The sequence below is a fragment of the Pelodiscus sinensis genome, chromosome 3 (genome assembly GCF_052426305.1).
Source record: "Pelodiscus sinensis isolate ZL-2025 chromosome 3, ASM5242630v1, whole genome shotgun sequence".
NCBI lineage: Eukaryota > Metazoa > Chordata > Testudines > Trionychidae > Pelodiscus > Pelodiscus sinensis.
The window spans coordinates 185,180,589-185,252,677 of NC_143054.1; the positions used below are offsets into that span (position 1 = coordinate 185,180,589).

The window sequence follows — 72,089 nt, forward strand, 5'->3', positions numbered from 1 at the left end:
GCAATAAAGAAAAGAGAGGAAAGAAAGCCTAACATATGGTGTTTGCATGTCAGCACACAATATGAGAGATCAGGTGGAAAAATAAGCTGCAGGAAGGGTTTTGGTATAGAATTTCTGGTAGTTTCAAAATTACAAAAATAGTTCATAAACTATTAGGTTTGCATCCTGTCTCAGGACTTTCTAGGCCCCTATCCTGTATTGGGACCTGCTCATATACTACCCTGCACCTGTCTTGAACTGGGATTCTATGTGAGCCCAAAGGTCTGGACTAGCCAAAGCTAATGCAGATTTTGCGCACCAAAGGGTAACTTACAGTCTGAGACCTGGTTTACACCTAAAAATTATATCAACCTTGTTCTATTGCTCAGGGCTGTGAAAAACTGTCAACCTAACCCCGATTGTGGACACAGCTAGGTCAATGGAACAATTCCTCTGTCAATCTAGCCACAACCTATTATCTATATCAACAGAAGCCCCTCTTCTATCAATATAAGAAGTGTCTACACTACAGCTCTACCAAGGTACAGCTGCAGAACCATAGCTGAGCTGCTGAAACACACACTGCTGCAGGCACAGACTTAGAAAAGTTAGACTTCATATGGTCTACAGACATGGTTAGCTTTACCATCCCGTGCAACTGTTCCCAGCAGCTTAGATTGGTTCTTTTAAAAGGGAAGTTCTTTTAATATCATGTTTTAAACATTATCTTCTTACTGTGCTGTATCTTTCTAAATAATGTTTATTGTATGTGTAGACAGTAAAATTGTATTGTGGCAGACACTGAAAAAATAAACACTAACGATATTTGGGCCAAATCTGACTTTAGTAACACAAATGTAAATTTGTAGCTTTATTCAGCAGAACTGAGATCAGAAATTGTCCCATTTGGTTTTAAACTAAGAGTTTCTAGCTTTCAGTCTTAGTCTTATTCCTGATTACTAGCAGTAAATGGCTACCAGGGAAACCAAACAGTCCTTAATCATATCCTCATCAAGGGAAAAATGAGTGACATATGCTGATGCCAATAGAGTTATGAAAATTTACACCAGCTGAGGAGCTGTCTGTATGAGTTTGGTTTTTTAAAAAAGCAGAAATGTGCACTTTAACTTTCACTCAGCAGCACACTCGAGCCACAGGAAATCCAATTACCATCGCTGGCACTGGGCCCAATCCTGCAAACCTTCCACATGCCTGATTTTTTTTTTTCCTGTATTCCACATGGCTCAAGCTTAGAGCTAACAGGACCTTAGCAACAGAAGGCCTTGGTCTTTGAGTAAGGATGCTGCACAGACACCAGAGAAAGCATTTTCTTTTCCATTTTTAGTGGTTCAAATCTATTTGGGCCTGATTCTGGTGTCTCTCCCAAAGCAAAACTCCAAAGGATTTCAATTCTGAGTGCAACATGAAATTTACCTGAGCAAGGCCTTCACTGCCAGCCTGCCTGCATCTGAATAGCACCATTCTTCCTTTCAGCCCAACTGTTTTGCCATTTGTTATTATTATTATTGTTAATAATAATACTAATTCTAAATATTATTAAATTTCAGAGGGAAACACTGTCTTTGATATGGAACATGTTAGTCATTTTATAATCAAATTGCCACTAAAGGGAAAATTATCCCATCTTTCACCTGCATTGCACAATATAGTCTATTTTATTTTCAATATACAGTATATTGTAAACTATAGTTTAGAGCCTTATGTATACGTATTGGACTCAAATCCCACTGTGAGTATACCGAGACTGGCCCTGTGGAGAAGAAGGGCTGATAAGAAGCTGATCATGGTGATAATTAGACCATTGTCTGTGGACATAGAGTAACCTTTACATAATGTACTTAAGGAGTAAAAGAAAGATAAATATTAACTGGACACTTGCTGTTCTTCAAGGCTAACTCATGTCAATATGTGCTTACATATGCATTTGTTAATGTATCATTAATTTATGGCATGCAGTATGATTAAATTTAATAAGAAAGAACAGAAGCAAGAAGACCAGAGTTCTTAACTTAGACCAGTGTTTCTCAACGTGGGCCTTGTGGCTCCCATTGGCTCCAGTTTGCCATTTCCATCCACGGAGAGCCATGAGAAATGCTGTGATCTGGCTACTGCTTTCCACAGCTCCCCTTATCCAGAAACAGCAAACTGGAGCCAATGGGAGCCTCTAGGTAAACACAGTTAATTAATTAATTGTTATAATGTTGCTCATATATTTGTAGAAACATTTCTTTGGGTGTGTCATCGGGAAATGAGGGAAACACAATGGTAGAGTAGCATGCATTACATCAATGAAGTATTTAGCAGTGCAGTTTGAATTTTGTTCCATGCAACTAAACTTTGAAAAAGCTAAAGAGTCCAGGGGGAGGGGATGGTTTTATGGTCTGATAAAACACAAATGATCATTTTTCACTTTGCAGGGAAAGTGTATGTATGGAAGAGAGAAGAAGAAGGACCTAAAGGAAGAATGCCTGGTTCCTATTGTTAATGATAGCAGGTAGTAAAGTTATGTGCGGTGTTGTTGGCAAGCTATGTTTTAATAATGGGCATAGTAGATAGAGCATGAAGGGACATGAGCTGCAAAAATTATCAAGTTTGGAAGAGGTTTTAATTTGAACTTGGAATCCAAAGCTCAACTGTACAAATTTTTCTAAAGAAACACAAGGGCAAGAGTGTAAGCTTGTCCTTACTCACCTCAGCCATGCAAAGGAGGGTGTGGTGAAAGGATAGGGTGCTTGCAATGTGCTGAATTTCAAAGGCTTCCTGCTTATGCATGCCAGCCAGGGGAAAGGGATGGTAGGGTATATCTTAGTGCTGCTCCTAAGAGGCGATGTGAAGTGAATTGAAAGAAGTAGCCATTTTTGAAAATAAAGAGCATTGATCACTCTTACAACCCCAGCCCATGGCATAAGAACTCTGTTCCAGAAATCCACAATGGAACTTTAGGGACCATTGTTGGCTCCCACAAGTTAGAGTAGTACTGAGGTAGCTCTAACTTACTCTGGGGGTGAATTGGCCACAGCGGACCAAGAAATCATAGATTCACAGTGTGATTCCTAGAGCAGAACTTTTAAAAGAAGCACTGTTATGAAGCACTAACGGAAGCCTCCTTTTCTCCCCGGACTTCTGCATCGAACACTGTTCCTCTGGTCCTGAGATTCATGGTCAAAGAATCAGAAAGAATCCAGTTTGTAATAAAACCTGAAGTAGGTACACAGAGCATTGATGAAAACCACTGGAAAAAAATCAATATATAAATATATTTTACTTACCAGGAAACTTTGTGGATAACTATTGTCTGACCAAGATATCTTTACATCTGCAGTGTTACCAGCTCTCATGGTTGAATCATAAAGCTCATAATTTTTCCCCTTGTAGATTCTGCTTCTGGAATCTTGCAATTAAGTTAAAATTTCAGCTTTCATTAAAAGAAGGAAGAGTTAACTCTCCTCCTTGCAGAGAAAAGATTGAAAACCCTATAAACTGAAAAAGCAGGTGGCAAATAAAAAGGACTGAGGATTTCTTATTTGTAAAAATCTCATGATTTTTGAGCCAGACTCCTGATTTTGAACACTTGGGTTAGACATATTGCAACTGCAAGAACAATATTACTATACATTATGTTTAAATACCCAACACAATGTAACTAATTAGTATGATGAGAACAATATCATACACAGCAAAAACATTCATTTTCAACTCATTAAAAAAATTTGGGGCCAATTGTCTGTAAATGTCTCCCTTTCTGAAAACATCTAGTAAAGCTATCACAATAACTTTACTTTTTATAAGCTTCAGGGGTAGCCAAGTTAGTCTGTACAGGATAAACTTAAAAAACCAACAAATGGTTTGGTAGCACTTTAATAAAACATGTAGATGGTATCATGAGTTTTCGTGGGCACAGCCCACTTATTCAGATGACCAGAGTTTTACTTTTACTTTTTAGATTGTTCTGCAAAAATTTAGGTGAGTTAAAACCATCAGAGCAAGATGATTTGGACAAACACATTGTACTGTGATAGTCTGATGTGGTTGATCTATAAGTGATATTGCACAAAATATGTATAATAAGGTTACACTTGCAAAATCAAGAACTGTTAGAGCTTAAAAAAACATATTAAACCAATTAGGTAAATATAAAAAGTTAGAACATTTAACTCTCGAAAACCAGATTTCATTAGAGATATTTTTTCTATATACAGGGAGGTAACATTATTGCTTAAAAATAAATAAAGTATTTAAAGACATGCCAGAGGGGGGGATCTAAAGCATTTGGTTGGCATTGATAGCAATCATTTCACAAAGCCCTGGAACATTTAAGGGATTTTGCTGGAATTGAAGGGAGAGCACTTTCCATTGCTGTATATGTATCTACAAATTGATTACATCTGAATGAGTAGAACAGCCTTGATCATGCAAGACTTTACAATACTTTAAAATTAGAAGAAAGAGTTTTTCCTGTTTGGGCTCTTTTTTTTTTTTTTTTCTTACTCACAAATCTTATTGCTTTCATTCTTCTGCCTACTGGATGTTAAAGTAACATTTATTTTGGCACAGAGTGTTACTCGAGCCCTTTGAAACACGCTCAGGGTAGATCAGCTTTAGGGATAGGGTGAGCAAACCTGGAAATATTTAGGCTTGCTTTGGAATTTTATCTGGGCTTTTTATCCAAAACTTATTTTCTTTTAAAGGCACAGTGGATTGCTTCCTAATTAACTGTAACACTCTTTATGGGTATGTCTACACTACCCCGCTAGTTCGAACTAGCGGGGTAATGTATGCATACCGCACTTGCTAAAGAAGCCCGGGATTTGAATTTCCCGGGCTTCATTAGCATAAGCGGGGAGCCGCCATTTTTAAATCCCCGCTGCTTCGAACCCCGTGTAGCGCGGCTACACGGGGCTCGAACTAGGTAGTTCGGACTAGGGTCCTATTCCGAACTACCGTTACTCCTCGTGAAACGAGGAGTACTGGTAGTTCGGAATAGGCACCCTAGTCCGAACTACCTAGTTCGAGCCCCGTGTAGCCGCGCTACACGGGGTTCGAAGCAGCGGGGATTTAAAAATGGCGGCTCCCCGCTTATGCTAATGAAGCCCGGGAAATTCAAATCCCGGGCTTCATTAGCAAGTGCGGTATGCATACATTACCCTCCTAGTTCGAACTAGGAGGGTAGTGTAGACATACCCTATGACACAAACATTTCTATTCGCTTGCCTTCACCACCAGCCATCCACTCTGCCCATGCCTATAGCTATGGGGGGCCGGTAATGTAGGCAAAGAAAGGCACAGCCTTCCCAACACTGCCTACATGCTCAACCGCCAAAGGCTTCTCCCAGCCACCGGGGAAGGCTGGGGTGGTGGTGAATCAGCCCAGCTTCCCCAGATGCCAGGGAAGGCTGGTACCAGGATGTAACACTGTAGCCCCTGCCCTCCATAGGGCCAGGAAAGAGCTGGCTGAGTGTGGGCGGGGCATGGCTCCAGGGGCAGACCTCGGGCAGAAAGAATTGGGTGTGGAGGGGCTGGGCTTGCCTTTCCCAGCTGGGCTTTCACCCGCCATCCACACCTGAACTGTAATTATAAAGTATACGATTGTTGCCTCTTTTCAATCTGAGCAGCTAGTCAAAGTTGAGGGGCCCTGGGATGTTCCATTTGGAAGCAGAAATTGATGGAATCTGGTATTTCCTTTGATGCAGTCTTGTTTATGGACATACAAAGTCTGTGTGTCTGAATGCAGAAGGAGCTGGGGCAGAAGCACCAGGTTCTTAGCTTATAAACCCCAAATCTCTTTAGCCACACCACAGCCAGCTAAGATTTTTCCAAGGTTGAGCTAAACTTACAGGCTCCTGCTTGGCTTTCTGGGTTTTTCTCTCTCTCTCTCGCTTCTTGTCTGCTCTCAGTCTCTTTGGCAACGTCTAGACTGCAAGCCTCTTTCAAAAGAGGCTTTTTCGAAAGATACTTTCGAAAAAGCCTCTTTCAAAAAAGAGCGTCTAGACTGCAAGCAGTACTTTCAAAAAAGCAAGCCGCTTTTTCGAAAGAGAGCACCCAGGCAGTCTGGATGCTCTCTTTTGAAAAAGCCCTGTTTGCATTCAAGAACGCCTTTTTTCGAAAGAGCACTTTCAAAAAAAGGCGTTCTTCCTCGTGAAATGAGGAGTACCGCTGTCGAAAGAAAAGCCGCATTCTTTCGATTTAATTTCGAAAGAATGTGGCTGTAGTCTAGATGCAGGTGAAGATTTTTCAAAAAAAGGCTACTTTTTTCGAAAAAACCCTGCAGTCTAGACACAGCCTAAGTGTTCTCTCCCCTTCCCCATCCCCACTGTACCCTACACATACTTCTACCCACAACAATACTCTCCTAAAAGCTCTTGGCTGGGCACACACACACTTTTTGTCACAGGTAAACTAACTATTCAGTTAAGCATAAGCCTCTCCCATTATCCCATAACAAGGTTTCACCCAGCCCCTAACACTATAAAATCCCAATTCATTACCCATGTCGAGAAAGATTTTGAAAAACTCTCAGCCCTGGTCTAAACTGTTCCTTTCAAAGATAGTGGGAATTTTCATTGGTTTCAGCCAGAGAAGAGTTGGCTGCTCAAGAAGATCATGCACTGGCATGGGACTCAGTGGACATCAGGGTTCAGTTTCACTGTAGCTACAACTATTGCCTGTGATTTGGCCATGGTGTGAAATCTATCCTGGTCCTCACGGGAACATTCTATGAATGTTTTGAGATCCTGGGGGCTCTATAAGTAACCAGAGAAATAGAATGCTGAGTGATCTGTGAAAATCCCGGTATATATTATATGGATTTTTAAAATTGTGCCCTACCAGCTTCATCCTGTTCCGAACTTACCAGCCTCTTTGTGAAGGACATCTTTTACAACCTGTCTCCAATATTTTGCTCATTGTTTGCTATGATTATTTCAGGGGGTCCTTTAAAAGGGGATTTTCAAATCGGAGTCAAACTGTGCAAGTCGTTATCCCAATTTTATGCCTGTGTAACTTGATTAACTTCAGTGCTTTTATGCCAGCATAAAACTAGTGGAGAAATTATGACTGTGTTGGACTGATTGACCATAGGTCACAAAGTGTAAATATATCATGTCAAGGGAGGTACATAAGAACGGCCATACTGGGTCAGACCAATGGTCCATCTAGCCCAGTATTCTCTCTGCCAATACCAGATGCCCCAGAGAGAGAGAACACAATAGGTAATCCTCACGTGATCCCTCTCCTGTCATCTGCCTCCAGAGAAACAGAGGCTAGGATACCATTCCTACCCATCCTGGCTAATAGCCATTGATGGACCTAAGCTCTATGAATTTATCTAGCTCTTTTTTTAACCCTGTTAAGTTCTAGCCTTCACCACATTTTCTGGCAAGGAGTTCCAGAGGTTGACTGTGTACTGGAAAAGATAGGTCTAGATAATGCTGAAGGGTGCACAGAACCGATATTACAGCATATTCTGATCCCATTTAATCAACCACGTTTTCACAGCACATAGATAATGGCTTTAGAAAGCAGCTTACTGCTGCTGTAGCAGAAGGTACATATAAATATATTATGGTACAATAAATAAGTAATATAATTAAGAATAATCTTTTCCATATCCCAAGTTCAGCACTACAATCACACAAAGCAAGCTTGTGAGCATTTCTGAGGCTGTTTCTGAAGCAAGGAGATTAGAAATACAGATTAAAACAGTAGACATTAAGGGTACATCTAGACTGCAAATAGCTACCCTGAGTCCATGGAATGCATCCACTATTTCGAAATAATTTTTGAAATAACTTATGTGCTATTTCAGCATTCCTGTAAACCTCATTCCATGTCCCCACCTCTTGTATCCCAACCAACTCTTAGCACCACTCAGAGTGAACTGCCCAGGGCTCCTAAAAGGCCCAGGGCTCCAGACATTGCCACTGACTGGAGCCCCCGGCCTTTTTTGACTCACCAGGCCCCGGTAGTTGCTCCTCTTTGCCCACCCCCCATTGGAGGGGCCTGAAGACACAGCAACTCAGCTTTTAATTCAAGTCAGCAACTCACATTCAAGCTTGGAGGGAAGCCCAAGGTGGAAATTGAATGGCTACCTCAAGTTAAAAGCTGAGTTTCTGTGTGTTCCTTGCTATCTTATCCTGAGACTGCTAATGCAGGTTAGGTAAGTTGGGAACTCTTTTTTTGTTTTTTTTGTTTTTCAGTGACAGTACTTAAAGACAGAAGCTGTTTTTGCCTTGGGCAAGAGGAGCATTCTCAAGCACCATGCTGTCTCCTCTTCTATCTGATCTTTTGTCTCCACTGCTGCTCAGAATCTTGGTGTGATTGTTCATTAAGTTTCTTCTCCTCCTGCCTTAGTTATTACACTGTCATTTATTTTTAAGCATCTAATTGCCTCACACAAAGGAGTACAATTCTAGTTCTTTCCTTGAAGACCTTGCTACCTAAGTATCTCATGTGCTCCACATCTCTGTGCACAGAGTGTTTGCATTGTACCAACATTGCCTGCATATGCCTCCACCTTGACTTCCCTTTCCCTAAATCCTCATCAATGCCTTATTCCTCCCCCTTTGTCTATAGCAACTCCTTTCTCTATAGCTTGCAGTCGCTATGTAACATTCTAACATTTGGCATCAACTCAAGTGACTCCCCGTTCATTTCAAAACTGCCCTCTCTATTTTAAACAACCTTTAGGAGCTTATTCAAGCCTGTTTTATGGATAGTGTCTGTTCACAACCATGCTCTCTAGCTCTGGCCTACCACACATGACAATGTTTAGTTTCAGAGCCTTTTCTGCAGCTCCACCAGTTTAGGACACCTTACCTATATATTACCTTTTCAGCAACTTTCAAGCTCGTTGCATCATGGCAAATTTCAGCTGAAACTGTGTTTCTAATTGTTTCTAATTTGTGTCTTCATTTCTCTCTCTCTCTCTCTCTATCTCTCTCTCACACACACACACACACGCTTTTTTGAAAATGAACTTTCCGTATAACTTACTGAAGTGTTCTGAAAAACAGTCTTTGTGAAAGATAATATATCAATGCCACAATCCAGAACAAACCTCCATTGAGGTGCACCGGAGCATAGGAGCTGGGGAACACTCTCACAGGTAAAGTTGCAGGACTAGAGCCTCAGATTGGGTGAGGGATGAGATTTGGGGAGAGAGAGTTACCATAGGATTGGCAGATTCCCAGCTCCATGAGAAAACACATGAATCCTGTGCAGAACCTTCCCTTTGTGGCTGATTGGGGGTAGATAATAACATAGTCAGGAACTTTTAAAAGGTGGGATACTGATGACCTAGTCATTTTTCAAGGTACATCAGAGTGGTTTAAGGGAACTTTAGTTGATTGCATCCTAAATTGTTTATCAACCCAGTAAATATTGTTTATAAGCAACAGAAAACTTTCATTAATTACAGAAGCATATTAATAGATATTTAGAATATTTAAAACTGTTTATGCAACCTAAGGTGGATCAGCATTTAAATGTTTCGATTTGTTCATAATTACTGCATATTTGGTGGATTCTTCACCATGACTCATGTTATATGAATAATTGATTTGGACATTTGTTTTAAATAAAAAAGAAAATTCTACATCATAAATTAAAGTGATGCACAAGTTCCTTTTTAAAAATAACCTTTTCTTTTCTTTTCTTTTTTAACTATAGAAACTCTGGCAATTCTTGGACTGAGATTTCTTTTAGAGAAGGTTTCAGACTTGGTTATGTTATAATATTCCTGAAAATGCAGGTTTACAACAGAATTGCTGACAAAATCCTCACTGCCACTACAATTTCCTAATTCAGTTTTGGTGAGGAAAATTCACGGAGAATTCAATGTCAAGAGCACAGAAAAAAGTCTTTCTTTCTAGTTCACATATTAGTGAAAACTTTTAAACCTGCTGTTCACCAGCACCGCAGACATTTGACTTACATTTGTTTTATGTCACTGGGGAAACCAGGGGAGAGTGGGGCTGAATGGACTTGAAAATAATTGCTCTCTTTGGCATGGTTTTCTGGAGACGCCTGTCAACTAACTGAAGTTTTCACTTCTCCTTCACTTCGAGTTGGGAAGGCCACTGTGTGTAATGGCTTCTCTAGTATTAACATCTGTAGCATGTTACACCTCATCAGAACAAAAGTGAAAAAAATAAAGTATTCTACAAGTGGGGCCCATTTACATGAGATAAAGTCAGAGATACTGTGATTAGAGTGAGGAAACGTCAGCTATATCTGAGTAAAGAAGTTCTATGTCTTGTGTAGTTCTCTAAATATTTCTGTAGCAATTTGTGGCACAAACAAGATAGTCTTCAATTCATCTTTCCTGTCACAAGCAGAACTGGGCAAATCAACATGTGAAAGGGGCAGGAAAATGTCAGAAAGTGCCTTCATTGAACTAGATGACAACTTTGTTTTTGTCTGTAGTTCTTGCTATATCTTCTTCCAGTATTAGATTATGTCCAGATTGATCTCAGCATTAGAGATTATCTACTTCTCTGATGGCACAAAGTGTCTCAGTTCCAAATCTCACCCTCTCCCACACCCTTCAAAAGATTTGGATGGCTCTTGGGATAACTAGAGGCCACACAGGATGAATGGTATGTAACAATCCATTCATCACTTTGCAAATATTAGTGCTGTTCCCATTTGCTGCAGCAATAATTCTTGAAAATTGGTGAGGTGAGTAACAACAACGTTATTTATCCTAAGGCCTTGGTGCTGAGATGCAATAACTAGGGGACAATTTCCTTGAAAGCATCAGAAGCCCTGGGAATAAAAATGACAAAAGAAAACCGCAACAAAGTTCTTGAAGAGGCTAACACATGTTATAAAGTAACAGAAATCTCTTGTTTAATTTCATTGCCTCAAAGGTAATAAAAAGCATTTTGTAATGATTTGTATATAAACAATGGGCAGAAAAGACAGTGAAGATTCCTGATTCAGTGTTTAAAGGCAAATAATAGGAGGTAACAAAAGATTTCCCCTTATCCCTGCCCTCCTCTCTTCTGAAGGAGATTACTCTAAAGGTTTGTTGGCATTTAATTTTTGGTTTCTAGGAAAATGCCTGCTTCACCAAAGAGTCTGTTAGTTCTCTCTCTCTCTCTCTCTCTCTCTTTTTCTGCATTGCTTATCTGAATATATAAGCCTGCCCGTTGCTCAGATTTATGGGTTGGGGCAGTGCTGTGTGTATTTACAGTCTCCTGACCTGAAGACCCAGAGCTGAATGAGAAAAGGAGGAAACCAGGGCCTGTTCCATAAACAGAGACAGATATGAGGGGGAGGTAGGAGACACTGCTAGCACTTAACATTTTTAACTATTTGTCCAAGCAAAGGAATTAGTGATTAGATTTGAGAAAAAGAAAAATGAAACTCCCGGGGAGAAATAAACTGTGTATATCTATGTTAGGCTCATGGTGTTTTCAGTACTTGATACCAGGAAAATATGGCAAGTTATACAGATGACTTCACAATGCTTTCTGATAGAAAATGAAATAAAGGAGGTGAACAAAATTCAAAAGCATTTCAATTAGAACCATGCCTTCCTTGGCTTAAACAGTAGTATAATTACAATTTGAGTAGGCAGATCTCTTAGTCTATATGTATTCAGGTACTTATGGCCTCACATTGAGTAAAAAAATGACTTGATCAAATTAAATATTTTGTGGTTTGTAGTTATCAGCTTGTTTGTAGGTAGAGATTCAGTTTAGATGAGATTTAATCCTGGGAAATATCTGCTATCTTGGATGCTGAACAGTGAAAGTGGTAACAACTTGGAAAATAAATAAAGAAATGAAATGAAATGCAACATATGTTAGGTCACAATACAGCATAAGTATATCAACATGATGAAAAGCTGTGATGAAAATGGTAAACAAAACCACCTTCTCTTCCTCCAGATTGCTTTACATTGCAATAAACCACAAACTCTACAATCTATCAGAAAATGCTGAGATTTTATGCATCATTTCCAACTACTATTTGAACCTTTGATTTTAGAGCTGTTATGCAATATAAGTAATGGGGAAGGATGGTTGTTTTTAATAAAAAAGCATCTTTTATAGTATTGAGTAACCTGTAGATCCAAAACTTCATAGATGACATGATTTCATTGTAGGTTTTATGTTGATATTTTAACACTGAACAAACATTTGCCATGTGTAATGGATCATGGAAGTTAGTTCAGGCTTAGCTGTTTGAGATGGTCTCATCTGATTTGTATGTATTACTAATAATTCATCAGTACGCATGCAAAATGAAAGTTATAATAAAAATACAGCTATATTGTAATAGCAATAATGCAAAAATGTTCACATTAAAAGAGTTTTCTCTTTTTAATTACACTTGGACTGCAAGACTCCATTCAAAAACAACAGGTTAGACTATGAGAATTACAGAAAAAAATTGGCATGAATAAAAACTGATGAAAACTGCTTATTCAGAAGACATAGATCAGGGGTGGGAAACCTCAGGCCTAGGGGCCAAATGAGGCCCCTGGCTAGCCTGGATCTAGACCCTGAGGCTCAGGATCCCCCACTCCTCCACAGGATTGGGGAGTCCATGCTGGTGTTCCACAAAATTCACTACCCTGTGCCCAGTGGCATAGCAAGGAGCGTATGGGAGGCAGCTGCCTCTGGACACCACACTAGGGTGTACCAATTTAGTCCCCTTCTGCTCCCCCTGTCATCCCTTGGCTCGCCTGCTCCTCCTCTGCCTGCCACCGCCGCCTCTCCACCCCCAGCCTGACCTTCTTCCATCTCCCCAGTGGGTTAGTATGTGCAGGAGCCTGGCCCCAAACTGGAGGGGCAGGGAAAGACACAGTACAAGTTCCCCCCACTCCCTCAGGGTTGGGCTCAGCTGTGTACCAAGTTTGGGGCCCTGCCACAGTGGTGGCGGTGGGGGGGGTGCAAATTTTGTCTTTGCCCCTGGGAGCATAACAGCCTCACTATGCCTCTGCCTGCCCTTTCGCTCTGGTGTGGGAGGGAAATGTGGGGGGTGTCTTTCTCCTTCTCCATTGGGGGCCACATCAGTGAGGGTTTCTTTGTTTTTGCTTCTCACTTGTGTGATGTGTGGCCCCCAACTGATTTTTCTGTGGGTTAGTGGCCCCTGACCCCAAAAAAGTTCCCTACCCCTACGCACATGGATAACTGGCATGAAGAATGGTGTATATATATATATATATATATATATATATATATATATATGTAATATTAAAAGCGATTTTGACTGACATTCTGACATTTATTTCGTACTTTTGCTGTTTTCAAATAAAATCATTTGTTGTGTAGAAAGAAGTCATGCTGGAAATGGATTCAGTCAAGTAAAAAGTGTCTGTGAAAAGGGGGGGGCTATGACAAGGCTACTAAAATCCTGTTCTTTATTGTTTCTGCTGATCTCCATTTGCTAGTCAAATAATTTTCTTTTCTAAGAAGGTGCAGTACATAGCAACAGTATGTTCGGATGTAACCATTTGAAGCTGAGGCCTAGCGCAGTCTGCCAGGAAAAAAAAAAGGCACCACAAAGAACATTGAGATGAATGGCTCTATTTTATGAGCCATAAAAGTTTTATTCATCTTGACACTGAAACAGGTTTAGGCAGTGAGTTGACACGCCTTAAATAAATAAGTGGAATTAATTCCCTAGCTCTTGAAACAATAGACGCATGCATGTAGCACTGAGAGCTAGCCCATTGTTTCCTGTTGCTGCTTGATATTGATATTATTTGTGTTTTTCCGAACGGCTTCCTCAGGGGCCTGCTTGATCCACTTCAAATTCTTCCCCTGTTTTATTAGAGGTTGAAAAAGGTCCAAGACCTGGTTGTACCACTGCTCCCACCGACGGCTAAGGAACCAGTTTGGCGTCTGGTTTGTCTGTTGTTTTACTGCTGACCTTCAAATCAACTTTAACCCCTGACCCCTGGAGGCATCTATCATGACAAGAGGCTGTTTAACACAAATGGTGCCCATTTATAGGGGAAGAGAGTCAGAAGATTTCCTTTTTATGAAGAATTTGGTTTTTCACCCCTCTTTTCTCAGTCACCACAGGTGAAATCCCTCCTAGCAGCTGGCTTATGAAATAATGTGAGGGGGGTGGCCCTAATGAGCTGAAAGCACCCTCAGCTGGAGATAAATATATGCAAATGAGATGCACAAACAAAGGAGCCTGGACAGAGAAATATCTGCAATTCCAGCAAAATGCTGCCTGCAGCTAGAAGATGAACAGCTTTGATAAAATGGTAACAAAAAGCACCTTTTTATCCTCCAGCTTGTTTTACATTGCAATAGACCATTGTTATTGTAACCCATCGGAGCATGCAGAGGTTTTCTGCACTGCTTCAAAAAACTGTTTAAACATTTGTTTTAAGGCATTCATGAAATATCAATGTGGGGGTGGGTTTTATTATTTTTCACTATTTATTTATTTGCTATAGGTCTTAATGTGATTATTTTACCTGTTGGTCTTTTTTTCTGGTGTTAATGACAGTGTTTTGTGCTAATATTTCATAGGGCATGAAATTTTTCTGTAAAATACAAGTTCTCTAAAATTCTATTGGGAGACAATACACATTGACAAGTAGTGGGAATCAGCTTTGAAGTGGTGGGCGGGGGGGGGGGTGGGGAGTAGACTCTTGAACATTCACAGAGCAGCACCCAAACAGTCAGCTTTAATGAAGGCAATCAAGTCTTTAAAGCTAATTCAAAGACAGACATGTAACATGCTGATTTTAATAAGCTTTTAAAAGGCAATCTCTAACTTTTAAAAGTCTCCCTTTTTAATTTAATTGTTTTTGGTTCAAACACAGCCGCTAAAATATGTTTTCAAAATGTATAAGTAGGCTACCTAGACAATGTTTTAAATTGGTCCTATATTTTGAGAGGGAAGCTACTTCAGGTGAGTTTAAGAAATTATCCAAGTTTTAGGTCATAGCAAAATTACATGTATCTTTATTTGTACTGAGTCAATAAACTTTAATATATTAAGTTTTTCTATAAACATCTTTTTTTTTAAATATCTATTCCTTCATGCACATACATTTACTTTATAAGTAGATGAGAAAAAATACAGGACAATATGCTATAACAATATTATTTTCATACTGCCTTTCGACTATAAGTAAATAGATCATTACAAATTCATAAGAAAACTATAAACATTATGAAGTTTAGAAGGGTTTGTTCAGTCTTTAAGCTAAACGCTTTAACTCCATTTTTTTTAACTGATAAAAAATAGAGACCCCAAAATATTACTCTTTTATTATGTTCATTTATATAGCTTTGGCGTTTGCAAATGTTATACTAGACTAGTGTCAGGTCTCCCAATATCAAGCAGATCTCCTAATTTTTAGATAACTCCTGTTGCATTTTAGGGCCAGATTAGGGAGAATTAAATTTAATTTTTGTGACTATCCATGGGAAAAAAATATTTACTATAATTTTTTGAATATAAAATATGATACAACGTTCTGTTTTAAGAATTAGAGTAATAGGAAGTTCAGAATTTCAAGAGTTAACACAAACTTGGTTATATTATGTAGGTTTTCTCCTCATGCCCAGGTTTGAAGCAGCATAATTATGTTCAACTGCTGTTGTTTGGAAAGGGCAAACAGCATCTTAGGCACAGAACAATGAAATTACAGCTGAGATTTAGGTTAGCAAAAGCCGTCTTCTGCAGGCTTTTATGATTCATTATTTCCCATTAAATACAGTATTAGAAGTGTACACCAGATAGCTCATGGTTGCTGTTCTCAGAGCACATTATCTATATTACACAGGTCTGGGGAGCAGAATTAGAAAACTTTGGGGGAATGAGCAATATGTGTTTGCTGATAGAAGTACCATATGGCTCATCTTCCTCAATTGCTTTCATTGCGACTCTGATGCTGGAGAAATTAAAGTTTTATTTGATGTGGCACAGCTTAATGAACTGTCTTCTGTTAGGAAAATTGAATATGTTTCCTGTTATTTGAGCACAGAGCCCTCATGGTTTGGGCTGATGAGGAATGCATTATGTATTGTTTATTTAGTGTTTTAAAAACAAAAGCAAGATATTGTAGGTAAAATTGATTACTGCAGGATTGTATTATATACCCACATTTTTCTTCTCTATCTTTTTTTAAACTATAGAGTCCTGCTCATTATTTTAATGACAAGATCATTGTATATCACTGAAAAAACATTTGATACACAATATATGGTATACATTTTGTCCAAAAGCAGCATTATAATTTTAAAGCTCATGAAATAATATTTAGGAATAAAATTCACTGCCATGAATATAAGCATAATTGCACAACTTCCAGCGGGCCCCTCTGCAAGCTGTAGTTGTTTCAACAGTAGGTTTGTGTGTATTGTCATTATTGTATTTTAAAGGAACCCCCTGGCTTTTTATTAACTAGATGACACAATCAAAAAAGGGGAGAACGTAGACTTTGGTAACAGAAAGCCCCAATTTTGAATTTCTATGCGACATCTGTTGGCTATATAACAATGCTGTCAAGAATACGCTTAGTTACAACAAGGTTGAAACCGAAGGGGAAGGAGTAGCTGTATAAGCTGTACTATATAGAACATGGCCCAGATATTTGTTGGCATAACTCCATTCGGGTCAACTGAGTTACAGCAGCAGAGAATTTGGTCCCATGAATTCAGGATGAAAATGTAAATAGAGATAGTTAAAAAAAGATGGAGGAAAATAATATTTACATCTTAGCATGTATATATTTTAATAAAGTGATTGAAACACTGATTCTGTATTAACAACACTAAATCAAATAATTTAAAGAAATATACAGCTATATTTATTTTAATATTGGACTGATTTTGTGGGAAAGGAATATTTTGGAACTCTGAAAATGACAATCTGAACCATAGCCAGAGCATTTTATCCTCACAAATTCACATTTTAAGCATTAAAAATATTTCCATCCCCTTTCACACGTCTGTACTAACAGTTTAAAAATATTGATCTTTAAGGAACAGAAATGAAGACAAGAGGGGAAAAAACTGTTCCGATGAAGCAACTCTTTTTCCTGACACATTCGCCATCCTGACAAAAAAGCAATTTGTCTTGTGTACCCTGTAATGTTTTGAGGATTCTGGCACATGTGTCTCTTAAACAAACAGCTCTTGGAATCTAAATACTGTCTATTTAAAGCGACTCTTCCAATGTATTTGTAGACCAAGTCCTGCAGTCTTCACTCCACCAAAATTCCCATTGACGTCACGAGGAGTTCAGCTTATGTGACGACTGTAGGGTTTTGCCCTATCGTATTAACAAAACCAAAAACCCCACTGGTGTGAGAAGGGAAGGATATTGGTATTGAAAATATTGTGGAGCAAAGCAGTCAAACAATGTCTGCACAAACACTGACTGCAAATATTTTCCATTCTGTATTACTTCTCAAACCATTCCCTACAATATTTTCATATGAGCTCAAAAATAAATAAATTATAGTTGGGGGTGGGAGAAGAATTACATTGCAGCCCATGCAGAAACCACTAAAACATCATTTTTAGCCAGATATATTTCCTGGAGAAGAGAATGGCACATTTTTATGAAACACTGTTCCATGACAGGAACCTCCTTTGAGGAACACCATTATGCATTGTTATCAGCATGGTGTAATTTGACTGTTGACAAAGTATCTGTGGCAGTGAGAATGAAAGCAGTTAGAAGTGTGGCGGATTGTAATCAAGAAGATGCTTAGCTGTGCAACACTGCATCTTGAGCAGATTTGAATCAACATTGCCTTGAGGGGACACACACATACAAAAAAAAGTCCATTAATTTTTAGTGGGAAAATTAGAGTGGCACTTGATGAAGTGAAATTTGACATGCGTTAATTGCTCCGCAGCTCTCCTAATTAGAGATTTTCAAATTCTTTTACTGCTGTCAGACTGATGCCACATTGTCTTGCTGGACAAACAGTAAAATTGTAAATTGGTCTGAGCAAGAGGTTGTGTTTATAGATACTGGACTTTTTGGGGGTTTGGTAGTATTGTGGCCTACTAAAAAAATAAATGTTATTATACTTAATATAAATAAATAAGAATAAATTTAGTTGGGCTGGTAAAACCTATATCCAAAAAGGAAAGGGACATACACTAAAAACGATGGGGGTTTTTAGTTGTTTAATCTTTCCTAAAGATATTACTTGTGTAGCATGTGAGAGATGTTAATTTTAATAACAAAATAATTAAGCAAATCCAATTATTTTTAGTGGGCATTGTACACAGCTTTTGTAATGGAAACTTGAGAGATCAGGAAGTGGAATTCATAGTCCTGTTTACCTTTTCATTTCATCTAAAATTTAAAATAGCAAGACGGTATTGTGCCCTTTCAGATCATAAAATGATTACACTGTTGTACAACATGAATTTTGTGCTGAATCTGAAATGATGGTTTTTGGCGGGGTTGGGTTGTGTTTTGGTTTGGGTTTTTTTGGTGAGTTCCCTCTTCTTCTCCCACTCTCCACTATACCTCCTGCCATACTTAGCTCTTGAAGCACACTTAATTCGTTAACATATTGAATTTTTTCAATTTTCTATTTTCTTGCAATAACAATATTAATGCCAGGGCCAAAGCTTGATTGGAGCTAAATTACTTGTTACCTGCTGGCATTTATTTATATGGCATTGAATTATAAAGCTTTCCTATTGTCATGCCTTGGGCGAATTGTTTATGACACCAGTAATAGGAGTAATTGTTATTGTTGAAATTACCTGTCAGCTACCCATAGCAGTGGCCCTTGTCCCACTGACAAATAGTGACAGGGGAGAGGGATTCTCCACGCGTCCTCCTGATGACTTCTCCTCTGATAATAAGAAGTGCAGGGCCTCTGATAATTTGCCTGTCACTGTTGAGTGCAGCTCAGAGAGAGTTGGCCAAATTGTTGTCATTCACTTTGACAAAGACAGCAAAATGCTCTGGTGCAAGAGGAGGATTATCAAAATAAATGAAATCTCTTAAACATCCTTTGTTTGGCATGGGGTTTTTTGGTAAGAAATTGCCTAGCTTTATATGAGAGTTGTAAAATTTGCATATGTTTCTTATTGCTGTTGCTACTTATGGGGCACAAAAGGCTGTGGCAGTTTGCTTTTTGAGTAAGGAATACACCCAATGGTTTAAGACTAAATTCACCTTTATAAATATAAGAAAAAATGACTGTTTTGTAAAGTAAATTGATTTTTTCATTGAAACTGTTCTCTTTTGAATAACTTTAAAAAAATCTTTTTATAAATATAAGTTGAACACTCAAACAATAGATACCTAAAATGAACAGTAAATTGCAAAGTTCAAACCTCCAATTCAGTAAGCTTTATGGGCCTTATGCTATAGTAACTATAACTATTACATTATAATCTGAATTATTTTTACCTAGGAATAGATTTCCTCTAGAGAAGGCACTTGAGTATCTACTAAGATAAGTTAAATTTGTTCTCAGCCAGGGAGCATCAGGTATAACAGGTATTTCAGAGGAACTGAAGAGCCAACACTGCTTACCAGTTAGTATATTTTTTTTAAATGCTGGCATTTTAGAATTCTGTCCCTGAATCCTGTGACTTTATTGACTTGGCTTTGTGAGAAGCACAGTGCAAAGAAAGTCCACACCTGACAGGCTTTCTGCCAATCTGATCATGCCATTATTGAGGGAAAAACAAGCATTTTCACCTTCATAGCACAGTTGTGAATTCATACTAACACAAGTATTCAGTCAAAAATACTTTGAAGATGTTATGATGTTTCATAACATGTAGTATCCTACCACATGCAAAAAATCATTAACGCCATATCTTTAGCTTATTTTATAATATCAATAATTACTTCTGTATTGGTCTCTACCAATCAGGTAATGACCAGCTAGAGCATTAAGCACCTTCAACTTCACTCCTTGAGCTAGTCATTATCTGATCAGCACAGCCTCCAAATATGTCACTATTACATAATTTTATTGACTTTAACAGTGTGGCTTTGTCCACATAAATATCTGCGGATGATAGCATGCTGTGCATAGCTGAGTCATACATCTATTTACATTGATACATGTTCTAATAATAATTTGGTTCAAAACTCATTGCAGAGGTTTATTGTAGCTATTGAATAAATCTCCTGAATTTGACTAAAATGTGACCATAACACAGACAAATAAAATGTTTCACTCTTAGCTGTACTGTGCAAACAAATAATTTAGCAAAATTTCCAGATTCTTTGTTCTTTCCACAAAGCAAGTGCAACCAACATTTTAAAAGCAAACAATCAAATTTAGTAGGGCTTGAATAATTGATACACCTATGAGACAGTAGATAAAAACTTATGTTTCTAATCATTTCAAACTACTTTCCCCTAAATATTCACTTTGTTTGCAGTTAAATATTCTGAAGACACCCGCTTAACCAGTTGAAAATCATGGTACTATTAAGAGGTTATCCTCAGTTATAAAAAGACTCCAACACGCCTAGGAATGTGATCTCCTTTACAGATAATTTTAAAGAATGTGGCATGCTCCTGTTTTGTCTGCAGAGAGTCATATTAGTGATCCCAAGAGAAAAAAAGAACACAGATTTTAAAATGAAGATATTTAAAATGTGTAACATTTCAGTGTTACTTGTAACCTAGCATTTTATGTTCATGCTATAAAGCTTAAATTAAGCCTCCTAGGAATGGCTATGTATCTCTTGCTGCTGGTTTTGTCTAAAAACAAAATACACTTTAAATAGATATGTTACAGTACTGGAGTACATATTAACACAAATCATAATTGTACTCTCTATTTTCTCCCTTCATTTCAAAACTCCGGCCCAGGGAAAGAATAATGGGTTTTAAATTCAAGCTCATCTGAAATGTAAACTTTTAGCAAATAGCTCTTGCTTATAAAGTTGAATTTCTAAAGTGACTGGCAGAAAATATTTTTTCTTCTCCATGTAACATTTTGAAATACCCATCAGTGTCAAGTAAAACAGCACGAATCACTGTTGCTCTTTTAAATAAGGCAGAGCAATGTTAAGAAAAACGTCAAAAAAAAATCTCAATGGATTAAAATTACACTTCTGTACCATGTCAGCGCTGATGGCAAACCGTAATGTTTTGCATAATTTCAAAGACTACTCTTCATAAAACATTCAATACATAAACAGGTTGTGGGGTTTTGTTTTCAACATTTAAGATCACACACAATTGATGGTAAGAGCAATATTAAATGTTCTTAAATCCTGTTATTCTATGAAATGCATTTTGTGGTTACAGATTATAAATAAAATCAAAAGAAGCTGAGCAGCAGTTCCACTCTAAGATGCAACCTAGAATCAAAAAGGCATTTTCCAGTTTCTCTCTCTTTTCTTTTTAGTTACTTACAAATATTTTCTGAATAAACCGGATTAACTATATTTAAAAGAGGAGATAAAGAGCACATTTTTTGTTGCATTAAAATATTATTCAGAGTTTCCACAATCTTGAAAATACATTTAAGGCTGAATCTAATGTTCACATTTTTGACATTTCAGAGTTTAAGTAAAATAGCCATATAGCAATGCAAATATGGAATGAGTAGTTGATGAAGAAAATATTAAGATAATATTTTATAATATTTTCTGGCCAAATGTTAAAAACCTTCTGTGACTTTTTTGTTTTAGTTTGCAAAAGTATTTTAAACCAATAATACAATTACTGAATTAGCTGAAATATACTTTATTATATTACAATGAAAAACACAAAAACACAAGCTAAACACAAAAATCATGGCAATATTGTGATCAAAAGACCAATGTTGATATCAGCTACATTTCAATGCTTTAAAAAAAATAACAGGTTCCAAAAAAAAAAAAGAAATTAGACAAATTTGCCTCTTAACCTTTAAAGATTTCCTGCTATTCCTGTATGTCCTTTATTACATTAATTTTTTATTTAAATTACACCATTAACTGGATATGAATTTATCAAGAATACATATATTGATTTATAAAACAGTATCATTAATTATTATAATAGCTAGATGTAGCTGATATTACAAAGCCATTTAAAGGTTTTTAATATAACTTGGACATACATAGATAGATAGACATTATGGACAAGACTACAATTTAAACTGGCGACCAGCAGTTAATGAAATCCTTGATTTATATTCTAGTTTACAGATTGATTATATTGGTGCTTTGTAAAACTATTTATATTATGTCATTTTTCAGAGGATGTCTTTTTTTAAAAAAAGCAAAATAAAATATTCAGTCAATTTTCCAAACAGATTTTGTTTTCTGTGTTTTAAATGCTGGTGATAATATATGAGTTTTTGAGACTTGTTATTGCCACAGTAGAGTTGGTTCTCTTGTTGGTAGCTCTGTTTGCATAGGCACCATTTCACGTACTCATCTGCTTGAAATAAACAAATGCTCTTTTTTCAATAGCATGATGTTTATTTCATAAAACATACAAATCACAAAATACTTTTCTGGCATAGGTAATTTTAGGCTTTTTTTTTTGTTTGTTTGTTTTTTGTAAGGTGTGGGAGAAATGGGACTTACCCAAATGCTGCAAAACTGGCAGTCACGGAGAACATTTGTGTTTAAAATGCAATCTGAAGAAAAAGAAGAAGAAAAAATAAGGAATTATATAAACAAACAACAGTATAGCACTTTCAAGTTACTTCTGCAATGTTAATTGATTAGTACATTGAAAGTATAAATCTTTTCACATTGTTCTTGAGGGGCTATGTCTCTTGACTCTTTATTTATATCACTTATTCTTGTCTGGCAACATACGTTACCGATTTATTATAGTATTTTACTGTTAGCTAGACAAATCTAAGGGCTAGCTGAGAAGGGTAGTTTCATCTGATGAGTTTAACAACAATTGCAGGGCATCCTTTAGGGTGAGCCAATAGGCTCTTTTGAAGCTATAATACTCACTATTAACCATTTTGATGCTGAAATATGTTTATTGCTGAAGTTTGTTTTTTTTCTAAATGTGTGTCTCTTTGTTTCAAATGTACACAAAGCTTCATATAAATCATTGTTTGACTAACTTTCACCTAAAAATGGTTTTCTTTTATGTATCTCATATTGTCTTGTAAGTTATTAGAAGATATAAGAAGTTATTTTTAAAGTACTCAGATGGGTGGGAAACATGTTTTAGTAAACAGTCATCAATTAATTCTATACTGTATTGCAAATGCAAACAAATACTCATCAGTATTTAATCACTCACTTTTCTCTAATGTGGTTACTGACAGTCAGAGAGTTTTTACTACCAAGAATGCATCCTAAAAAAATATACATTTTTGAATGGATGCAGCAGCAGTCAAGAAAATCTTGAGTAAATTAATGGTCCAGCCAGATTTTTTGTTTTGCTTCTACATGTAACATTTAAATGACTTGTTCTGAAATAAATTGTTGGCTTCAGTTTTGCTCTTTATTCATTTTGAATTGAAAGCAACATTAGCAGCCTTTTTTCCATAAGGAGAATTATCCTCTGTCATGTTCTGATTTTCAAAACGTCAGATTTTAACCATCACAAATAAGTTCATTTATTTATAAAAATTGAAATGAGCACCCATACATCAATACATAAAATTTCAATGTTGGGGTGGGGGAAGAGGAGAGAAACAGTCTTCCTACAAAAAACATAAGATTGAAAAGTAATGGCTCCAAACTGGTTAACACATCTAGACTACCGTTATTGATATTCAGATAACAAGGGTTTGACATCAGCCCAAATAAACCTGAAAGTTTTTTCAGTGCTGAAACTCCATCTTGAATGTCTAGCAGCCAACAGGTTCCCAGTGCCTACTGGCTGTGTGGACATATTTACTAATAGCATGTTACATCAGTAAATCTCACTCTCTGACACCAAGAGATTAACTCAGTCCATTACACCTACCTATGTATTCTAGCACCCATGGGAGATATAAGATAACCACTAATATGGGGGCATTGAGACCTTTGTAATACCAAGGAACGAAGGGATGAGGTAAGGACAGATTTGTAACCTTAGCCCCAAGAACAAGGAAACGCAGAGTGAAGTCAGATCCTTAGTGTTCTATAAACCTACTGTAGCTCTTTGTATTTTAATTTCTTTTGTATCTTTATAGCCCTCGTCTCAAAAACAGAACAGAGAAGGGAGCCTTTCATATAAAATTTTCAGGAAAGGACACGATTAAAATATCTATGATCTAGTGGGTAAATGTTAGTTAAATAAAGTAAATATAAACATGTAGGAACCATAATTAAATCCAACTAAATGCTTTAAAAGGGGATCTTGACTCAATAGACAGCAGCAACTTTTCTCACATCATTTGTGGATTCTTGGCAAATTATCACCCAACAAGGTATATTAGAGTAGTATGTTTAAGTAGATGTTTAAGTGGGTTGAGGTCATAAAATAGCTGATTTTCAAATAATATTAGTTCATCTGTTATCAAATTATATTTATTTTTTATTATGAAAATTGCCAAACATTTTCATTATTAATTAAAGTCTTGTAGGAAATAACACACATTGAGCATATTCTCTGAGTTGTAATACTTGTGCAAAATCAGCTTTGAAATTTACACCTTTTGATGAAATTTCCATAAATAATCATGTTTTCTGCCAAAACCTTTATTCATACTCCAGCTGACCTCGTGCAAATGATTTTCAACCTAAACGGAATCTTTGCAATAAAGTTCTACGCTTCTAGAAACCAGGTCTTACCATGGAAACACTGAGAGTCATTTAACCATTAATATTGCTTTAATCAAGGGATTGAGGCCTTGATTTTATTTTTATTTTCATTTAGGTAAGTGTCACTAATGGTCTGGACAAATGTCAAAGGCTGTGGTTCAGTCTGACTATTAAAACCTTGTGTCGCAATTATTACCTCTATTCTTCTCTATATTTAAATATGCTTCTGGGAATCTCATGCTTAAACTCTTGAGGGTTTTTTGGGGGGGATTTCTCTCTTTCTCACTCGCTTTCTGTTTTGTCCATCACCTTGGTTTCTTTCCCCTTTTTTGACCTGCACTTTTTCTGGATCAGACACTGGCAGGTTGAGAGGTAATAAGAACCAGATGGACATAGCGCAGAAATTGCCAAATGGGTACGGGAATGTGGGGAGCTGTCAGGCATGCAGAGAAGCTGGAATTTTTCAGCAATAAAATGGGATTTATCACCACTCTACCACAGTCATTGCCGACAACCGTTTACCTTGACAGAAATCCCATTCCAATAGGCCACTCCGATACAGATTTTTTTCCCCAAAGAGTGATGATTGGTATTTGTTCTAAGGCTCAAATGGCCTGCACTAAAGGTGAAGCATTAGGCCAAAGTCCTGTATTCCCTACTGAGGCAATGAACCTGCTAAAATAAGTTCCTTCCACAATAGCTGTGTAATTGAAACCAGAAAGTGAGAGAATTTGATTAATTGCTTGACCCTGAAGGAATGTTAAGGTCATAAATTTTCATTGCTTTTACACCCCTTTTTCTCTATTTTTTAATATATTGATTATATTTAGTATTTGATTCAGAATTTCAACAAGTTTACAGATCAGCAGCCAGCGTCTATTGAGAAAGCATGGAAAATCAACAATTAAAAAGGACTAAAGGATTCCCACCTTATGTCTTCCCAAGATGGATCAAGGATACAAAGTCCATTAAAAAGACTGTAGCAAAGAAATCACACCGTATCTCATGAATGATAAAGTGTAAAAAGGCTTGCAAATCACGTATGGTGATCCAACATTCATTGCCACGCTTACCTTTTTTGTTCACACTGCCACAAAAGTGACGACAATTGCAATGTAACTGGAAATGATTGTCAGTGTATTATTAAACAAAATGTACATTTTATTTTTTCTTTTCTTTTTAATTTTTTTTAATGTCAGTAGCCTACTGTGAAACATAGCAGCCTTCTTTGTACCTGCCACCCCCACTAAAAAGACAAGCTGAAATAATGGGCTAAAATACAAAAGAACTGTCTTTAAAGTGTAGCAGTTTAATTTTTATGTCTGCATTAATTGTGTTATATTATAGTACTGGTCTTTATAATCTTACTGCTTTTTCCTGGTTTGACTATAACATTTCAGTGGCAGTAATCCCATCATAGCAGTTGGATAAAGCATTACACTTTACATAGCCACACATACTTAACCCAACATTCAGCAAGTTAAATAATCATTAGCACAGTAACCCACTGCTATCAAAAATGTATTGGTCCTCTAAATTTAAAATTAATGGTCTGTCTTCCTAGCAGCATATGTCTGGTTTCGAACCATTCAGCATGAAGTCAGGGACATTTTATCAGTACACATTAGACAACTTTTGTTATTGGCATTTAGAGACTAAAAAGTCACAGATGGAAATGGTTGTGGCTGAATTTTTTTTTATTTATTTCTAGAACTCTGATTTTAAAACAATCTCTGTTCTGAGTGCTAATTATCAGCTGACATTATCATGTACCTGCTGTCGATATGTAGCAGGGCTGCTATGCCTTGAAAAGATTTTTTTTCTTTCAAAACCAAGTAAATGGGAAAATAAGGAGAAAAAGTTTTGTAAAATATTTGCTAAAGAAAGGTTAATAACTTGTATTTGTATACTCTACTTTCATTTAATTTTTCAAAAATAAGAAGTTTACCATTTATATATACATGTTTCCCCTTAGAGAGTGATTTTTTTTATATTGTAACTATTTGTTTCAGAGCCCAAATGTCCCCCCTCCTTTACATGAAGAAGTAGGGGGGAGGTTGGTAATAAAAATTTTTGAAACAGAGAATGAAGAAATATCTGCTTTGTTTACAACTGGAGAGAAAAAAAGATAAAACTTGGAATTCAACCTAAAAATGCAAAGTAAAATGACATATTACAGTGAGAATATTCATGTTATTGTACACATATTTTAATAAAAGTTCTAAAATAAAGTGCCCTCTGTCTGCTTTTATAAAAGAGAGACATTATGACGTGCAAGTGATGCAGCTTACATGTCTATTTCTGGCTTGGGTTTTTCACCATTAAAATGTTCCTTCGTGCTTCCACTCAGGAATCTTGTTGTAGAGCTGCTTTAGACCAAAAAAAAAAAAAAAAAAACTCTCGCATAAGTATAAATAAAATATGAACAGAAAATGGCTTCAATCACTAATATTTTTGCAAACTAATGTTCAGCTGATGCAACTCAATTTTATTTTGCATCACATTAGTGTCATAATGGTAATGACTGGCCTTTATTCAGTAACAGTTTGAGTCAGCACTTTGAGACATTTTTCAAATTAGGTCATACTGCAAATTTGTGGCTGATACAAAGGTTGATTAAGAGAGCTGCATGATTTTAAAGTGATGTGGTGTGAGGAGAATTAAGTTCTCTGTGATAGTTCCGGGAAATGTGACCCACCATCACTGAGCAGAAATAATGTATGGGCAATAGGCGGGAGAACACATTTCCACAGAGTGCTTGAAGTAATACTCATTTGCAATTTAACAAAGTCCTCTCTCTCCCATGGAAGAATTGTGTTATGGATCTTGAAAACAAGCAATGAGTTACAATAAGGACACAGAGAGATGATCCCTGCCCTTGTTTCAGAGAAAGCCAGTTCTCTTCTTTTATGTTTCTTTGAACTTGTCAGTAAAGACAAATTCTTTTTATCTGAGAAGAGACTTGTCTTTATGAAGCTAAAATGATCCCATGTCAGAACTAGCCTATTAACCTATCATGTAACAACTCTGAGGGGAGGCTAAATTGTTGTGTAAGCTAATGCTGAAAAATGATTGGGCAGATTTTCAGAGGTGATCAGTTCCCAGTTAGACACCTAAATGAAGTGGTCATTATTTTCCAAACTACTCACCAGCTCTTGCAATCCTCAGGGGATTTACTACAAAAGAAATGAAGAAAAATAAGTTTCTCCATAGGAGCTGCTGGGTGCTGAGCGCCTTTGAAACTCCGGCCACTTCATTTTGGTGCCTAAGTGGGAGCTGAGCTCTTGGGAAAACCTGATTAAAGGAATAACACTGTAGCTGTTGTTGTGAGGCCACAATACTAAAATTGCCCGACTGTTGGGTTTTTATTTTTAAACTCTGTTTTTGCAGTGAATCAGTAACAACCTGTGAGAGGCAAAGTCCCTCTTAATTGGATTTAAGTGGATGAAAGTCAAACCAGAAAAAAAAACTTGGCATTTAACTCATTGGTTCACTTGACAAGGCAAAAAGCTATTATTAGCAATTATGTTTGCTTCACACATTAGGCTCAAAAGAAGAAACAATTGGAGTCTGATCAGTTACACCAAAGAAAAACACTAAGACCAGGGTATGCTTTGGTGAAATTAAAATCAGAATCCCTTGTGTGTAACTCTTCTAAATTTATTTGTGTTATGGTTTCTTAAAGATCTAGTAAAACCAACATGAAATGGAAATTATTTTTAAAATCTGATCTGAAAGAGGCAAATCAGTTGCTATGGAGCTGCCCTGAAGACTACTGAGCTGTTCCATGTTCTCTTTTTTTACATTTTCTTTGACATCTTTGTTCTAAAGGTTCTGAACTTGGATTTGTGGCACAGGGAGCTGACTTTATTTTTTGATGCTGTGCTCACCCACAGACCTTTCCATTCTCCATATGTTTCTGGATTCATTCACTTCACCCACAGGCCTCTTTGACAGAACAACACCTCAAATCCCTTGGAATGGCAAAGTCCATTTTATTCCCAGTCACTTTCAATTTGCATCTAGTGTTTCTCTGAAGGTTTTAGCAAATGTGATTTCTAGGACCAAAAATAAAGAAGAGGGAAAGTAGCAGACAGACCACAAATGAGAAAGTGGCATAATCCACAAAAGAGGTCTCTGTAAGTGGTATTTTTGAAGAAAAGTACCCAATTAGGAACATGAGTCTCTAATAGCCATAATTGTTTTCAGTATTTGGAGGTATGTTTACACTTTCACCAACTTAAGCTTTTCATCAGAGTAAAAGGAAGATTATCTTTACATGTTAAGAATAATATAAACAATAAACTGGTTGTAAAGATTTTTAAATTATTTTTCCTATGTCATCACCACAAATCTTTCTTTGGGGTTGCTCCTACAGAACTTATTCAACCAAATCTCCCATGGGTGAAGGTATATGCTGCAGGTCAGCACCATTGCAAGTCCGAAACATTCAAAAATCATGACTCAGTCCTCAAAAATCATAGGAATGTTTAAAGCCAATCATTAGAATTTTAAAATAATGATGAATTTGGGGCTCTTTTTATTTGCCTTCTGCTTATTGAACTTCTGGGGTGCATTGGGCCTGTTTCCAAGCTAGTTTCTGCTGCCTTACGTATTTTCTAAAATATAAAAACTGAGAATCTCACAAACACTTGGCCTCAGAAACTGGAGCTCTACGAAACAACAGCAAATCTCTGAATTGGCAGTCATGGATCAGGCCACTTGTCCTGTTACTTACTGATTGCTATAAATCATGAGTTTGGGTTGGGTTGATGAAAGGGCCCGATTTTATAGCTGCGAGTTCTTTAGCTGCAGTGTTTTTTAGCGCTAACAAAGGAGGATGTTCCTTTCAGTGTACTTCCAGTTGGAATATTTGAATATGCACATTTAAAATGAGCTTCTGCAAATATTCCGACATGAAACTTTATGCCAATAAATCTGACATACATGGGTGTTCATGGAAAATGAATACAAAGGGCCATAGGTAAAGTCAACATGATTGTATGTGTTGTGGTGTGGGGGCCATTCCTCATTAGCCATGCCACACATCATTGTGAAGGCCAAACTAAAAAGTAACCTTCCTCTTACAAATACTGATTCAATGTAAGGAAAAGATTCACATTCACTGAGGCCCTTGGCATCTATCTAGCCCAGTGGTGGGCAATCTGAAGCCCATTAGGAAACTCGTGTGGGCTGTGAGCCATTTTGTTGACATTGTCCACGGGCACCACCGCCACGACCCCTCGCAGTTACCAGTGACCACAGTTCTCTGCTCCCAACCAATGGGAGCTGTGAAGAGGGTGTCTGCCAGTGAAGGAGCCACAGGGACTTGCTGGCTGCCACTTCCCACCACTCCCATTGGCTGGGAATGGCTCAACGCACCCATTGGGAGCTACGAAGGCTGATCCCCACAGACCATCAATGTCAGCAAAATGACTCCTGGCTCACAATTGGATTACCCTGCTGGTCTGCATGCACTCCATGGGCTGCCGGTGGCCCACCGCTGCTCTAGCCAGACCTTCCACTGCGTGTCTGAGTCAGAATCTCAGACAGTGGCACAAAGAAACATTCAAATGCCAAGTTCAAGTTGACACGCCTGGCCATTAGGAAAGACATTTTAACTGAGATACCTCAACCTGGAAGGTTCGAAGCTCAGAGTCACATGGGCCCTTACAATGCCATTCTCACAGATTTGCTTTCCTGCCCCTTGTGTGATGTTCACACCCGCACGTGGCCTACGGGACACTGAAATCTTCACTCTGCACTACCTTCAGCTCCACTGGAACAAACACCTACTGAATTTACATCACAAAAGGAGCCACCCTGCCACTAGGCCAGGGTTTTAGTATAAATTGTTGTTTATCTTCCCCTCATTTGACCCAGACTGGAGCCAGTTTCCTCGTGCGTATGCAAAATAGGAGGCTAGCACATAAGAATTTGCCCCTTCACCAACCCTTGTTCAGGGGGCCTTAAGCAAAAGGGTTATCACCTATTAACACCTATGAAGAATGATCCACCTTACAATGGGAAGGAGTTCATCGCACTCAGGAGAGTGAAGCTAGTCAGTAGCACACTGCAAGTTCTATCCCTTTAACAGACACAGCAGCAGACATGCTAGTCCCTGTAGCCTAACATCTCCAAATGTGTGTTTTGGGAAAGGGCAGCTCCAGCCACATCATGTGTGCCAATGACTAAGGGTGCATCTACACTGCAGGGCTTACCTTGAAATAAGCTAGGCAAATTGAGCTATGTCAACTGCATATCTGATTTTGAAATAGCTTATTTTGAAATGGGGAGCGTCTACACAGCACTTATTTCGAAATAGAACACTCTTCCTCCGACTTATTCCTCATACAATGAGGGTTACAGGAGTCAGAATAAGAAGTCCTCCAGATTGACAGTTTTTTGACACTATTTCGAAATAATTGCCGGCTGTGGCGATGCGGACTAAGTTATTTTGGAATCGCGTTAGTTATTTCGAAATAGTGTTGCAGTGTAGACGTACCCTCAGAGGCATGGGCAGTGGGTGGACATAGGGCTTGGGGTAGGCAAGCTTCCAGCCCCACCTCTTTTGCCCAAGGCTCTGCCCCCCATGGGAGCCAAGCCCACCCCCCATTGCAGGAGCAAGCCTCCAACCCCCCATGGGAGTATCCATGGCCCAGAGCTCATGGAGGATGGGCAGTGCATGGCTCATATCTCCCTGGCCCCAGAGGAGAGGGAGGGCACATTGCCCCAGCCTTCCCAGCCTCAGGGCAGCTGAAACCTGGGAACCTGCTGAAGCTAGGTGTGGAGTGTGGGTGGGGTCATGCCTCCCAGTTTGGGAGGGCAATGCCTTCTCCCCACCTCTTATACCCACCGCCCATACTAAGAGGCAGGATCTAAATCTTGAGCAGCTATTGTTCAACAACTGAGATGTCTTCCCTAAGGGTACGTCTAGACTGCAAGGCTATATTGAGATACTGGAGGTAGCCTGAAACAGCTACCCCATGTCCAAGGAATGCATCCGCTATTTTGAAATAATTTTCAAAATAACGGATGCGCTATTTCGACATCCCTGAAAACCTCGTTCCACGAGGAATAAGGGATGTCTTGAAATAGTGCTTTATTTTGAAATTTGGCACCGTGTAGATGTGCCATATTTCGAAATAGCCTATTTTGAAATAAAATCGAAATAAGATACACAATTTGTGTAGCGCAAATTGCATACCTTATTTCGATTTTAGAGTGCATACCCTAAGACATCACATAAAACAACTGAGAAAATTGGTTCATTTCCTAAGTGATTAGGGGGCGGCCAGTTTCCTTCAGCTGAGTAGGTGAGAAAAGCATCTAGTTAGCTAAATTTATTAATATGCTATTGTTCAGTATACAGCTACATTATGGCAGTGAAACATTACTTTTGATGATCAAGTATGCAGTGTTTAAATAAGGTTAATCCTCATTTTGTATGCTAATAGGATATTTATAATCTCAACTACATATCCCATTTAGCTATTTTATTCTCTGTTGTTAAGAAAGTATTTTTATTCATGAAAGAGAATACCCCTACATTCACTGCAGATGCTATTTTAATTGGGCTCATGTGCATTGTGTGTAATTAGTCCACTTCTTTAATATTTCATCCATAATTATACGATGAGCAATGTGCTTAAATTTCATAAAGGCTTCCAGTTAATTTTTTTTTAAGAACAAATGAATTAATTGGTGCCCTTTCACAGATACCTTATGATTCTAACTTAAATCTAGCCCTGGCCAGCGGAGTCACATTTTCAAAATGGCTCCTGAATTTTGAATGCCTTGTGTGAGATACATTGAGTTTCACAACTGCTAAGTGCCCGCAGCACACTTTATTTTCAGCTGAAGTTGTTAGGGCTCAGCACATTTAAAAAATCAAGCCTAAGGCCTGGAGGTTCAAAGGGGCCCTGGGCTCCCAGCCTCCAACACTGCTACTGCAGTATGAAATAATGACTCCATGAAGCGTGAAGGGCTGGCTGCTTCTAGCCTTGCCCCTTTCACCCGAGGCCACGCCCCTTCTGGGAGAACACATCTGGGTCCCCCCACTCACATACCTTGCCCAGGGGCCTGCTCAGGCTATCAGCTCCCCTGTACTTTGGGCACCAAAATCAGTGGCTCTGTTAGCAAATGTTGTCTGTCTATAAAGGATGACTGAAACAAGTGCAAATGAAAACAAATGGGATGCTTCTTCCAGCTCACTGCCATCCAAATCATCCATGTGGCGCAGTTGTTTGAAAAGGGGCAACGATCTGGCATAGGGTGACACTGAAGGAACCCATGTACCACACAAAGATAACAGTATTGCCACCTTTAAAAAAGGTAGCACAGAATGTGGCGCAGTAGATAAATGTGCCATCATGCTGCCAATATAACAAGTAAAGACTTGCCCTGAAAAGAGAAACATGAGGGGTAACTTGATAACAGTTAAGTACTTTCATGGGTAACAAATTTAATTCATCTTCAGTTCTTCAGTCCAAAGATATCATGTGATCTAATGGTGGAAGGTGAAACTAATCAAATCAAGCCTAGGGTAATTAGCCATTGGAACAATTTACCAAGAGCCACCATTAGCAATGTATAAATAAAGTTTGGATGTTTTCCTCAAAAAATGTTTCCAGGAATTATTTTGGGGCAGTTGTGTGGCCTGAAATATACAGGAGGTGAGAGACTACATGAGCACCATGATCCCTTCTGGCCTTGGAATCAATGCCTCTGTGAAAATGCACAATTCCACCAGGTTTGTCTTGCAATTATTGACAAATCATAGTTGCTCAGGAGTCTAGGTTCCCTAGCCTGTATTGTTGTTACCTCCAGCTGAGGGCCAAGCCAAAATTTCTCCTGCTGAGTAAAAAGGCCATCTGGGCAGACACAGCAGTAAACAGGGCTGAGGCCACTCCTCTGAGCGCCCTTTGGATTAGGGGGCAATGCTTCTCCTCAAAGCACAAATTAGTGTGGGGTAGCTGGTCACCCACAGAAAACAGGCAGAGACCCCCTGCTCATCTCCCCACCCCAAAGACATACAGTGCTATTGTCCTGTTGAGGCCAGAGCACAGCAGAGAGGAGTCGAGTAGAGCGTGTGGTAGTGAAACTCTGCATCTGTTTCTGTCTGCCTCCTCCTGTTAGATAAGAAGGGAGCAGGATCATAGTGAACACATGCAGTGCAGAAAGGAGTAACTGCTCTTCCCTCCCCCTTGCAACTCATTCTATTAAAGGGCCAGCAGCGTTTTTCTTCAGCGACAGGCTCTTCCCTCAGGTGTGCGTGAGATTCCCCCTTTCTGTCAGGAAGGAGTGAAACCCTGCCTCTCTGCTAGGGGAAACCCAAGTCCCTTCCACTCTGGTTCAGACGTCAACTAGCTCCTCCACTCCTGATTTCTGATTTCTCGTGTCCATTTTACTTTTCGAAACAAATACTTCCACAGAATAATTTGTAGAACAACAATAGTGCCGGCACAACAGCATTTGTGAGGAACGCTATAATAATAAAGAGCTGTCCTTACTTTGAGGGATGCCTGTTCACTTGAGAAATCCCACTGAAGACTTTGGGCCTTTCACGGGCACTGGTGTAAAAAATAGGAATAACTCCATTGATGTCTATGGCATTACGTTGGCAAGAGGAGAGTCCCACACAATGGGAATACTCTGGTGGCAGAATTGGGTCCAAGACATTTGCCTAGGCATGCACAACAGAGGTTAATATTTCATTTTGTGTCGTACTGAAGACCTACCGGGCACCAGTATGCTATGCATTGTACTAGCAAAGAGAGGGTCCCTGCCCTGTGAGTGCAAGGCAAGAGACAACAGCTGGATAAGCAGACAGCAGGCACACAAGGAAACAAGGGAACAATACTGATCAGCCCAATAAGCAGTGATAGTGCTGAGAAAATAATTTCAAAGATCCTGTGAATGCTTATGGACCAAGATGAAATCATATCTGACAATGTCCTTTCAGTAGCTACATGGGTGTGGAAAAAGTCCTTAATGCCAGAACAAATTATCTTTACATACCTGTCTTAGCTTATGTCACTAAATCTACAGGATGTATTTGAAGGCGTCACAACACTACCCAATCCTGCCAGTGTCGTGAGTCAAGAATAGTCTGTCAAATTTCATTTTTAATTTCTCAGCAGCTGGAAGTTTGTGTCACAACCTGAACATTCTTTTAAAAAAAATCTTTCTTGGAAACCGGTTCCTTTCACTCAAGCAGCCAGATCCTGCTCATTTGTACTAGCAAAAATTCCATTGACTCTGTTGTGAAGTTATTCTCCATTTATGCCCATTCAATGTGGGTTTGTCTACACTGCAGTTCAACGCTTGTATATGGCCTTTGGCAGCTGACTTGGAATCCAGCCCAGGCACAAACATCTACACTACAGTTTTACAGCCCCATAGCTCAAGTCCTATGTGCCCAAATCCACTGACACAGGCCAGCTGTGATAGACACATCATGAGGTGTCTTAAGAAACACCCTTGAAAATTCTCCTTTTGGTGGGAGGTAACCCCAGATTATATCCTTCGACATGAGTTGCATCTTTACAGCACTCCTAATATCTCCAAATATAGTAGTGGAGGAAAAGGTGACCTGGCCAGAATGCCATTGTGCTCACTTTATCCATTGCTTCTGGGCTGACCTTATGAGGCCACAGAGATGTCTGAATAATATAAATTGGGCAAGGTGTCCAGAACCGATTCCCAGTTAGCCCCAGGGTAAATGAAGTCTGGGGAAGCCACCTTTCTCCTCTCCCTACTCCATGCCAAAGCACAGCTTAGCTGAAGCAGAGCCTCTGTACCAGAATATGGTCTAAAGTATTGACACACAGTCAGGAAAAGTGAAGGGGACATTTCTCTTGGATGTAGTTGGTTCATGGCTAAGAAAGTTTTTCCTTTTCACACTGCCGTTCCTTGCATCCCATACTCCTCCTCCACAAACAGAAAATGAATGCTTACAAGGGGTTTTGTGTACGTGGTCAACAATGCTGCAACCTTTAATCTCCCAAATGTTGGGATCCTATATTCTATATTTACCCTGCCATATTATTAGTCATACAATTCACGTAGTGAAGAATGACTTGCATGCAGGCCGCAAGAATGAAGGCTTTACCAGTTGGCTTTTTTTTTTTTTAAACCAGAACCCATTTTAGTAGGAAAGGGAAAACCAAAGGGAAATTATTGCTATTTTAGACAGCAGCATAAATTTTCTTCCTATTTTTAACCTAGCTTTTAATTTAATAAGTTTTATGACCCTTATATTAAGTACATATGTTTTACAAGACATTGTGTCCCTTGAGTCACCCTGAATTTGCTCTACTAGAGCAGCATTAAATGAATGAATACTGTGTTTCTGATTTCAGTTCACCCCTTATTTGATCTTTATATCATCAGTAAACCTGAACAGAAGTAGGGAGCAATGGCACAAAATGGTGCTCCAGAGCTGTGCTTGGGGGGTGTCTATTGTTCTTTAAGAAGGAAATTATAAATTGGTATTCTCGTAAATGAGTCTGTGCATAACCATCAGACTTCAGATATTATTTACAAGAAAAAAATAGAGAAACCAATAATTATCTTTGAAATTACTATATTGCTGAATTTAAAACACAAACAACTTTTGCAAAAAAAGTCATATGTTCATTTAAAAGAACCAGGGTCAAGAATTTTTAATAATTCTTATGATCCATTTTGGCTGGTGTTGTTCATTAGGAGCCTGGAATGGCCGCCTGTTTCCTTACTAAAAAGTTTCATCCATCAAGCACATACACTGGTATGTTATTATAGAGTCATTAACAAATGCAAAATGGTTTGTTTTCTTTTCTGAAAAGAAAAATGTTTAGTGCACATAAAAAGAGGGCCGACTCCTGCATTCCTTGTGCATGCAACATTCTCACTGAGGTCAATGGAAGTGGGGGCCACTGAAGGAATGCAGAATCATGCCCATAAAAATGTCCTGGGTGTTGCAAATGGAGTATATGAAAGTTCGAAAATTAATCATATTACTTTGAGCAGGTCCCTTTAAGATGCTAACCCCATAAGAATCATATTCTCTTGGGAAAAGAAAAATAGTGCAAAATTATTCCTGTTTGGATGAGTTTATGCTGTTTATTTAAGTAATGTGAAATGTACTGTTGCAACTTTGTCATATAGGTTTGCAGTAGTGGCAAAATATAAAGATTATAAAGGTGTATTTATTCCATGCTAGAAAACATGAGCTATTGATTTGCTGCATATCAACCTAAAGTACCTTTTTAATATAATACAATTAGCTTAGAAGGATGTTTTATAAATTGGGTGGTTTTAATTTAATTTGAGTACTGGCTCTTAGTGACTTGCCGAAGTTCAGTAAATACACAGAGTATAGTATAAGCACTTTATCTTTGTGTATTAGCTATGACATAAACATGGGGGGGAGTCAAATTTTATATACCAGAAACTGGGTTTGTTGCCAGACATTATAACTTTGCGTATTTAATCTAATTGATGTATGTTAAAATAGGAAACCAAATTCAATGAGCTGTTTGTTTCTTTTCTACAAATACACTTACATCAATAACTTCTGAGGACATGACCTTAAAATGTAACTAGATGTTTAAAAGAACCTCAAAGATCTGCATAAGACATTAATGTTTGTGTCAAAGGGCAATATACAGCCATGTATATATCCAGCTGTCTATATGTCGACGGCTATATTTTTATTGTTACAGGAAACCATCCAACATCCCAAACAGGAAAATTACCAGGTTTTTGGGGTGGGGAGAAGGGGCAATGGTCTCTTTTAAGACAGATGGTCTTTTTAGGTTAGAACATATTTTAACTCTATTTAGTAAACACTTTGTCACCTTGTATATGTTTTCTAAACGCTACCCCTTGTTTGGGAGCATAAAGCTGCTGATCAGTCACTAACAGTTGTGAATTATGGTGTGCCAGGTTGCACAGAGCTGGTTTGGATACAGCACTGGCATTAGGCTCCAAAACACAAGGAACAATTTTAGCCAGTCACAGGGAACTCTTGGTCACCTCCCAAGGGACAAATTGATGTCAAGTTCTGCTGTCTGTCAGGATTAAGTGCCTGTTTGCTTTTTCACTAACATGTGGTTTGAGAACAAAGCAGCTCAAATCTCCTCAATTCCTAACAAAGCATCTCAAATTGCTGAGTAAAATTCCTTAATCCTCCATCTTAATCTGAAAACACCAGCACCACATGGTAACACCGAGGTCTCTCTTTGTCCACAGTAGAGTACCATTAACAGAGATGTTTGGTTTTGAGCTCACTTATTCTTGAACAGAGTATTATCAGCACGGAACTTCCAGGTGCTTTGTTCTCAGACCTGCTCTGTCTTAATCATTTTTCTTCCTTATCTGCTCCTTTTTAAACAAGAAACCAAGTACAAAGCGTGGAGTGAATAAACTTGCATAGTTTTTCAGGACCTTGAACACGGGGGATGGTGGGAGACAAGGTGAACTTTTCAATCATAAACACACATAAGGTGGTATTAATCAGTCATTTGCATTATTTGTTGATTATATGCTTCAGTTGTAGGGCCAAAAAGGACAATGGCATTGAAATAGCAATACGCATTTCTCCCAGTGTAAGTAAGCAAATCGTATGTGGAGGGTAATATTAAACCTGAATGTCTGTTTCAAAACAACTTGCATGAAAAGGGTAATTGTATTATAGCCTGGCACCACTTCTGCACGATAAAGAAACCATAAACACCAAAGACTGTACATTTGCATACAGCATTTCCATGCTGAAACAAATCAAGAGCTCTGCATGTCCGCATTTTTTGTGACTCTAATTCGCCATCACGCTGGACTCAGCAAGGAAAGTTAAGAAAAGGTCAAAATCTCCATTTTTTTCTGTTGCAATTAAACGTAAGCCCATCATCTAAAAGTTTTTTGTTGCAGTGGCTTTAATTTTATTTACCGTTTTAGTCACCTCTATCTTATTTTTCATCAAGGGCATGTTGTAAAATGGGGGGAAAGGGACGAGAAAGAGATTGTATGGTGTTTATCTTGTTTCTCTTCTTCTGCTTTAATTTCCATCACTTGCCTTATCGATTAGTAGTGGGGACACCTGAAGTGAAAGCCTCCATCTGTCATTGGTGTGGACTGGACTCATGCCTGATGACCTCATGCTCTACGGTTTTCACTGCAGTGTTCCCCAGTTTAGAACGGCCATGTCGTTTGTTCCACTTGATAGCACAGCCCCACAGGGTGAAATCCTGGGCCTACTTAAGTCATTGGAAAGTTTGGATTGACTTCAGTGGAGCCAGGAATTTTACTCCAAGGGTGTGTCTAGACTACAGGGTTTTGTCGACAAAAGTGGACTTTTGTCGACAAAACTATACCTGTGTCCACACTGCCTTTGAGTTATGTCAACATAACGTCGACAAAACTCAGCAGTTTTGTCAACGTATGTAATCCTCATTCTACGAGGAATAACACCTTTTGTTGACAGAGTTCTGTCGATAGAAGGCATTATTGCATCTACACTGTCCTTTGCGTCCACACTGTTATGTTGACAAAACAGCTTGCTTTGTCAACAGAACTGGATGTAGTCTAGACGCTCTATGTCGACATAAGTTTTGTCGACAGATTCTGTCAACAAAACTTATGTCGACGTAAGCCTGTAGTCTAGACATACCCCAAGAGAGAATGAGGAAGTTGGGGAACAAAATTGACGGGAGCTGTAGTTTAAGATTCTGACACCTCTAGAGTGAAGGACATAGTAGGACAACCAGGTCAAATGTAGTACCATGGCATCCTTAAAAGTATGGCAAACCCTTTTGACGCTATGTAAGACACTCAGACTGAGAAGCCTTATAAAGAAGGACACTGTTTTAGCAGGACCTCGCTCGAACCACATTTTGAGACAACTGGCCCACTTGAATAGCTCTGCCATTTGGGAACACAAGCCTGGGAGGAAGGGCGAAGGTGGTGCACATATGGCTTATATTCAAATAGGGGTGAACAAAAATGTTCAGTCCATCAACCACTCATTAAAAACAAGGATCAGAACAAGATTATCCTAGAGCTCAAACAGGAAAAGTGAATCCATTCTGAAAGTGCAAGTGGAAACTAGAGATGGCCCAAACCTGGAGATGTTGGGGTTCAGCTTCAGGTTCACCTTGATTCTGTAAGTGTGCCCCCCCACCCCGGAAGTGGTGTTGGAACTATCTTTAGGGTGGGGGTACTGAGCTGTGTCCTCCCCTCCAAAAAAAACCTGTTTGCACCCCTCACTGCCCCAGGCTAAGTAACACCGAAGGTTGCAGATGGCATCTGATCTTGGAGAGTTGGCAGCCTAGCCACAGCTGAAGGCAGCTGCATAGCCCGGGGCCTGTGCCAGGATCCTGAGTAGCAGCACAGCCTCCAGGGCTGGTGGCCCGGACCCCACAGATAATGGGTTGCAGAGCCCACGGATACGGCAAGCGGTAGGACCCTTGGGGGGATCAAAGCTGGCAGGGCCAATGGGACCCCAGTGGGGCTGCCTAGAGGGTAGGACATGGAGCTGGTAGAGCTGTTAGCGAGGTCGGCCTTTGAGTGCAGGGAAACCAGGTAGAAAGTCTGCTGGTGCTGCAGCACCCACTGCACTCTTACTTCCCGTACCTATGCCCTCTCCCCCAGGTCCTTATACTAATCCACATAATTCAGATCTGTATCTGAGCTTCTCCCAAATTCTTCAGTGTTTAACTGCAGTGAGCAGGAGTGTAATCTCCAGGTTAAATTTGATACTTCTGGTATGTGGTCAAATCTTTTACATCTGGTCTTCTTATAGATGACGGTGTTCAGCTGTTCACAACTAGAGATTTTTCATTCTGTGCACATTCACAAATTGGATACAAGGTGGAATCTCACATTTTCATCAGAAAGCACAACTTCCTGGGTACTAATGGTGAACTTCTTAATTGTTGTTCATCCCACAATGGAAATGGGATGTTTTCACAGTGGACACAGCCTTTTTTTTTTACAGCAAAATTCTCCATTTAAGGCTTGTAAAGTTTTTCTGTTTGTTTCCACATACAAAAAAAAAAACAAAAAAAAACTTCTTCATACTTGCCTTGTGGTTTTTTTCCTAGTCCATGAAGAGAGAATTTATTATTTTCAAATGCTGTATTTGCATCCTTCTGACCAGACTGACCTGCGCTGCTGCTCTCATACTCAGATGTCAGGCATCAGCAAGAAATCAGAGAGAGGGTAACTTCTGGTGACCGTTCGATAGCTCACCATCCAATCAGATCCCAGCAGAGATTTAAATAGGACCTGACATGCAAAATAACTCAAAGTTATAATTAGTAAGAGTCAACTGGAGAACATAACTCCTTCATATATTTATATGAAGATCAGACTAGACAAGCAAGACAATCCAGACAGATGGATATGAGCATACACAAAAGTCATTTTCAGGTAATTCTTTGTTTTTTTATTTCATGTTGTTGATAGTGTGAATATCTGAGGAAGAAGAAAGAATGTTCCATAAGGCTGCGTGTCTCAAAGGATCATATAGCCAAAGGCTACAATGACAGAAGGATAAAGAAGTGTCCTGTCTGTAATGTTTGGAAAAGAAATGCATGGACAACCACCCTACAGCCCTGCAAATGTATTCTTCCAAGTCTTCCTCTTCTATCTGTTCAGGATGAAGTAACAGCTCTCATGGTATGGGAGTAAAGATCAAAGAGAGACAGAACGCCTTCTAAGCTATTCACAATTCCAAAATGCATCTGGCAGGCCATATAGGTTTTTAGGCCTTGCCCCATTCCTAACTTCATTGAACAACAAATATGAACTCCTGGCATCTGTCAGACTAAGTTTGGGCCCTTCTGTCACACAAAGAATGCTGGAGTTTTCTCCTGTTCAGATCAGAAAGGACAAATCCTGGGAAAATCAATCACTTGACTTAAATAACTAGAAGATTCTTCCAGTAAAAAAAGTGAGGAAGCATGTACAAGACAGCTTTGTTCCAGAGAAAACCACATAAGGGGAATTGTGGGATATACAGTCAGCTCTCTGACTATCCATGATGACAAGATAACTGTAAGCAATGCTACCTTTATAATAAAAAAGGAGAGAGAGAAATTCTGAAAGGAGATAGTCAAAGCTATGTCAGAACTAAAGCATGTTAACTACAGAGGGACATGACTGATCTCACAGTGAGCCTCACTAGGCCAAAGTTTTGAAAAAAGAAATTATGTTGGAATGGAATCTTATAGGAAACCTTTTAGCATTACTTCTATGGGCAGTCAGGCTATACATTTGACCTATGCGCTAATGGTAGCCTTTTATCAAATCACTCCTGAAGAAATGCTAAGAGAGTTAAAAGAGAACTTGGTAGAAAAAATCCCACTGTTAATTCACCAGTATGGAAAAAGACTCCCGGTTATGTAATATACACAAAAAGCAGGCCCATTCTTGACTGAAGTAGGGTATGCACCATTTTACCCAGTAAGCCTCTAACTTCCTGACTCTCCCATTCTTAAACGATTCTTAAACCTAGAGCTCATTTGTACCAGTGGAAATGAGGATAACTCCACTGAAGTCAACAGAGTTACACTGGTGTGAGATCAGCATTAGGCTCAGTGTCTATATTCCTTGACTCTGGAGTAAGAGAATGAGGAGAAAGATGATGCATCAATATCTGTATTTCATCTGCAAGGCATTGCTGGGGTGGCCATGAAGGGTCTGTTTTTCTGGCTTGGGCTCTGTCTCTGACCTCCAGCTATTTCTAACTATAGGCATGGAGGTACCAGATGTCCTTGAGAAGATATTACACCAGATTCTTGGCCCATGGAATCAGAAGTGCAGCTGCTCAAGAGCTTCAGTGCATTTTGCCATTGGGATGGCAACATTTCCAAACCACTTCTCAAGAGGGTGAGTGACTACACGAGTTGCATGGCCAAGAGATATCAGTCCCGGTAACAACTATAAAAGCTTTGCAGTTTTCAGTTTCTGGAATGCAGAACAAGTCCACCACTGGTTCTTCCCACTTCTGCCCCTGATTGAATGAATGAATGAATGAATGAATGAATGAATGAAAGGGCTGACATCCTGCCAACTGAAAAGCTCAGATATGTTCCATATTACTTTCTGCATGGTGAGAGAGCCTAGAGTCATCCTTACCCATATGCGGAATACACAATTGTTCAAGGCACCCACAAATTTGGGGCACCATTGGGTCTTAATGTCCCCCCATCTGCCTCTTCCTATCCCTGTTCTGTGGCCATGCTTCCTCCAGAGAGGATCTAGTTAACTTAAAAGTGAAAAATCCTGCCAGACCTATTAGCGGGACATCGAACCTGTGAAAGAGCCATTCAAGTGGCAATGAAGCCATTTAACAAGCATTTGCCAACCCCATCTATAGCCTGTCAGTTTATGAATTTACCATGTTACCATACAGGACCTTCGTTTAAAATTTGCTTTAAAAATAACATTAGTATGTTGCTGAAGATTATAAAATCACATCTCTAAAAAATCACACACATAGGGGCACCAGTTTAACAGTACTGTGTACAGCCCCACAAACCCTAAGGATGTCCCCAACAGAACCTTCTTTAAGGTGGTGACACCTAGTTTCCCTTACTCCCTCATCCTACCACAAAAGAGTTGTCTTTTCTTAAAACTATCTCCTGGTCATGTATTAAGACTCAAAAGTATTGTAGGGTCTCCCTAATGTTCTCAGTTCCAGGACACTCATGTGGTGCTTCTTTTCAGAAGGTAGTAGTCCAGAGAGGAACACTGCCACCTTTAACCCAATAAAAGGTATGAATTGTTAAGAAGACAGTCATCACATATAGAAATCCTAATGCCCTGCCTTAGCCCTTGATTGGTACTGTGTTTTCTTTCTAAGTGGGAAATAGCAAATTCTGGTTTTGATGGACCACTGGGCCTTACTAGAACATCATCAGGGAAGCTGTTCTGCTGACCCCATGAACAGTGCTCAGCAGCTCTCAGTCACCCTGCATAGGGCCCCTTTTTCGTTGTCTACTTTTTTTTTTTTTTTTTAGAACATGTGCACCATGGTATCAGAATCTCTGACTTGTACATGGCTAATATCACACCATATCCAAAACCTTTTGGGCAAAGACTAACTCTCAAAGTGTGGATATGAAATCAACTGATAATACACAAGCATGCACACAAACACACCTTTGTCAGCTGCAGCATTTTTATAGCCCTTTTGTGAATAATAAGCCAACGCTCAGTATCTGCTGCTTCATTCTATGGTATAACTTTCAATCATGCTAATTAAATTAATATGGCCTGTGCTAATGAAAACCACAAAATGCTATTTTTGTATCTACCAGAACATACATTTTAATAATACCAACTTGTCATGTTGATGTTCCTTTCTGCACCAGATATATGCAATGTAAATGTATCTAACAATCCTTTCATCATAACAAAGGAAATACTATATAGCACTCAAGTGAACACACACGCATTTATTTAAGCATCAAGCAAACTCAAGAATTAGTTCTTCATTCTAGATTCAACGAGCCTTCTACAATGTTTGTCCTTTCTATTTTCTCTCTTTCTCTTTTATTTTAAAGGATATTTTCATCTTTTTTTAGACCCTGTTTGATTAGCCATCCAGGAAATGTTTAAATTACAAAATCATAAGGTTTAAAAGATTTATAGATCAAATTATATTAACCTAATGCAATATGCCGGGCATACGGAAATTAGAAGTCTTTATATTATATTTTGATTATTAAATTGCTCCCTTTATACTATTTAGTTTGTTTGCAACAGTAAGCCATTTGCTGTCTGATGTCGGAACTCTTAGAGTAACCAAGCAAAAACAAATGACTTAGTCCTTGGTTCAAAGAAATAATGGGTTACTAGCATAATTAATTTTATGTTTAATTACTGTAGAATGAAACAATTCAACAATATCCAATCAATCCTTAGAATGACAGAACAGAAGGTCAGCAGTTGCTAAGTCAATTGTTTTGAAAGAGAAATTTATGTCAGGTTCTCTTTTATGTGCTGGAGAAAGAAATTGGATAAAAGTGGTCAAGCAAACATTAATTAATTGTATAAATGTAATCCTGTTGCCAGGCTAAATCACAAGCATTGGGCACAGTCCTTAAAATATTGGACATGCATCAGTTAAGAATTTCTAGTGATAGTTTCCTCTATTTAAACAAAATGGAAGCCCTAAAACTGAATGGCTACGTCTAGCCTGGCATGATTTTCCGCAAATGCTTTTAACTGAAAAGTTTTTCCATTAAAAGCATTTGTGGAAAAAAGCGTCTAGATTGGCACGGACGCTTTTCTGCAAAAGCACTTTTTGTGGAAAAGCGTCCGTGCCAATCTAGACGCGGTTTTGCGCAAGAAAGCCCCGATCGCCATTTTCGCCATCAGGGCTTTTTTGCGCAAAACAGTTTTTAGCTGTCTACAAAACATTTCCGGAAAAGGGCTTTTGCCTCAACGGGAACGTCAAAGCATTTGCGTAAGAAGCACTGATTTCGGACAGTAGAACATCAGTGCTTTTGCACAAAATCAAGTGGCCAGTATAGACAGTTGGCAAGTTTTTGCGCAAAAGCAGCCGCTAAGTTACTGATTAGCTCTTAGTGGGTGTAAACCCTCTGGTCGCATGTGACTGATGGGCTTAGAATTTCATGTGATTTGATTTGTCACTCTGGCCATGTCAGCCTCCTCTTCAAATCCCTCTGCTGGGTCCTCTTCTCTTCAGCTACAGTCTTGTCATCACCAGGCCTATGGCTCTACATGGTTCTAACATGCCTGCATGTCTGCTCTCATTTCCTTCTACTCTGCCTCTCTCTGCTCAACTGCATCCTTCTCCAGTTTTTATTTTTGTCCTTTTCCTCATGCCATAACTGCTTGGAATTGTTTCATGCACCAGAAAATCTTCCTCTCCACCCCTGTCCTTTAGAAGTTTGGGTACAATGATCTGTAGCTGATGCTGCCATCTCATATGCTTCCACCATCATCTGCAAGTCATGGAGACTCAAAGATGTAGGATCAGATGCTCAGTTGGGTCACCATTGATATCAACAGTACTACATCCATTTACACCTCTTACACTTCTTACCTACATGCCTCTAACTTCCATCCAAGACACATTACATGATCCATTGTCTACAGCCAAGTCCTAAGATACAACCAGATCTTTTCCAATCCCACAGACAGAGACAAACACCTACGAGATCTTTATCAAGTATTTTTAAAACTTAAAGACCCACCTAGAGAAGTATGGAAACAGATCAAGAGAACCAGATAAGTATCCAGAAGTTACCTACTTCAAGACCAATCCAACAAGGAAAATCACAGAACACCACTGATCATCATCTACAGCCCCCAGTTTAAACTCCAGTACATTATTAACAATCTACAATCTATTCTGGAAAACAATCCTCACTCTCACAGGCCTTCGCAGACAGGCTGATCCTCGCCTACAGATCATCACCCAGCCTGGAGCACATTTTTTCCAGCAGTCACAAGCCATTCCACAGATACACTTACCCAGGAACCCTGTTGCCAGCTCTCTCCACACATCTATACAAGGGTCATCATCACAAGATCTAACCACATCAGCCACAACATCAGAGGCTCATACACCTGCACATTCATTAATGTCAAATATGCCAGCAAGTGCCAGCAATGCCCCCTGCCATGTTTATTGGCCAAACCAGTCTCTGTGACAAAGTATAACTGGACACAAATCAGACATCAGCAATGGTAACGCCCATAAACTGGTAGGGGAACATTTTAACCTCCCTGGACATTCAATAATGGATTTAAAAGTAGCCATTCTTCTACAAAAGAATTGTATTGACCAATTACACAGATAGACATCTGAACTGATGTTCATTTACAAGTTCAACATTATCAGCTTAGTGATAGAAATGTAGCCGTGTTAGTCTGGTGTAGCTGAAACAAAAAACAGGACTATGTAGCACTTTAAAGACTAACAAGATGGTTTATTAGGTGATGAGCTTTCATGGCCCAGACCCACTTCCTCAGATCAAATAGTGGAAGAAAATTGGCACAACCATATATACCAAAGGATACAATCAAAAAATGAACACATATGAAAAGGACAAATCAAATTTCAGAACAGAAGGGGCGGGGGGGGGGGGAGGTAAATGTCTGTGAGCTAATGATATTAGAGGTGATAATTGGGGAAGCTATCTTTGTAATGAGTAAGATAATTAATGTCTATCAGCTTAGGCTAGAATAAAGATCTTAACTGATTAACATACTACAAAGACAATTTCCCTGACTTTGATATTCACATTTCCATATCACATGCTATGAATGAGACACATCCAGCCTAACTTAATTAGCTTAATTAACACTGGCCCTACAATTGACAGGTAACTTCTTTTGCTGATATATTCCCTGGATTCTGTAATTTTTACTTCAACTCATCTGATTAAATGGATTTTACCCACAAAAGTTTATGACCTAATAAAAGTCTTTGGGTACACCTACACTGCACAGTTATTTCGAAATAAGCTATTCCAGAATAGTTATTCCAAAATAGCTTACTTTAAAATAGCACATTTACACTGCAGGGAAGCCTCAAAATTACTCTGAGGCAGGCTTCCCTAATGTAGACGTGCTATCTTGATTTAAAGCCCCAGGAGGCACTGGGGAGGAATAACTTAGAATGGCCCTGGCGAAGGGCTATTTCGAAATAGCAGCAGTGGAGCATCTACACATGCCTTATTTTGAAATAGCTATTTTGGAATAGGTGTTATTCCTTGTGGAATGAGGTTTACAGAAGTCGGAATACGCCATCCATTATTTCAAATTTATTTCAAAATAACAGAATTGCTGTGTGGACACTCACATTGTAATTTTGAAATAACGCTAGTTATCTCGAAATAATGGTGTAGCGTAGAGGCACCCATTGTCTCTAAGGGCATGTCTACACTAAGAAATTATTTCAAAATAACTTATTTTGAAATAATAACTCCTGAAATAACTATTTTGAAATATCATGTCCACACTAGAGAGAAGCCTCAAAATTAGTCTGAGGCTAGCTCCCTTAATGTGGACATGCTACCTGGACTTAGAGTCCCAAGAAGCACTGGGGAGTAATTACTTTGACTCTGGGGAGTAGTTCTTTCAAAATAGTAGCAGTGGAGCATCCACACTACCGCTATTTCAAAATGACTATTTGAAAAAAGTGTTATTTCTCCTGGAAAGCAGGAGTTAGTATTTCAAAATAACCAGCCCCTTATTTTGAAGTAATGGGCTTGGTCCTGTGGACACTCCGTTTGTTATTTTGAATAACTCCCAGGGCTAAGGTGCCACAGGACTGCCCATTTACACCTGTTAGACAACTAATTTCATTAGACCAGCTTGCTCCCTTGAACTCCTGGTGTCACACCAGAATACATTCATCTTATACCTTGACCTTTTTCCCACTGCCACAGATATAGTCCATTATTATTAACAATTTAGAAGCCCATTAAATCTTAGGTTTCATTTAGACCTTTCCCTCAGGATGTCTATATAGAACAGGTCCATCACTGTGTATCTATATACTAAGAGCCTCATCCATAGCTCATTTAAATAAGTCTTTCGCTGACATTCATAGGCTTTGGCTCGAACTAATGCTTAATTTGCAATGAAGGAGGTTCCGGGGATCAAACAAATAGGTGGCTGGGCTCAAGCAATGTTTTGACTTTCATAACAGATGTGGCTAGCCCAGAGGAGACAGGACTATGAACATCCAAGAGATAAGCCCTGGAGAAAATTAAGCACGGGATCAAACCCTAAGTGAAAGGAGACATGGAGGCTGAGGGTACGGCTAGACTGCGAGGGTTTTCAGGAAGCCTCGGGTATCCCGAAAAAACTCTGCCGCATCTAGGGAATGTGTTTGCTCTTCCGTTTTCTTTGTGGAAAGCAAATGTGCTCTTTCAGAAGCCCCTGTATTCCTTGTTCCATGATGAAGAAGGGGGCTTTCGAAAGAGGGATTTTTTCCAAAATTTGATCCAGTCTACATGGGCCAAATTTTGGAAAAGCCTCTTCCGACAAAAGTATCGGAAAAAGATACACAAAATGTGGAGCTCATTTTGCATATCTTTTTCTGATAGATCCAAGATATGCAAAATGCAGAGTGTATTTTGCGTATATTTTTCCAATAGATCCTCACAGTCTAGACATACCCTGAATAAGACAGACTGTGAGAATCTCCGTAGCCTCTCTGACTCACCTCTTTCAGACTGATCAGGGGATTTCTCTACCTTTAAAAGTGAAAGCCAGTAGCATTTTCATTCCACAGATTGCTTCACAGAGAAGAGTTCCTGGGCCACCGCCCCTCCCAATCCTCTGCTAGTTCTCAGTCTTTCATTCTGTCAGGTTTGAAGGACACTGGGGTTAGGTCCACACTACAGCTTTTTTATTTTATTTTTTTCGAAAAAGCTACAAAAAATGCTCTCCGCATTTTGCATAGCTTTTTCCGATTTTTTTTCAGAAAAGGATTTTCTGAAATGTGTCCTGTCTACACTGGGCCAAATTTCTGAAAATCCCCCTCTTTTGGAATATCCCTTCTTCCTCATGGAATGAGGAAGACAGGGCTTCCGAAAGAGAGCATTTGTACTTCCGCAAAAAACAGTTTCTCCAGTATCCCAGAAAACCCCCGCAGTGTAGACGTACCTTGGGAGTCCATGGTGTCAAGTATGGGTTCTCTTGGCCAGGCCCCGCGCTCATAGCCGAGATCTACCTCAGCAACCTCACCATATCACATGGATGGCAACAAGGCTTATCTACCAATGAAATGGAGCTTGTCAGAGTCCAGCACTCAATACCATATATGGGCACCACACCGCACCCAGACCACACCCATGCCGCTCCCAGAGCACAAACAATACCAAATATGGCAATAGGCAATAACATAAAACCCCCTGAGCCCTAAGCTCAGGGAGGACTCCCGAATATTGGAAGACAGAATCTGAGTCTGGCTTAGGACTGATCACCCAAAGGCCGCCTCCCACCCACCGAATCTAAAAAGGGGTGTATGAATCTCAAGCATGCTCCTATTCCTTGTATGTCTTTGTGCTGTTGTCATTGCTGAGTTCGTAAGTATTTAATTTACCCTCACTGTTTTAGTGGTTTAAAAGAGACAGTATAGAAAATATATTGCTCAGTTGTAACTTTTACCTTTGCTATTGTCAGTCTTAAATAAACAGTTTTTGAAATGTGTATATATTTGACTTAGCTGTAACTTAGGTAGAGTTTTAAAAATTGTTGTGGTTCAATTGCTTGTGGCAAATATTGGGTAATTGCTCATTTTAAGTTGTTCAGTTTAATAAATCATTCCATCTTTGTTAAAACTTCTTGTCTTGCCATCATTCGGTATTTTCACTGGGTATTTGCCCGTAAGCCTCTGGCATTCCTGCCATTTTACCGAACTGAGAACCAACACATGGCACCTTTTCTGGATTGCGTTTGGATATAGATGTGAAAGGGCCAATCAGGTATAGATAGAAGGCTCTGTCCTAAGGGATGAGCCATGTCTCCTGGAGCTCTGGGCTCAGAAGTCTTCTCTGGGCCTTTGACTAGTTATTCAGGGCAGACAGAGGGTCTGCTGTAATCTGCTGGCAAGTGGTTAATATGTCCGCTGGTACTGACTTGCCAGTCACAAAACTTGCAGTCTATCACGTAAACTAAACTGGTGTGATGTGTTGATTTTGAAGTACATATGCAAGCCCATAGGCCTAAATTGTTCAGGATGACATCGCCATTTTGGTCACATGCCAGCTGGATAACCAGTCCCTGGAAGGGTGAACATCCAGTGGTATCAAGTTATGCCATCCCCTCTCCGTATGTCGCAGAGGACTAGTATGTCCCTGCACAGCACCAGTTCACAGATGGCTCTCACCCAGTACGGTAGGATGGGCTCAACACAGAAAGGCTCGATGAAAGGTAATTTTTTCAGTCACTTTGCACTGACGTGCCTGACCTGCACTCTTTGCAGATAGGCTTGACCCTTCTAGACTTTAGACCAGGTCCTTCACAGGAAACCAGAATGTCTTTACCTTTGAATATTTTTTTAAGTGTAGCTTATAGGTAGACTCAGTGAACTGTTACAAGAGGGCAATATATACAATACTTGATCCATAGAATGGACATTGTCATTGACACCTATTGTAGTACAAAGTAAACAAAGTTACCACAAAAGTTGCCATACTTGAGCAGTACTTCATTTTCAAATATTAATAAATCAGCCAGTTTAAAGGTTTCTAGAACACAAAAGCCTAGCACAGGGAAGAGGATTTCAATGGCTATACAATTTCCCTTCTGAATTTTAGAAATGCTAAAATTCCCCATGGGCTAAATTCATCTCTGCGTTCTGTATAAAATTTAACTTCACACAAAAGTCAAATGACTTGAAAACAATTGTTTGAAAACTGTTCCCTTATGCTGTGATTTTTTTTACTTTTGTGCCATATTTGAGCCTGGAATGGATTTGCTAGAATTACTAATCTTTCAAATAAAGGGGTTACATTGGAAATATTGATGTAACATCAACTACAACAAAAGAAATAGCATGGGAAGATGGAAATGCATACTCTCACAATACTATAACAAACAACTGAAATTTTCATACTGTGTTTTGATTAAAATTAACTGTTGGCTAAAAATCAGATTAATTCATAAAGAGCAAACCCACATTGCCCCGGGAAAGCTTGGATTTCCACCAAAATATTTTATTGGTTTCCACTAATGTTATATATAGAATTAGAAAAGTTACCTGATGTTCCAGGTCCTTAACTCAAATAAGTTTTGTTTTTCTTCATTTAAATCATTACCCTGGGGTGGGGTTGGGGATGAGGGGGTTCAGTATGCAGGCTGCCCTGGGGAGAGAGGACAATCCAGGCCCTCTCTCACCACAGCAACTTGGAGCCAGGTGAGAAGCACTTGTCCATGACCACTGCAGTTGCAGCGGGCACAGCTGAGGGAGGGTGCATGTCTCCCATTTGGGGGATAGATAGACACAGACACAAACACAGACACAAACAAAACCTCTGAAATCTATAGTAGATAGCTGTCCCTTTCTCCACCTCTTGCCCCAGCTGGCCCAATGGAGTTATAGCTGCCCCCGTACCTCTCTTTGGCCCCTTGCTGCCCACCTATAGTCATTATACAGTATAACGGTCCCTGCTAGCAGACCCCTCCCTTCCCATTTTAAGAAAAACAAAGGCATTCCAGACATATCCCATTGTCCTGGCACAACTAAATCTTTACTGTGCTTTACGTTATAAGGGGAAGCTAAAGACCAAATTTGGTGGTGCTTGCTCTTACCATTTAGGAGGACCTCTTGGACAAGGGACTCACAGATGGATGGACACACAGACAGATAGAACACACAAACCCTCTCAAAAATATAACAGATATGGTTGTGATTTTCAAAGAAACCAAGAATATCCTTGGAATCTGAGAACCTAACTCCCTGACATGAGGCCTGTGTGAGAATAATGGGCTTTTATTTTATTTTATTTTATTTTATTTTATTTTATTTTATTTTATTTTATTAACTGGCAATTGCAAAATATTACCAAAAATGTTTTGGATAGGCCCCAAACCAATTTTTGTTTAAATTTTTGAGTTACTTGAATATATACATACATTTTAGATTTTAAAAGCATTTTGTTTTCCCTGCGACAAAACATTTTATTTCAGTTTCAACGCCTTTTCAATTAATTTAAAAAGAAACGTCAAACCTGCAGTTATTTTGAACCAAAAAAAATTAAATATTTTGTTCCAAAAATGAAATTACTATGAGAAGTTTGGGAATTGGGAGATATTTTTCTTTTACATGAACAGTCCAGGGAAACCAACATGAATTTGCTTAACTTTCTGGTGTCTCCAAGTCCACAGTTTTCACTGAAATTTGGCCAAAGCAGTTCCACCTTTGACTCCTACAAATGTAAAAACAACTACAAAACTGTAAAATGTCAGTCTTAGTTTAAACTTGTTATTATGTGGTCTATTTCTGGGATTGTTTGATTTTTCTGCAAAGTATTTTGTTTCTAGTTAATTACCATGACCTTCCCATAAAACCAAACAGTTGCTCTTGATCAATCAGCTATTTGTTTTACAAACTAGACAAATATTTCACATACTATCAATTCAATTCCTCTCCAGTTTAGCGCCAATGCAGAATGTAATATGAGGCTTCCTGTAAGAGAAAGCAAAATCATGGTCACTCCCAATGTTCGAATAAAAGATCAAAGTTGTTTCTTCAATCTCAGAAATATCGTCAGCACTTTTAATGAAAACAGCATAGTATCCAGTGTAAAGTATGTGCCAAACATGAAGGAAAAAATGGATACCACCAATATTGCCTATGAAACTCTATTTCTTTTTGAATCCCTTTATTTTCTTTAAACACTTCCAGTTTCAGGAATCTCTTGTCTCATGTTGTAGCCAAAGACCATGTTTCCTACTTTAGCATTTTCAACCATTTTTTTAAAAACCCCAATTCTCACTGAAGTCAACAAGGGTTGAGGCAGCCTGGTACCTCACAGGATCAGCCCCCGGAAATACCAGTATGAGAACTAATGTGACATGCTTCTGTTTGTCACATGTCAAACACAAAGTGAGGGTTCTGCCAGCTTCCCATCAAGATATGTTAGTCTGTTCTGATGTTGAGTTTAATCCTACAAAGGAATTGGACTGCTCAGATCTCTAGACCAGATGGGAATCTTAGTTCATTATTCAGACTGTCTAGTAGTGGCCTCCTATTAAAGCTGCTGGTGGTCCAATAGACTTCTCCTGTCCTGCTCCTCCATCCAAAACAACCTACTTTGATTCTCTCAACCTCTTCAGCTCATCCCCTTTTTTAGAAAAAGCTTAGGTGGCAAAATCTCTTTCCCTCCTTGCCTATTAATCTGTCCCTTCTGCGCTGCAGTTTTACCACTGTAAAGCATCTGGGGACATGTTAGTATGAAAGGCACTCATTTCATTAAAAAGTTTCAGGCATCACAATGACTTCCTATTGCATGTGACCTTGAAAAGTGTCACAGTTCAAATTGCGAGCATTCAGCTTTCTGCCTTCCCCAAGAAAGCCCCCAGTGTAATTTAAGTCAAACTGAGGGCCTACACACCATTCCGCTGGCCCAAAATCTCCATCACCCAGAACATTTTCTTCTACCCTCGTCCCTGCCCATTTCAATGGGCCTTACACTGAGGAGGGAAATGTATTGAAGTAATTTCAACCACACACAATTTTATACCATGAGATGATCCCTCCAGCTAGGGAACTCCTCACCTATTCCCTTAGGACAACTTTAAGTGGTGCAGAAAAAAGGCAACTCAGCCTGGGCAGGGGATCTGTCCCTGAGTTTTTCCCCCTTAAATATTGTTCACCAGAATTACCTGATAAAACTCAACCCCATTCCTTGTTGGTAAACACCAGGGCTACGTCTACACTGGCATGATTTTCTGAAAATGCTTTTAACGGAAAAGTTTTCCGTTAAAAGCATTTTTGGAAAAGCACGTCTAGATTGGCAAGATGCTTTTCCGCAAAAGCACTTTTTGCGGAAAAGCGTCCGTGGCCAATCTAGACGCGGTTTTCCGCAAAAAAGCCCCGATTGCCATTTTCGCGATTGGGGCTTTTTTGCAGAAAACAGTACTGTGCTGTCTACACTGGCCCTTTTGCGCAAAAGTCTTTTGGAAAAAGACTTTTGCCCGAACAGGAGTAGCATAGTATTTCCGGAAAAGCACTGACAATCTTACATGAGATCGTCAGTACTTTTCCGGAAATTCAAGTGGCCATTGTAGATAGCTGGCAAGTTTTTCCGGAAAAGCAAATGATTTTGTGGAAAAACTTGCCATTCTAGACATAGCCCAGGACTAAATCTTTGTGCCTAAAACATTAAAAGTAAGATTTACATATTTTGTAGCTCACAGCTGCTCTACTAAGCTCTTGGGAATGCAAACATGAGGCCAGCTCCTCAGCTCATGGTGTAAATGGTCATAGCTCCATTGAAACCAATGCACTTATGCCTAATACCAACCAAGAATCTAGCCAATTTATCTATGAGTGTGTACTTCATAAGTTCTTTCCCTTAAAATGCAAAAATATCTCTGAGCTGGCCCCTCAAAGGGATTTCAAAGGTCAGCGAGTAGATGTGCCTTTAATATCTCCCTCACTTTCTACTCTTACATAGTTTAAAAACATATATATATAAACAAATTAGAAGTGTCTTACAATCTGTGTGTCGTTTTCCCCCCTCCTTTTCCCTTTAACCCATGACAATCATTTATTTTAAAGTGTGTCTCTCACAGATTGCACTACCACACTTCAGGGAGAAGGACAGACCAGCCTGCCTTGCTTTAAGTTTATGAACTGACAGCCCATTTTCAGTGACAAAAGCAAATGTAACCTAGGCCAACTTTAAAGCAATGATTGTCAGCTCACATGTTTGATATGTCACATGGAGTACACTTCATTAAGGACTGAATTACTTCACGTGTAACATGAGCTAAATTAAAGTCACGTCAAGCTGCATAAATCACCAATTTAAATGTGTCACTAAGAGCACTGAAATAGGCATTGTCGCCCTTTGCCCTAAAATAACCCAAAAATCTGGGCTTCATTTGTGTAAGTTGTACCTATGACAGCTATAAGGTTGTTTTCTTTTCTAAATCGCAGTTTTATTCTCAAAAGGATGCTGGACTTTTAAGGAAAAGCAATGGCCCAATCATACCGCTAATCCAGCAATGTATTTCATGGTGCTGTGGATTCGGAACTAAAATACCAAACATGCTGAATATCATTTACACTGTCATAAGAGTCCTTCATTATAGTGACGGAAAGCTACGGCTTTGTCTAAAAGCCACCTGGTTTTAAGCTATAGAAAGTCATTCACTAAGCTCCAGAGGTCCCAGGTTCGGTTTTGCCTGTCAATGTTTCAGAAATACCGCAGTCTGCATGCCTAAGGCTACATCGACATTAGAGCCCCGTTTGATGTTCTGAGATCAGAACAATCCACCAGTGGTCAGTTTAGCGGGTCTAGTTAAGACCTGCCAAATCAACTGCAGATCATTCTCTCATTAGCACTGTTACTGTATCCTTGATAGTAAGACTACGATAAGTTGACGGGAGAGTTTCTCTGGTGCAGACCCCACAGTGACTCGACCTAAGGTACATCTACTCCAGCTATTTTATTCATATAGCTGAAGTTGCATAGCTTAAGTCAACTTTCTGCTGTATGTAGCCTAAGAGAGGAGAGGGTAAGGAAAGTCTAAGGAACATTTTATTTGAAGTCACTGGGCCAAATTCTTTTCTTACATATGTCACACAACTTGATTCAAGTCAATGGGGTATCATAGGGTTCAGTCAGGACAGAATTTGAGCAACTGGCTTTCCTGCTGGGAAGCATTCCTCGTAACAAGTGTAGAGAGAGGGCAATAGCTACAGGAAAAGGAAACAGTTGATAAGAAAATACTCATTGGTGCATCCGCTCCAAGAAATTCAAGGCACAGTTCTCCCTCTCTCAGCAGCTTTATCCCAGGGTCATTACTTCCAATATAGAATCATAGAATCATAGCGCTGGAAGAGACCAAAGCAGGACCAGCCCCAAATTACTCATCTCAGCCAGGACTTTGTCAAGCCTAGACTTAAAAACCTCTAGGGATGGAGATTCCACCACCTCCCTAGGTAACCCATTCCAGTGCTTCACCACCCTCCTAGTGAAATAGTTTTTCCTAATATCCAACCTAGACCTCCCCCACTGTAACTTGAGACCATTGCTCTTTATTCTGCCATCCGTCACTACTGAGAACAGCCTCTCTCCATCCTCTTTGGAACCTCCTTTGAGGAAGTTGAAGGCTGCTATCAAATCCCCCCTCACTCTTCTCTTCTGCAGACTAAATAAGCCCAAATCCCTCAGCCTCTTCTCAGAGGTCATGTGCTCCATCCCCCTAATCATTTTGGTTTTCCTCCGCTGGACCATCTTCAATGCGTCCACATCCTTTTTGTAGTATGGGGCCCAGAACTGGACGCAATACTCCAGATGTGGCCTCATTAGTGCCAAATAAAGGGGAATAGTCACTTTTCTAGATCTGCTGGCAATGCTCCTCCTGATGTACCTTGATATGTCATTAGCCTACTTAACTACAAGGGCACACTGTTGACTCATATCCAGCTTCTCATTCACTGTAATCCCCCGAACTGCTACTTAGCCATTCAGTCCCCAGCCTGTAACAATGCTTGGGATTCTTCCGTCCCAAGTGCAGGACTCGGCACTTGTCCTTGTTGAACCTCATCATATTTCTTTTGGCTCAATCCTCTAATCTGTCTAGGTCACTCGGGACCCTATCCCTGCCCTCCAACATATCTACCTTCCCCCCTAGCTTAGAGTCATCTGCAAACTTGCTGAGGGTGCAATCCATCCCCTCATCCAGGTCATTTATGAAGATGTTGAATAAAACCGACTTTAGAACCAATCCTTGGGGCATTCCACTTGAAACCAACCAGACATCAAGCTAGTCACTACCCATTGGGCCTGAAAATCTAGCCAGCTTTCTATCCACCTTACAGTCCATTTATCCAATCCATATTTCCTTAACTTGCTGGCAAGAATATTGTGGCAAGACCGTATCAGGAGCTTTGCTAATACATTCTAGTACGAAAGCAGAATTGGGCCATCTAAGTCCATTTTGAAATCTTAACGAAGACTGATGTCTGGTCAAAATATTTATTTATATCCACAAAAGTTCAATAAGATAGTGTAGTTTTAAGCAATGAATATAGGCCTGATTCTTCACAGTTGTAAATCTGGTAGAGCTATACTGCAATCGAAAGAGTATCATGCATGTAAAACTGACTTAAGCTAATGAAGAATTGGTCTCTACATTCCTTCCCCATATCTATTCCATCTGCTTGCATGTTGGATTACTATCATTCTTTGGAATAAGAAAGTAAATCAGAATTGTCTGTTTTTAACTGGATCCTTCATGTGTTTCCTTTTAGATGTGGGCATGAAGTGAAACGATGGAGAAGGTTTTTCCTCTGCTATCTGTCATTGGGAGGTCTGTCTCCGCTCTGGAGAACATCATCATGACAGAAAAGGAAAAGCAAGATATTCCAGGAGGGAAGAGCAGATCTCTACCTGCTAAACAAAAGAGAGAAAAAAACCTGAAACTAAAGAGATGAGAAGAAGATTTAAAGATCACTTATTTGTCCTCCTAATGCAGATTCTTTTTAGCATAGCTCATTATTTTCTGGGGCTATGTCTACACTACAGAGAAGATAAAAGCTGCTGCTGTCAATCTTCCAGGGTTCGAATTAGTGGGTCTAGTGAAAACACGCTAATTCAAACTAAAAGGGTCACTCCTGTCAATGCCAGGAATCCTGCTTCCACGAGGAGTAAGGAAAGTCGAAGGGAGAGTGTTCTCCCTTTGACTTCCTGCAGTGTGGACAGTCAAAAATACAGTTAAGGTACTTTGACTTCAGTTACCAATTAACATAGCTCAAGTTGTGTATCTTAATTTGACCTTATCCTGTAGTGTAGACATACCCAGTGATACCTATTTTTCTTGGCTATGGTTCTCATCATTTGCTCTTTCTTCCTTGCCTTTGCGGTTTGATGTTCATTCTCCACCCACCAGCAGCTCATGTCAGCATTAAACAAGAGACTCCTATTACACTTGGTCTCTTGCATCACCTCTGGAAACTGACATGCATTTCTTCTGTTTGTGTGAGTGTGAAAACATTTCCCAGATCAGCTTGTTAAAATCGTGTGTTCTGTATTACAGATTGTGTTCCTGTAATTGAATGTATTCATTTTGGAGGCTAAAAATCTCTTTTGAGGCAATTGCAATAAAATGTAAAAATCTTAAAACAAAGTTACTTTATTCCTTTGGCACTAAATTACCTGGTTAGAGCTGGAAGCTTTAAAATGGATTCAAATTAAGGACTTCATAGGGGACAGGTGGATTGCACAACAGCAGTCCATCCACCCACTGTCAATTGCAGCATCAGGGCCTAAAAATTTGGAAATACCCAGTATTTGAGGCAATGGACATCATTCTGCCACTGTAATGGTAACTCACTGTGCTAAGCAGGAGGAAAATATAGACTTGGCTTTCCTACTGGGCCACATTCCTCATAGTAAGTGTAGAGATTGAAAAATCTATAAACCTTGGTTTCATGCCTTAATTTTACATGCCTGATGGTTCTTAGCATTCCTGTGCCATCTGTTGATATAATAAGCTATAAAAATGTATAGATAACAACTTGCAGATATTACCTAATTAACGTTCAAGACTGATAAGTGACTTGCCCAATGCCCTGTAGTAGATAACTCTATGGCTGCGAGAAACGTGTCCAACTCTACAGATGTCAATGGCATTGAGAGCATTAGCTTTTTAATATTTGACTTGAGTGGAAGTAAGCCAATTTACAGTAGGGCATCCCATAGCAGAGACAGGACTAAGAGTCTTCTTACTCATAAATCATTTGACAAAGGTGGCTTGTCTACAACTCTCCCACTCTTTTCCTGTGAAAACTCAGCCCAGCGCTAGAAAAGTAAAATCAAAACACAAGGGGTTATAGGATCCCACCGTTCTTAAGCACCATTTGCATGCTTGATTGTGCTTATTTTGCCAGTGCCACACACCTCAGCATTAAAAACATACTGTTACTCACTCAGAGATAATGCTATGTACATGAGCTAGAATTTTGGTGCTGCTGATGTAGGCAAACACCTCTGATCCGGACATCATCTGGAAACACACCTCATTCAGTCCAGAACTTATAAATCTGGGCTTCAATGAACTTTGCCTTCCCTTTCCTAGTTTATGGAGGACTTTATACCATGGACACTCTGCTCGCCTCCTTATGATGATCATTTTTAGTCTTTTTCCAAGCTTTCTGGCCACTGCTCTCAAAGCAAAATGCACCAAAATTCCAGAAGAGCAAAGCTGAGGCTGATTCTGTCCTAAGGGTTAGCCAGCACAGGCTGTGTGTGCATTGTGGGGGAGGATGGGAGGAAAACACTTCTTCAAAAAGCTAGTATTACCTAGTAGGCAAATTCTTTGATTCAGGACCCATTGCTTGAGTTGGGGGTTCAAGCTCCTATGGCTTCCATGGCAGTGCCAGAGCCAGAAGATAGGTAGGTAGATTAAACCAATTAAGGTAGAAGAGTCTCAGAGGTGTAGTTGTGTTCATCTGTAACTTTAAAAACAAGTAGTCCTGTGGCACCTTAGGCCTGGTTTACACTGGAGCAGAAGGTCGAACTAAGATATACAACTTCAGCTACATTAACTGCATAGCTGAAGTCAATGTATCTTAAATTGCCGTCCAAACAGTGGGAGGGTGATGAGAGCAAATGCTTCCATTGGCTTCTCTTACCTTTCATGAGGAGCAGGAGTACCAGTACCAATGCGGGTATCCTCTGAGTTTGATTTAGCAGGTCTTCACTAGATCTGCTCAATCAAACCCCGAAAGATCAACTGCAGCAGCGTTGATCTTCCCCATAATGTAGACATGCCCTTAGATTTGCCGTTTGCAGCCAAGGGGACCTGCGGGAAGCAGTGTGGACCAGGCTGCTGCTTCCTGCAGCTCCTCTTGGCTGCGAACAACGAACTGGATCCAATGGGAGCCACAAGGCTCCATGGCTGTGGAGCCAGTGCAAACACACAGGAGCAGCCAGTTAGCTGGTTTCTCAAAGTGATTTCCTGGATCACTTTGAGAAACACTGCCTTAGAGACTAAGTAATATATATACAGTAGCGGTAAAGGGGTTCACATTGTTCTGAAGCATCAGGTTCTGGGCACTGCTACAGGAAGGGTACCAGGATAAAATGGACTAATATGTGCTGGGCTCTGAAACATCTATCACTTGAGACCTGTAAAGCCACATACCCCCCACAGTACTCTCCATCATTCTAAGATGGTATCAATCTAAAGAGAGAACCATCTCAATTAACTACACGGCCTTCCAAGCTAAGTAAATGGATGTTTTGCAAAAATGTCTCCTTTGGATACATAATGCACTCCAAGAAGTGTATGCCAATGCTTTCTGAAATGCCAGTTATTTGAGTTCTAGTGAAAGCAAAAATAAAATCACCTTTTAAAGCTTCCAGCTGTTTCAAAAAATATATCCATAATGCTTGGAAGAGACACCGTGGTGGGGGAGGTTCCATATAAGTGCATTAAAAATAAAATAATTAGCAATGAAAGATAATAGGCAAAAGGATTCTTTACAGGATCAAAATCATGGCATAGCTCAAGTAAGAAAGCTTTAATCTAATTTTACACAGGTAGGATTAGCAAGAGGGTTGAGGGGGCTGATCCTGGCCTCTCTATGGGCCCTCAACAATACAGCAGCAATGTAAAAGGGCCGTAAACCTGGCTTAACTGGCTAGCTGAGCATCCCTCCCCATCCCCAAAGGAAGAATCTCCTGTCGGCAATGAGCCAACAATGCTGGCTCTCTGCCATCCCTGCTTGTAGCACCCAGGAGTGGGGTTATGTCAGAGTGTGGGCAGGGGAAGGATTCCTGGATAAAGTGCCTCTTTGCTACCCACTTTGCAGATCTTCTCTTTAAAGTTATTGGCTGCTAGCAAGAAAAGAAACCTCCAATAAAAAGCCTTTTTTTATTTTAAAAAAAGTTTTTCTTGAAGTTTTCTTCCTCGCCCACACTAAAAAGAAAAGACATTTATTGAAGAAGGCTTCCACAGAACAATGAGCCTGAGTGAAGTGCCTTTGTTACAACCCTATAGGTGGTGAGTACTAAAAGATAAGTTAGAAATGGCACAAATGCAGCTGTCTCACACCAGTACCCCAGAGAGGATAAATATTGCCTGGCACACAGGAGAGCTAGGACTTGCAGCTGTTGCCCAAAACAAACAGTAGCCCAGCTTTATAACTAGCAATAAACCTGAAGTGGTACCCTAAGTCTGCATCCCTGCATGCTTAGAGGGAGGTTGGATCCAGATATGAACCTTGTGGTTCTGGCCCACTTCCATGTATAACAGATTTAAAGTTTCAGCCAGAAACCACAACTCTCAACTCCATCGCCCCACACTGAGCCCTTGACAGTCTCTACAATTTTCATAACTGATTAGGAGATTATTTTGGCTGGGATTAGACTTGCATAGGTGGTTCCAAATGGATACTTAGTGCCGTGGTGCGCGATGCCAGATGCAAGCTCTTTATTCATATCATGTCTTATTGATTGATAATTAATATCTCACATCTGCTGAATGTATCACCTCCTAACCCAAGGGTCTCTCGCGAGCATTACACACTGTCTATGGTGAGCAAACACTGTTGTGCTGAACTGTACTGTGAGTCAGTATTTTTAATTGTCTTAAGTTGGTGAAAACAGAACCTTATGTAAAAATAGTCGGTAAAAATAAGCACGAGTGGCACATGGCAGCAGCATCCCCTCCCCCAGTCCAGTGGGACCCCCAAGCCATAGGAGGAGAGGAGAAAGCTGCCACAGGTGCATGTGGTGAGGGCACTCGGGTAGCCCAACTCCCCCTCCCCCACTCCTGCTCTTCCAAACTGGGAGCTCTTGGCACTGCTGGGGAAGCAGCTGCTGCAGCCCTGCACAGGCAGAGCCAGAGTTCTGAGCGTGGGATGTGGCCACTAGTGGCCCAGGCTGCAACACTCCATTCGAACGAGGCCCTGCAAATAATCACACCAACCCTGAGAGACAGTGAGGACCTGGAGGGGTCCTGGTCTAGCCATAGAGCTGGTGTCATAAGAGGTGCCCATACATGACACCACTGGATATTTGCTTTAATCAGTTAGTTCCAATAGGCCAAGGTTGCCTGCCTCTTTTTGCATGTTGCCCTTCAGGGAGCATGTCACAAGCTTGGCAGCAAGAAATATCTGGGTGCAAAGAAGCACTGAATTGCGACTATGCTGTCTCACTGCCATCCCTGGCTGGCACCCAGGGATTTACCATCACAATGTCATCCGAATCCTGAAAGATGCTCCGCCCAGATCATGTGAGGAGAGGAAAACAGATCACAGATCACATCGCTGCCAATGGAGCTATGTCAGTTTGCTCATTATCTCCAATGGGTTGGGTGAATACTGAGCAACACCTGAGTTGTAAATCTAATATTCCACCTCAGTATGTCAGCATCCCCCAGATCTTCTACCTCCTACCTCTTTCCTTTCATTCTCTTTTTACCACCTGTCTAAGGAGAAGCCAGCTTGCCTAGCTAAGGAAAATTTACTCTTTCAAGATTTTGCTTTGACCAAAGAGTCAAGCTACAAACCAATGGGCTGGGTATATACATTCGTATAATACAGCAAGGCTGATTTACGCACACTGAACATCCAGTCCAACACAGTTTGCCAGGTTCTGCAGAGACTAATGAAGTTGCATACTATGATTTTTCCAGAAACCAAACAATAAGCCATGAGAGAGAAAACCTGTATTTTCATCCAGTTTTTTTCCTATTTGCTCTCTCCCCCTTTGTATGCATTTATTTGGTTTTGGTTTGTTTGCTGCCTTAAGAAGAAAAAGGATCAAACCTTAACAACAAAGACCCAAGAGCTGTCACTTAAAACTACCTCTCTTTTCCCCAGCAAGAACGTTTAATACCATCTGATGGACTGACAAGCAAAGGAATTCCTTTTAAAAGACTCTGTACAGCTAAACGGAAAGGAGCATGAGGAAAATGGTTACAAATGAAAGTTTACTTAAAGTTTTTATTTAAAAAATCGCAGCCATTATATTTAAAAGAATTGTTTGTGGTGTGCTGCTGCTAATAATACTAAGCTAAAGTTACTCTATACTGACTTTGAGTCACAATTAACCAGTTGATACTGATGGGGGAAGCAAAGATACTAATACCTCTTAGCATCTTTGAGACCGGTATTAATTAACATGCCACTTCCCTGCCACTGAGCTGCAGCCAACACTGAGGTAGAGAGAGGCGGCCAACTGGCATACACCACACTCTGCATAAGATTGAGGAAGGGAATTTTTTTGGCAAATTTCCCATTCTTCCAAAAAGTCAGTGGTATTTTTAATATTTACACAGACCCCAAAGGCTGAATAATAAACTGACCAGAACTTCAAGGCCAGACCTTCAACTGGTGTGAATAAGCACAGCTCTTTGAACTCCAGTGCAGCTGTATTGATTCACATCTTCTGAAGGACTAAGGAGATGACCCCAGAATTCAAGATTCTGGTTCCAGAGTCTGTTTTGATCTCACACTCATTGAAGTAAGTAGTAAAGTGATCATTGACTTTGGTGGTGTAAGATCAGGCTCTAAGGCCACATCTTTGCTGTCACGGTCAATCTTCCAGGGTTCGATTTAGTGGGTCTAGTAAAGACCCACTAAATCAAACTCAGAGTGTGGTGCTGTCAGCACCAATACTCCTGCTCTTCATAAGGAGTAAGGAAAGCCAACTGGAGCATTTTCTTCCCTTGCCCTCCCTCTGTGGGGACAGCACAGAAATACAATTTAAGATACATCAACTCCAGCTACATAATTAACAAAGCTGGAGTTGTGTATCTTAATTCAACCTTCTCTGTAGTGTAAATCAGGCCTTACTGCTTAAGTCAGTCAGGTCCAACACACTCACATCCATCTACACACTTTCTCTGTCTCAGCCCCAAAAGCTCTGGCTCTTTACATTGCATGAGAAAATGTATAACCCCAGAAATGTTCAGTTTCAGAGGTAGGAAGAAGACACATCAAAAACTTATATAGTTAAACTGATACAAACACTGAACAAAGACTGGGCCTTTAGTGTCTCAGTATCTTGTTGTGCATGGGTCTGAGTTTACTTAGAGACTGATACCTACTCAAGCATTTGTGTGTGGTGGGGGGTGTTATATTTCAGGACAATTTTTTTTCAAAATTGTCTGTGATCCTTTATATGGACAGTTTTGCTGTTGTGAATGTATTTTTGTATGATTATAAGGATTTTGGGGGGAGGTTAAAACCTCAAAAGTAAAAATAAAAAACCCAGATTTTTTAAAAATCTCTTTTTTTCAATAATTTAATGAAAAGGATATTGCTGAGTAATTGAAAGGATGACTTTTTCTAATTTTCTACTCTTTTCTACTACAAGAGGTTTACAACCTATTCTGTGACAAGAAATATGGTAAGCATTTTTTAAATTCAGTGAAAAATACTCTTTCAATGACCCCCTGCTCAGGAGGAAAGCTGAAACACTCATGCATGTGAACCAGAATATAAAAATGACAATCCCCATTTCAATACCCACCCTGAACCAAAAGAGCCCGAAAGGAGAATAGGAATAAAAACATTGCTTTGTTACATGTGTTGACATAAGAAGTGACCCTACAATCAAATCCTGCAGATCCTTCCACCTTTGCAGTGTTTTGACAACCTAGAGCCCTGTGCAAGATGTGTGCAACTGCACTGATAGATCTGCTTGCAGGATGAGGGCCTCAGGGCCAGCAATCAACTGGTTTTGACCAGCTGAGAATTCCCGCTATGTTGGGGGGGGGATCCAATTTACCTGGTTACTACACTTCTCCCCCACACTTAGCTTTGGAAGAAGGGCATAGGTGAGTCTCTGTGAGGGGCACACTACACTTTGCTCAAGTGACGCAGTGATCACAGCCACCTGGTGTACGTTAGAGCAGCCCCTTGGTTACTGTAACCAGGGCTGAAAATGAAGAAACTTTAACTAGTTTCCTGAAGGCCCCCTATTCTAATGCACTGAGTGGAAAGCTCAAAGTCCAGTCCTATTATTGAATCTATAAGATGGATCAGAAAAACTTAGTAAGTTCCAGTATCCTCAAAAGGCTCATGACAAGAACAACATACATGGGATCAGAACATATTTCTAATGAGTTCGGTCCCCCTTCCTGGCCTTGCTCCCTTTCCAAGGTGGTATCCCTGAAGAAGCTCACTGGGGCTAATATAAAGAGAGACTGTCTCCACAGAGCTCACCTCCCTGGCCATATAAAGGGTCTTTATATATAAACTTTAAAATGAACCACAATTCATGAACAAAAATCTCGCCATGTTTTTTCAAGTGTTTTACTTGGTTTGGACAGGTTTATTTTGCCTGCCGTGCTGAGAGTGTGGTGCTGACTGTCTCACAGTGAGAGACAAACGAACGTGGCTGCCAAGATGTCATAAAGAAGTCAGGTAGTTGAAGCAAGGGAACTCATTTATCTTCCGCAGAAAAGCTCCCTTCATGGCTGGCTCTTTCTACAACTCCCAACTACTTAACCTATCAGCAATGGGAGATGAAATGCCCACTTTTCCCAGGGGCATATTTAAATATATAGGAACAGATGCTCAAATCCAGCTAACAGCCTGCTTCTGAAAGAGGCCAGTTGCCAGATGTTTTAGAGGATAGGGAAAGAAAGCCTAAGAAGATGCAGAATAATTTTCAAGTGGTCTCGAAACTTTTGAGGGCCATGCCCCCACCCTTACTCCTCCATGCCACCCTACTACCCTGGAGCCAGGGCCAGGAGCAGGACCAGGTTGAGTGGGATGTGGGCAAGGACAGAGCCACAGCTGGGCTATCATGGGGGCTGTCAGCCTGGCATGGGGCCAGGTCAGGTACCAGTCCCACCTCCAGACTAGGACATGGTGGGGCTTGGTAGCATTTCCTCCCCACCCCTAAATGAGTGCTTGCCTGGGCCCTGTTGGACCCCCCTAAAGGTTCCTCCCTGTAAGAGGGGAGACATCCAACAGTTTGGGGACCGCAGACCTAAATCCTAAAACACCTGCATAGAAGCACCCCCATGTGTAAGCTGATCTATCCCTACTACATGATAGTTCTATTATGAAAGGTCAATACACTTTTGCCAAATTCACAGGCATATTTAGGCATCTAACAGTGCAAATAGCTGTGTGGTGGGTCTACAGAAGTGTCTAAGGCAGCTAGGAGCTGCAACCTATATACTCAAAAGTGTTTAGGTGCTTAACTCCTAATGGGAGTAATGCCTGAGTACTTTTGAAGATCTAGGCCTTAACTCCCATTAAAAGTCAATAGGTCCTGAGAAGAGCAACAAAAATGATTAAAGGTCTAGGAAACATGACCTAGGAGGGAAGATTGAAATAAGGCTTGTTTAGTTTACAAAAGAGAAGACTGAGAGGGGACATGGTAGCAGTTTTCAAGTATCTAAAAGGATGTTACAAGGAAGGAGAAAAATTGTTCTCCTTGGCCTCTGAGGATAGGACAAGAAGCAATGGGCTGAAATTGCAGCAAGGGAGGTTTAGGTTGGACATTAGGAAAAACTTCCTAACTGTCAGGGTGGTTAAACACTAAACTAAATTGCCTTGGGAGACTGTGGAATCTCCATCACTGGAGATATTTAAGAGCAGGTTAGATAGGCATCTATCTAGATGGTAGTTGGCCCTGCTGTGAGGGCAGGAGACTGGACTTGATGACCTTTTGAGGTCCCTTCCAGTGTTACTAGTCTATGGGTATGTCTACACTACCCTCCTAATTCGAAATAGGAGGGTAATGTAGGCATACCGCAATTGCAAATGAAGCCCAGGATTTGAATTTCCCGGGCTTCATTTGCATAAGCGGAGCTCCGCCATTTTTAAATCCCCGCTAGTTCGAACTACCTAGTTCGTGCCCCGTGTAGCCGCGCGGCACGGGGTTCGAACGAGCGGGGATTTAAAAATGGCGGAGCCCCGCTTATGCAAATGAAGCCCGGGAAATTCAAATCCCGAGCTTCATTTGCAATTGTGGTATGCCTACATTACCCTCCTATTTCGAATTAGGAGGGTAGTGTAGACATACCCTAAGATTCTAGGAGTTAGGTGCCTAACTCACTTAGGTTCCTAGTGGAATTTATGATTTTAGGCACCTAAAGGACCAAACCTGCAGCCCTTGCTCCCATTGGTAGTGCCACTGATGTTAATGGGACTTCTCATTTGAGCTTTGGGATCTGGTCCTTTTATTGTAAATACCATGCAAAGGGTTCTATTCAATCTAACATCAGTTTCTGGTGAGACCAGTTATACCAGTGGGGTCACTGCATAGAACTTCAGGGTAAACCATGGCCTTAAATGTTTCTCTCTTAGGCTACGTCTAGAATGGCAAGATTTAGCGCACATACTCTAAACTCAAGAGTTTTTGCGTTTAGAGTATTTGAGTAAGAGAGCGTCTATACTGGCATGTACCTTTGCACAAAAGATTTGCTTTTGCGCAAAAGCATCCATGCCAGAGTAGACACTCTCTTGAGCAAGAAAGCGCCGATGGCCATTTTAGCCATCGGGCTTTCTTGCGCAAGAAATTGATGTTACCTGTCTACACTGGCCTCTTGTGCAAGAACACTTGTGCAAGAGGACTTATCCTTGAGCAGGAGCGTCAGAGTATTTGCGCAAGAAGCACTGATTTCGTACAGTAGAACGTCAGTGTTCTTGCGCAAATACTCGCAGCCAGTGTAGACAGGCGGCAAGATTTAGCGAAAAAGCAGTCGCTTTTGCGCTAAATCTTGCCGATGTAGACACAGCCTTAGGGTTCATATTTAAAATACATTGGAGTCACTACTTTGTAAACTGAAAGTATGTCTCAATGCATATTTTTTGTTTGTTTCCCAGAAAAGCTAAAGACATTTTGATTATAGTTGTCACATATTGTACAGCCACCTGAGAATTACTGTGATGCTTAGCAATGAAAACATCACAGTAAAAACATCCCAAAATATTTGAAAACATCAATGTAAAATGAATATTGAATATAATTCAAAGCCAATAATGACCATAATCCAGTGCCAGCAAAAACAAAAAGAATCTTTTAGGCAAGTATTTTCCTAACAGTTATTGAAAGAACTTGAAATTGCTGATTACCATCATAATATTTGTAACTGAGAACAGCTGCATTTTTTGCATGTTATAAAGAGCTTGAGGAAGTAGCAGTGATAATTTTGCATACTTGGTGATTTAAATTTTATTCACTTCTTACCACATCCTACAAAGAAATCCAAGCTGTTAGATAACTACATTTTTTGCACCTGATAGAAAATGTAGAAGCCAAAGACCTATCAATGTAACAATTTAGATCCTTTCTTTGTTCATGTTGCTAGTCTAGTTCTCACCAAGAGACCTTTCTGAATTTACTGATATTGTTATTTGCATTAATTTCATGATAAATCCCAGGGGTAAATGAAAACCAACTTTCTCATAAAAAAAATCTGAAGGTAATATAGGCACAATCGGGGTGACTAATTCCCCCATCATATTGGCAGAAATAATGACAATCTGGCACATCAAATGGCCACTTTGAATACCAGTAGCCTCATAGTTTTATCTTCCAAGAGTCTGATGGAGGTTTACAATCTCGAGTATCTTACACCTAGCATAGTCCTTTCTGCCACTTCAAACATAGACTAGTAACATTTTGTGTACACTTTGCATGAATGGATATGATTAAACAAGGCTAAGGGCAGTGCCTTAGGCCTGTATTTGAGTTGTAGTTGCATTGTATCAAGGAGTTTGGGAAATAAAACTATTCATCTGTTTTTGAACCTTCAGAAACCATCAGAGCCAAATAAAGCAGCAACTGGCACCTCATATGTCCTCCCAGGATAAGAGAATGGTGTATCCATCACATCATGAAGGCAAAGAGAGCTGAATGATCATCAGATAAAATAGGAAAAACTCCTACTCGCACTCTTTCATCCAGCAATATCAGCATGAAAGGACATAGTCTAAGACAAAGGCTATGTCTAGACTACATCCCTCTTTTGAAAGATGGGTGTAAACTAGACATATCGGAATTGCAAATGAAGCCAGGATTTGAATTTCATTTGCATAATCGCATCATGGCATTTTTTTCGAAAAACGCTATTTTGAAAGTAAAGCCGCAGTCTAGACGTGGTTCTTTTGAAAAGAAAAGCCTTTTTCGAAAGATCCTGTAATCCTCATTTTTTGAGGAGTACAGGAGCTTTTGAAAAAGGCTTTTCTTTTCGAAAGAACCATATCTAGATCGCGGTTTCATTTTTGAAATAGCATTTTTCAAAAAAACGCCGTATCGCAATTATGCAAATGAAGCATGGGAAATTCAAATCCCGGCTTCATTTGCAATTTCGATATGTCTAATTTACATCCCTCTTTCAAAAGAGGAATGTAGTTTAGACATACCCAAAGAGTGGTAGAAGATGGGACATAGAGTAAACCCACCTCCTCATTTAATGACCACATCTGCTATCCTTCTGGGTAGATTTCCTTTGAAGCATGACCAAAGAAGTCATGTATGACAAAGAGAAATTATCTACCATTAGCATTCTCTCTTTTGCTCTCTCTCCCTACCCCCAGCTTCCTTCTCCGTCTCTTTCCTACATAGGGACCTATTTTAGGATAATTTTTAAATGGATCTGGAACTTCCTGACCAAGGAGGAAGTTGGTATGTTGATGCCTTTATACTGTCAATAAACGACAAGAGTTCTGATTTCTCACCAAAAGAACTGGCACATTCTTTGGTGAATCAGGGCCTTAATTCCCTTACATCCTAGTAGGTGGAAACTACCACTGCCACTGCCCATCAGGGTGGACTTTCTTTGCAGAATAGGGAAGAGGTAGATGTACAGAAAACAGCATTACCAGTCAGTAATTTTTTCTTACTTTATATAAGCAAATTCCTTTGATATACAGCAATCCCAGAGGTGTTCAGGTTACATGCTTATTTTAAGATCTTTTGTTTACTTTATGATCTTCATGGGTCAATGACATCTCATTTAGCTCTGGTGACCTTGTTTATACAATTGCAATATACATTAAAAAGTGTTCCTTTAGATAACATTAACATTCTTGATCTTAATCCATCACTTGGACTAACAATAGCTTCAGCTCAGATGTGCATGTAACTGTTAAAAGCTTTAATGTAGAATCCAATATACATATTGAGTGCAAGAGGCCTGATCAAACAGATTTGCTTTTCTTCCTTCCATTCTAAGTGGCTCAGGACCCAGAACTATGTAAACTTCCGTGAACTATATTGTAGGCTTTCTCCCCCCACTAGCCAGGGCAATTAGAAGCCCTATAACAAGTTGCTTTTTCTTTTCACATTGCAACACTATGTTAAAGCCACGCCAGGCCCACAGAACTTTGATTCCCCTCAACTTGCAAAAGGTCCACTGAGCATGCTCCTGCTCTGCTGTTCACAAGCTCTCCTGGCAGAGGGGCAAAGCTTCGTAAGTCTTTCTGAAGACTGCCATTTTCAAAGCTGTGGGGACCAGGAAGGTTTACCAGAAACCGCACAGACGTCAAGTATTTTTTTTTCAGACTGGTTTAACAATGTCCTATTCCTTGTTTTCCTTATTTCTATTCTAGTAGGCCCGAGAACCCCAGAAACACCAACATATATTTTACCCAAGTACTGATTATTAGGACTGGTTGAAAGTTTTCAAATTTAAAAAAAAAATTCCACGAAAGAGAGGCGGAAACGTGCTAATGGAATATTTGCAAATTGCTTTCTCCCTGATTTAAAAAAACTCTATCACACTGTATTTGTCAGGTGTTCCGAGTACAGAAGAAACTGATCATATATGCATTTGGTTAGTTCTTTGGGCAACCACCTCATCCTTAATGTCAACAGCAATGTAAAGGTCTCTTCACATGAAACACGTTAGTTTGCTTCTGCTGAAACATCTCCAGGGAAGCTCACTATCCCTGCTTGCTTTGTTTTGTTCTTGGGATCATGCCTAAAAAGATTACTTTTATTTTACACTCCCAATTACATTTGGGAAAGAGCTTTCAAATATAATAGGGATTCAACTGAAAAAGTTCTGCAGAAATAAAAGGTTCAGTGGAAATGATTCCAAAAACTTATAGAATTTAATACAGAAAGAACTTCTTCCAACAGCATGTTTAAATTATCCTATAGAAATTCGAAAACTATCCCTACTTTGTTCAATAGGGTTATAGAGTAACATTTTCATGAGGGAATTATGAGATAATATCAAGTTTCAATTGGCATATATTTAAACAAGCAAATAGCTATAAAGCTATTAGATATTTATCCTTTAGATAATATCAACATGCTTTAAAGTTAAAGATAAAGTATATTGTATATACCTGGAGATACATTGTAGTTAGCTATTGCATAAGGAAAGGTTCCTAGCTCCAAGGGTAAGAAGGAGAAGAAATACTGTCCGAAAAGAGCAGGTCAGTACAAAATAGTAGAATAGAGCCATATACTCTTTTCTCCCAAGTCAGCAACATTCAGAACACATTGATGCTGCTTTTAGCTGTGTTTGGAAGTAAGGGGCTAACAATAGCTTTAACTCAGATGTGCGTGTGACATTTAAAAACTTGAATGTAGAATCCAATATACATAGTGGCTGCGTCTAGATTGGCATGATTTTCCGGAAATGCTTTTAATGGAAAAGTTTTCCGTTAAAAGCATTTTCGGAACAGAGCGCCATTTTCGCGATCGGGGCTTTTTTGCGGAAAACAAATCTGAGCTGTCTACACTGGCCCTTTTGCGCAAAAGCTTTGCACAAAAGGGACTTTTGCCTGAAAAGGAGCAGAATAGTATT

At 39.7% G+C, this 72,089-nt stretch overlaps 1 long non-coding RNA gene across 1 annotated transcript; it reads left to right on the forward strand.

Annotated features, from left to right (window-relative positions):
• The first annotated feature begins 13,660 nt into the window (after nucleotides 1–13,660).
• On the forward strand, nucleotides 13,661–58,481 carry LOC112544278 (uncharacterized). Its single transcript, XR_012903008.2, has 3 exons — nucleotides 13,661–14,230; nucleotides 42,380–42,515; nucleotides 57,607–58,481. It is a non-coding gene; the product is annotated as an uncharacterized LOC112544278 (long non-coding RNA).
• The last annotated feature ends 13,608 nt before the right edge of the window (nucleotides 58,482–72,089 follow it).